General features: G+C 34.0%; 7 protein-coding genes and 1 long non-coding RNA gene across 15 annotated transcripts; 5 read left to right on the forward strand and 3 right to left on the reverse strand.

Moving 5' to 3' along the window:
- Positions 1 to 5617: 5617 nt before the first annotated feature.
- LOC126698347 (uncharacterized) lies at positions 5618 to 9665 on the reverse strand. 2 transcript variants are annotated; one of them, XR_007646437.1, is made up of 4 exons: positions 9397 to 9665; positions 7783 to 7827; positions 6773 to 6930; positions 5618 to 6631 (listed from the first exon to the last, which is right to left on the reverse strand). It is a non-coding gene; the product is annotated as an uncharacterized LOC126698347 (long non-coding RNA). The 2 variants fall into 2 exon arrangements; XR_007646436.1 differs by lacking the exons at positions 7783 to 7827; positions 9397 to 9665 and adding an exon at positions 7181 to 7556.
- Positions 9666 to 18311: 8646 nt separating this feature from the next.
- LOC126698350 (uncharacterized protein C24B11.05) lies at positions 18312 to 21310 on the forward strand. Of its 6 annotated transcripts, none has more exons than XM_050395517.1 (8): positions 18312 to 18458; positions 19188 to 19253; positions 19513 to 19578; positions 19682 to 19779; positions 19890 to 20015; positions 20110 to 20409; positions 20531 to 20596; positions 20864 to 21019. In XM_050395517.1, exons 2-8 carry the CDS (start codon positions 19202 to 19204, stop codon positions 20870 to 20872), a joined length of 717 nt encoding a protein of 238 aa, XP_050251474.1. In that variant the 5' UTR covers positions 18312 to 18458; positions 19188 to 19201; the 3' UTR covers positions 20873 to 21019. The 6 variants fall into 6 exon arrangements, with proteins under 6 accessions (XP_050251474.1, XP_050251471.1, XP_050251468.1 ...); XM_050395514.1 differs by lacking the exon at positions 20864 to 21019 and adding an exon at positions 21026 to 21310 and having other exon boundaries at positions 18313 to 18458; positions 19513 to 19545; XM_050395511.1 differs by lacking the exon at positions 20864 to 21019 and adding an exon at positions 21026 to 21310 and having other exon boundaries at positions 18314 to 18458.
- On the reverse strand, positions 21278 to 24682 carry LOC126698351 (uncharacterized). The gene is made up of 7 exons (XM_050395518.1): positions 24432 to 24682; positions 23542 to 23763; positions 23131 to 23272; positions 22910 to 22998; positions 22762 to 22816; positions 22492 to 22577; positions 21278 to 21731 (listed from the first exon to the last, which is right to left on the reverse strand). The coding sequence occupies exons 1-7, from the start codon at positions 24492 to 24494 to the stop codon at positions 21576 to 21578; spliced, it is 813 nt and encodes a 270-aa protein (XP_050251475.1). The 5' UTR covers positions 24495 to 24682; the 3' UTR covers positions 21278 to 21575.
- Positions 24683 to 26681: 1999 nt separating this feature from the next.
- LOC126698352 (uncharacterized) lies at positions 26682 to 30375 on the forward strand. Of its 2 annotated transcripts, XM_050395519.1 has the most exons (3): positions 26703 to 27254; positions 28589 to 28756; positions 29862 to 30375. In XM_050395519.1, the coding sequence occupies exons 1-3, from the start codon at positions 26772 to 26774 to the stop codon at positions 30066 to 30068; spliced, it is 858 nt and encodes a 285-aa protein (XP_050251476.1). In that variant the 5' UTR covers positions 26703 to 26771; the 3' UTR covers positions 30069 to 30375. The 2 variants fall into 2 exon arrangements, with proteins under 2 accessions (XP_050251477.1, XP_050251476.1); XM_050395520.1 differs by lacking the exon at positions 28589 to 28756 and having other exon boundaries at positions 26682 to 27254.
- An 8549-nt stretch (positions 30376 to 38924) lies between these two features.
- On the forward strand, positions 38925 to 45405 carry LOC126698353 (protein phosphatase 2C 32). Its single transcript, XM_050395521.1, has 4 exons — positions 38925 to 42168; positions 43024 to 43137; positions 43970 to 44234; positions 44706 to 45405. The coding sequence occupies exons 1-4, from the start codon at positions 39937 to 39939 to the stop codon at positions 44819 to 44821; spliced, it is 2727 nt and encodes a 908-aa protein (XP_050251478.1). The 5' UTR covers positions 38925 to 39936; the 3' UTR covers positions 44822 to 45405.
- Positions 45406 to 48382: 2977 nt separating this feature from the next.
- LOC126698354 (germin-like protein subfamily 2 member 4) lies at positions 48383 to 49574 on the forward strand. Its single transcript, XM_050395522.1, has 2 exons — positions 48383 to 48655; positions 48888 to 49574. The coding sequence occupies exons 1-2, from the start codon at positions 48547 to 48549 to the stop codon at positions 49433 to 49435; spliced, it is 657 nt and encodes a 218-aa protein (XP_050251479.1). The 5' UTR covers positions 48383 to 48546; the 3' UTR covers positions 49436 to 49574.
- A 2448-nt stretch (positions 49575 to 52022) lies between these two features.
- Positions 52023 to 54533, forward strand: LOC126698355 (protein COP1 SUPPRESSOR 2). Its single transcript, XM_050395523.1, has 6 exons — positions 52023 to 52309; positions 52419 to 52706; positions 52887 to 53010; positions 53237 to 53310; positions 53596 to 53753; positions 54046 to 54533. Exons 1-6 carry the CDS (start codon positions 52200 to 52202, stop codon positions 54207 to 54209), a joined length of 918 nt encoding a protein of 305 aa, XP_050251480.1. The 5' UTR covers positions 52023 to 52199; the 3' UTR covers positions 54210 to 54533.
- Positions 54534 to 67023: 12490 nt separating this feature from the next.
- Positions 67024 to 68556, reverse strand: LOC126698356 (putative expansin-A17). Its single transcript, XM_050395524.1, has 3 exons — positions 68373 to 68556; positions 67905 to 68226; positions 67024 to 67636 (listed from the first exon to the last, which is right to left on the reverse strand). The coding sequence occupies exons 1-3, from the start codon at positions 68509 to 68511 to the stop codon at positions 67327 to 67329; spliced, it is 771 nt and encodes a 256-aa protein (XP_050251481.1). The 5' UTR covers positions 68512 to 68556; the 3' UTR covers positions 67024 to 67326.
- Positions 68557 to 70266: the final 1710 nt, after the last annotated feature.

The raw sequence follows: 70266 nt of genomic DNA on the forward strand, positions 1-70266 counted from the left end.
ACTTTACCATTCCAAAAATCTACTTTATCAATTATACCATACTATTTTACAATAAACCCAACATCCCAAAACTCTATTTTTTCCCATTTTATTTAAATATTCTTTTTTATTCCTTTTTTTACTATTTCTCTTTTTCTCTTCCTTTTCCTCTCTTTCTCCCTCAACCTCTAGCACTGGCCACAACTAAACAAATAATCACCACCATGCCACCACCACACCACCACGCCACCACTACCCTCTGCCCAACAAAATTCCAGCGGAACCAAAAACCCAAAAAATAAAAAATATATAAAACAAAATAAAACCCACCAAGTACCCACTAAAAACCTAGCAAACCCATAAAACCTAGCAAACCCATAGCAACCTAACTAACCAATCCAAACACCAGTCATAGCCATGGTGAGAATCAAAGGACAGAATCACCAAACCCAGAAACTGGCCAACATGCCAACATCACCAAACCCACCAAACGCCAGTCTCTAGGCCGATCTCCACCGCGCTGACCTCCAGCCACCACGCCGATCTCAACTGTGCCACCAACCTCACCACCACGCCGATTCAAAGAAACTGATTGGAATGTGGCTGTTGGAATAGAGAGTGGGGCCAGAAAAACCAAAAAAAGCCAAACGTCGGTCTCTAATGCCGATCTACACGCTAGTCTCCACTACGCTGATCTAGAAATCCATCACCCATGATAGCCAACCCCCCACACCAACAGATAGAGAAGAGGGAGACTGAGAAAAAATAGAGAAGACAGAGGATGAGTAAAGAGAGAGGGAGACAAGTGAGTCAAAGAGAAAGAAACTGAATAAAAAAGAATATTTTATTTTTACAATTGTGCTACAGTGCCGTCACAATTTGTGACAGTACTATAGCACTATTGTAAATTATTTTAGGAGACAAGTCCGACTGCTGGGCTCTTTTTGTGCCTTGATGCTAAATTTCCCCTACATTTCCCATTTACAATCCCCAGTGAGAATGCTCTTATAGGATTCTTTCATTATTTTTCCCTCTCTTGATTTGAGTGCTTTTTTATTTTTATTTTTAATTATGTAGAACACTTTTTATTATTTACTATTTTGTGGGAATTTTTATTATTTATCGGTCTGAGTTGGTAATCATTTGTACTATTCTAAATAACTGCCACTTATTGGTGTGGTTTTAAAGGGTGGTTTTCAGTATTCTTGATTAGCAAAGTAATTTGCCCCTTGAAAAAAGGACCTTGATTTAATCTTAGGGTCATGTTAATGGACGGATGCCATTAATAAATTATAATATGAAAATTTTGACACAATTTTCATAAGAAATATAAAAAGCTGTCAACAATAACTATTGTTTTATCATTCTCCCAATAAAATGTTTCTAAAAATAGTTCTTAAGAGCATTGGTTAACATTTCCTTTAATCATAACATATATAAAAAATCATATATATATATATATAGATAGATAGATAGATACAATAGAATTTAAATATATTGCATCTACTTCATTATAATTGTTTTTATTATTAAGTTAAAACACCAATTGGTTTTTAGTGTAGGTAAGGTTTGAACTCCAAATTTTTTATTTGACGATATGAAAGACTTTACCAACTGAACTAATTGGAATCCACAACTATAGTTAGTGTAAAGTTGTTGCTCCTATATATTGCATTAATTGTATAGTTTTTACATCACTCATTGATTTAATATTGCTATCTTCTTTCAAGATATGGATGTCCTCCTGTTATAGAGGAGATTAAAATTAAGAACAAAGTTTGTCTACAAACTTGGTTGTAGCAAACGGCTACAACTTCAATTAAAAAATTTAGTATGATGACAATTTTGAAAATCTAACCCTCGAATTGCATATTTTTAATGTTCTTAACATGTACGTCAAATTTCGTGCCAATCAGATGTTATTTACTATTTGATCCATAAACTTATTTTTTATGCATAATTTTAGACTACAAAAACTTGAAACTTAAAATTTAAACATTTAATTAATGATATAACTATCGGTATTTGATTTTTCAAAATTTTTGTAAGTATAGAGAATAAAAAAAATGTTATCCAATAATGGATTTGTTAAAATTTACATTAAATGAAAAAATAACTGAGTAAAGTTAAAATTAATACAGCTAGATTAACCATTACATAGTGCCCATTTAGCTAAGGCAAGAGAAGAGGCATCATCACAGTTTACTTTTAATGGTCCATTTGTGTTTTTTGCCAATTCCATCAGCACTCCTCATGGTGACTTATTAGTTACCTGACTATTCTTTTCCAGCAATTAAGACATAAAATGTCAACCTTCTAAAAAAAAAAAAAAAAAAAGACATAAAATGTCAAAACTCTTTTGGTTGCCTTCAATATTGTTTTCACAGCAAAAAATAACCCTCTCCATTGCACGGTATTCCTCAATTTTTTAAATCAGCTTACCACAGCAGCAAAAAAGCGAAATACTCTTTTGCAATGTGATCCCCTAAAACTTCCTATAGTGGATTTTTCATCTTTTTCCACCAAGACCATCAGTATTGGTGGTGCCAAAAACTTAGTAATTTGACACTACAAAAAGTTACTTTATCTATTTAATTACCACCTCACTTTACAAAGCAACCAATATTAGTGGTTTTATTTTAGTAGTCAATACAATAAAATAATATAAACAATACAATAAAATAATATATATACTACAATAAAAAACAACCACTACCAACACAATAAAATAATATATATTTTAATAAAATATTAAATTTTCTTTTACCATCTTAGCTCAAAAGCCAAAAAATTTGGCTTTGCCTCCACTGATGCAGCCCACTTTTACTAAAATTTGATGGTAAATTTAGCATTTTAGAAAAATGCCTACACCATTACTAATGTTCTAAAAGTTTTAATATTCAAAACAAACAAAAATGAAAAACATATAAATTTTTACAATGCAACTATTACTGTTTTATATATATTTAACATGGAAATTAGATCAACATTGTGCCTCTAAGTAGTTCACATTGCAAACAAGAAAGACTTCTGTAGAAATGTTATGTTTACAATATTTTTATAATACTTTCACTACAAATCTTAAGTGGAAGCTTGTTATTAGTTGTTATTGATGGCAAAAAAGTAATTTTAGTAATGGATTCAAATTAAAACTATTAAAAACTTAACCAATTATGATTTATTATGAAAATATTGTGAACTTAATACTTCTCTTTTTATATTATTGTTTTTTTAAACTAATTAATTTGTAGATATTTCTAGGAATAATGGGATATGAAGCTACACCAATCATCAAACTGTCATCATATACACAATGTATAAGAGCATTAGTATTAGTGGTGCTAAAAAGCTATATTGCTATTTTTAGCACCACCAAATGCAATAGTAAGGCTCCATTGGTGGAGCTATACCAAGATTTTTGGCTTCTTTGTTACAATGCACAGCCAAAGATGGCTATGCATGGTAGCTCAAAGGTATTTGTGGGAGCATTTTTTGCTCTAAGGAAACTCATGTTTATCCTTAGGCAATTTTTGCTTGTCCCACATTGGAAAGATGGCCTTCCCCTTTCTAGCTTATAAGGGATGTGCCAATTAGAAAGAGTACCACTAGTCCAATTTGGGACAAGCAAAAAATGCTCCCACAGTATTAAAAAAAAAAAAAAAAAAAACACTTTTTTATACCTGGGTTCACACTATTTTAATTATTTTACTGATTTCTTTTCTTTCTTTTTATTTTTATTGTAATGGATATATTATTTTATTGTGTTGAAAACTAAAATAAAACCACTGATATTAGATGTTGTGTAAAGCGATAAGGTAAAATTAATAGATAAAGTAGTTTTTTGTGGTGCCAAATAATTAAAATTATCACTCCACTAATATGGATGCTCTAATATGAAAATTATGCACTCTTAGTAGTTGAATATGTAGAATGTACTGTTTTTACAAATATTGTAAACATATTTATGATGTAGTTTTTTGTTGAATAATTTTTTTTTTTGGTTTCTAAAAATAGTTTTATAAGCATGATCTAATATAAATTTCTCTTTTGGAAAACGTGACGTGATCTAATATAAATTTTATATCTTTCATAACGTTTACATGATATTCTAATTTGATGCTCTTAAAAAACTATCTTACATTGACATAATGACAAAATAAAATTGACAAAAAATAAAAAAGAAAGAATAAAAGCGCCTCTAAGTCTCTAACTACATACGACATATATGGCGCATGCGGTGAGCCGATGAGGAGATCGGAGAGTAGTTTAACTATTTTTATATAAAAAATGACCAACATTTGCTTTTGACTTTTATATTAACACATGAAAATAGTTAATAGTTAATACTGAAGTCTCATAGGCGATGACGTAAGGCTTCAAAATGTGGAAGCAGATAATCAAAATCATATTATATTAGTCGCTAACCCGTGCGATGCACGGAAAATCTACCAATTTTTTCCAAATGATGTGACATTAGCTATTGGAATTCAGCATCAATTCTCTATAAAACAAAGCAAAACTCACAATTTACCAATGTATCTAAAAAGACCCATTCACAACTGATTGAGCTTCCATTTACTTGTGCTTCACTGTTTTTCTCTCCTTAACACCTAAATAGAAGCTTAATTAAAATTTTGAGAATATAATCCAACATGCAAAACCCAGAAATATCCCTAAAAAATCACAAACTTGGTCATTCATAAAAAATAAAAACAAATCTGGGTATCAAATAACTAAATATAAGAATTTAATTCCTCTCTGTTTCAATTTAAAACCAAATTGTGCATAAAAGCAAAAACATTTCGTTTGTTCTAATACGTCTTTAGTATCAAAATCACAAATTCATTAAAACCAAATTGTGCATAGAAAATTTTAGAGATTGAAAGACAACTTTAAAATGTTTTTTGTATCTTCTTCCTTTGTTGCTTTGTAGTAGTCCCTAAATATGCCCTTTTGTTTTCCTTGAGTACAGATGTTGGTGTGAGTTGCACATTGGTTTGAACATCAAGTTTTTGAAATTTGGTACAATCACCATCTTCTTCAATTGATAAGTTGTTGCTACATTCATTTGAAGTATCACTGATGTAAACTTGGCAATAGAACAGGTTGAGGAATGTATTACAACATATACATCTTAAATATCATATTTGTAATTTTTCTAAATTAAAGAATACTTCTGTCATTTTATCAAGTTGAATTGCTTTGTCAGTTTCTTCAAAAGAGTCAAAAAGTTTCTTAACAGTGTAAAATTCCGATCCATAGTTGAGATTATAGTCATTTAGTTGTATTTGGAAAACAAATTGTTTTCCTTTCAGATTTTCTACCTAAGTACAAAGTTAAAAACAACATCTAACTTTGTATTACTTATTTGTATCTTTAGTTAACAACCTCAAACTACTGGTAGGCATCCTACATCTACTATCAATTGCATCATTTCTTTCATGAAATTTAAGGTCCCTATCATTTTTTTTTAACATAATCCCTTCTATTATTCAGTCTGTTTGCAAAATCTTGATAATCTTAGTTGTTTATTCTTTGTTCTTGTCATCATCAATGCGCTTTAAAAATCACATTTAGGAGTATCATTTGAAAAGTCATATATAATGCAATTAATAAACAGTAGAAAGGGAGCACAACATGCAAACACAAGAATGCTTTACATATCTTTAAATAAACTACATCAATTTAAATAAATAAATAAAACATATTAAAAGAAAAACATTAAGGACCTTGAACTTTGTGAAATAAGGTTATAATGTTATTACATATAAAGTTATTCATCAGCCTTGTCTCAGTCTTGTGTGCACTGCAAGCAGTAGCTGGAGCATTTGAATCAACTGCAGTCTTTTCTTTTCAAGGCAACACTTGCAGCGGTACCCCACATTCCATCTTGCCTTTGGATGGTTGTCCTCAGAGGTTGCTATTAGAGATATTTGAAATCACGGTAGCAGCCATAGCCTATTGAGGTTACAAAGATAGAGAGAGGGGGAGTGCATTATCGGGTTCAAAGTAGTTCTAAGTTCAAACTAAGTAAAATATTTACCTAAAATACCGTGCTAAAAATAAAAATTAAAAATATTGTTGAGGTGTAAAATTGTGAAGACTCCAAAGCTAAGGTGGCACACTCTTAAGAGGCCAACTTTTTATTAACATTTGAATTTCCTTGCAACCTTCTATTAACGTGAAGCAAACAAACATAGCCTATGTTAATATTTCTCACTAAGTGCTTTTTTAAGAATCTGCCAATAACTACCAAAACGTCCTGGACTTTGCATCAATTCCTAGTACAATGCCAACAATTACCAATGATCACAATACAGCTAACACTAAGTACAATAGAAGCATAATGCATATTAGCATGTACAACAACAACAAAAAAATTTCACAAACAACAGCACCAGGCCTTAGTATAGCAGCACACAGCAGCAATAATGTTAGTTTGAATATTGGAAAATGAAGATTAGCCTTATGACCATAGGAGCAACATAGAAAGCCTATTGACTAAAACCTTATATTCTTTCCTTTTTTTTGGTAAGTGAAAAACTTTATCTTCTTTCTAAATCATTTTATTTCAAATTACTGAAGCTCACCCTTCCAAGGGTTCAAAAGAATGATGACAGTGAAGCATAAGCAGCTGTGAATAGTTGTCGGCCTAATTAAACCATCAACACAATAATTAGACTACAAATATGAGTTATATTAATAATTATTTTTCACAAAATTAAATCTAAAAAAACTAACAAATAACAAAACCTAAATAATATTTAACACAAATTTTTGTTGTTAAAAATACCTGTACTGGTAGTGGTTCTTGCAGTATATGAAGGTGTCAAGAGATAGGGTTGAAGGTGGGTGATGATTTGACATGGTAGTAGTTTGACAGTCCTAGAATTCCTCTCTTAATCTCTCTCCATCCATCTCTGTGTGCACATTTACGATTACCTTTATCGGCTACAAAATCATAATAAGAAATTATATTAAAAAATTAATGAGATGGAAACAAACCCAATTAATTGAACAAATTCTAAGGTGTGATTAGACTATTATAATCCAAATCGATTTTTGAAACCAACAATAATCAAACTAAAAGCAATTCAAATATAAACCGATTAGTAAAACTAAATAAAAGTTAAAACGATTCAAGAATATCTAATGCTATTCGTACTAAAATGGATTTAGTTAGAGAGAGAGAGAGTGTGACCTTCTTGGAGGAGTTGGCTCAAATGGGAGTGGAGACTGAGTATTGAGGAGACGGAAAGAACAACAACTCTGACTCTTGCTCGTCCACACTTACGTTGTTTTCTACTTTCATCATTAATGATATATTGTCTACGTCGAATACTCCTTTCAAATGGCTCATCATCTCTTGTTCTTGTTTGGCCTAGGTTACATACTAATTATTAGGTTACATACTAATTATGAGTTTTTTAAAGAAAAATATTTTTTTAATATGTCAATATCGTTCCCCTTCCATTTCTCTTTTAAGATAAAATTAATCTTCGTCTCAATCTTGCATAGAAAGCAGACTCCATGCTTGTGGAATAAACTAAAAGCAAAGCATTCACAAAAATTTAATTCATAAATATAACTATATAGCAAAAACATATATTACAAATTAACAGTTAGCTGTTATAGAAAGGGGAAAAATTGAAGAAAAATATAGCATTCACATACTAACTTCAGAATTAAAAAAAAAATAAAGATGTGATTATGGTCATATTCCAATTTCAAATTCTCTCTACAAACATATTACCAATAAATATGCAATAAACAGTACAGAATAAAGAAAAGACTGGTAAATACCTGACTTTCCTCGTCTTGTAGTTGTATTACCAAATAAGCCATTACCTGCAAAACCATAATAATCCAATTTTCAGCCAAGAATCATTAATAGAAGACAAATAGTACAGTGCAGAAAAAAAAAAAAAAAAAAAAAAAAAAAAAAAAAAAAAGACAGATTTAAAACAACAATCATATATTTGCTGCTGTACACATATATAAGCAACTTTTTCATCACAATGATAAAAAAGCATAATTGGGAAAACAGTAGGGGGGGGGGGGTCATCAACCTCAAATGCGCCATTTGCAGCATCTCCATATTGTCCAATGCATTGGGCACAGCAATTTTACACACCAATATACTGCATTGCTGCCCATTAATTTCATATATATAATATATCCCAAACCAAAGTCAGATCCCAGGATTACAAAAAACCCAGATATATATTTTCAACCCATAAACAGGGCAAAACCCAAGTGGGGGACTTCCATTGAATTTGGTTCAATTTGCAATGAGAGGAATAAGATGATGACATTAGAATTTAAAAGGCTAGATATCAAACTAAGATTGGAAAAACTAATAAGGAATTGGGACAAAAGAGCTGTAAGTAGTATTGATTCAACTTTTCACTTTGGTCAACTACAACAGAGCTGTCAAGATGTTTAACCATTAATTAATTAACTTATCTTCATTGCTAATAATGAAAGAGTCAATAGCTTCAATGCCAAAAGACAACATAAAACATTATTTGGATCTCACAGAGTATGAAGCTGCTCTAATTTTATTTTTGATAGATTAATAAAAGTTTACAGTTCCTTATAGATAAATGCCATTAATTAGAAGTGTGCAACTAAAACAACCAAAATAATTTAAACTGACAGGACTCCAACAAACCTTTGATTTTACCTAAAACCCTTTTCATAGATCCACCTCAACTTCACAGAACATACCAACTAAGAGGACCAGTCTGCAACAAACCTTTCATATAGTTATATTAAAGTCTGTTGAAGTTAAAACGGAAAAAATATGAAGCTATTTTATCAAACAATTTGCATGCATATAGCAAAAGGCAAAATTTGAGAGAGGGAGAATGGGGTGGTTTTCTAGAGACTCTATACCCATCTAATATTCATGTAGACAAAAAGAAAGCTATTTAAAGAATAAGGAGAAAAGATACCTATATCAAAACTAAGCCAACCAAAACCTATATAACGCACAATTATTTATTTATCTAAATTACTGGTAGTGGTTTTAGGAATATGACATTGACGGAATGGTGTAATGATAACAGGTGGCGGCTTTCGTAGGGGTGACCCTCAAATTTCTCTATGAACCTTAGAGACCCTGTCTCTCTCTTAATTTTGTCTCAAATTTAAACAATGTAAGTAGAACTATCTCCAGCAGAGTTGTTTTTAGAACCCATAAGATGATTAACCAAACAACATAGTGAAGAACAAATAAAAAATAAAAAATCAAGAGCATATCTGAAACCTTAAACATGATTTATTTTAAAGAATTTCACATTCCAAAAATTACATACCCAAACCTAAGCCTAAATCAAAATCAATTCGATCGAAATCCCTAAGCCTAAATCCTATTTAAACGATAAAATTTTAAGACAAATCAAAAAACCTTACCAGTAAAGGTTTTGACGTGGTGAAACCTAGTGAAGTGGATATGGGTGAGAACGATGGTGTTAGGCAAATCGGTGGTCTGAGGAAGGAGATATCGGATGCGATGGTGGGTATGGTGGATGCGATGCCGTCGTCGGTGGTCTAATGAAGGAGATCGATGGTCTTAAACAAATCGTTGGTCTGAGGAAGGAGATATCGGATGCGATGGGAAAGGCAAAGGATTGGGAAAGCCAAAGCAATGTGAAAGGGAATGGGAAAGGACGTTGCGATCCCGTCTTCGGTGGTCTGATGAAGGAGATCGATGGTCTGGAAAAGGTAGATGATCGATGGTCGTTGGTGGAAAAGGCAGAGGATTTGGAAAAGTAGAGCTTCGTGAAATCCATCGTGAAAGGGAATGGGAAAGATGTTTTTAATACTATTTTTTTATTTTATTTTATTATTTTTTTAATACTGTGCTGATGTGGAAAATTGTGGGAGGTTCAAAAGCTTCGGTTTTATATATATATATAGATTATATCATATACTAAAAGTGGGGTTTAGAGTCTAGACGCTGTGGTTGCATCAAATGACTTCACTATATTATGAAGTTTTTTTTTTTAGATTTTTAAGAAAAAATATATACAATTTTTCTTCTTCTATAATTTCTAAGTTGATAAAAATTGGGTTTCGCACAACTAGTTGGGCTTAGATGTCATGGTTGCGCCAAGTGACATTACCATATTACATAAAATTCTTTTAGATTTTAAGAAAAAATATATACAATTTTTCTTCTCCTATAATTCCTAAGTTGATAAAAATTGGGCTTAGATGTCGTGGTTGCGTCAAGTGACTTCACCATATTGCATAAATTTTCTTAAATTTTATATTTTATGAAAAAATATATACAATTTTTCTTCTCCTATAATTTCTAAGTTGATAAAAATGTTAATTTGATTACAATCCAAATTCTTCATCTAATCCAACTAATTCTTATTTTTTACATGTCGTGTATTATAAAAATAATAGCAACTTTCTTATTGCAGTAATTTTTATATAAAAACAACATTATATATGTTCTTATATAAGTGTTTTCTAAAATTTCAAAAAGAGATTAAATTTAGTTGGTTGGTCTATCTAAAATATTATCAACAAAACCTAAAATCAATAGGATAGAATTACCTAAAATAAAAGACAGAATTTCAATAAATAAAAAATACATAAAATAAAGCAAATAAGATAGAATTAAAAAAGAAAGAAAGAAGAAGAAGATAGAATTGAATACTATTGTGTATCAACATACGTTCGTTTTTGTTAATTTTTTTAAGTTCCTTTTTTTTTGGACAAATATGCATTTTATGTCATATTTTTCCTAAAAATCAAGTAATAGAAGAAAGTAGTATTTGATTTACAACTACAACTACATTTGTGTCTATTTAAAATGTTATCAACAAAACCTAAAATCAATAGGATAGAATTACCTATATATAAAAAAAGATAGAGTTTAAATAAAAAAGAGAGATAAAAAATACATGAAAGAAGAAAGATAGTAGATTTTAAATACTGTATATCAAACTACATTTTGTTTTTAGCTACTCTTTTTTTTTTTTTTTTTTTTTGGTGTGTGGATAAATTTGCATCTTATATCATCTTTTTCCTAATAATAAAGTTAATAAAAAAATAAGTATTTGAGTTTCACCTAAACTCCTTCTTTTTGTTCATATCATCTTCTTCATAGCCTAAAATTCTCTCTATATACACACACAATTTTTTAGTGTATTATTCTTTCTACTACTTACCTTATAAATTTATAATTATTTGCTAGATTCTTCTCTTCTCCTTTCTACCCTACCTACAAACTTGCATGTATTTTTTTTTAATCAAATTGAATAGATTTTGTGTATTTGTTGCTTTTTATTATATATTATATGATTTTTATCAACAAGTTTTATAGATAGGTTGAAATTCTATGTTTGATCACACCTTTTATTATTATTTTTTAGACGTCAATATAGTAAGCAATATATTTGTATTTTTTTTTCTTATCACATGATTATTTGTTGTAGACATCAACATTTTATTGTGGATTATTTTATTGTGGATTTAATTTGTTATGGTTTTTGTTTGGTGCTTTGTTCCATGTAATCTATCTTCTTTAATTAAAAGCAAAATTTGCTATTAAACATGAAATTGGATACGAGAGAAAAAGAATGATCTAAAAATGTTCTTATATCCATCAGTCAAAATTCCTATGCAAGTCTATCTTTACTTAACTCCATTTTCCTTTTTTTAAAATTCAGAAATTTGGATATTTTTTCATTAATGAATTGAGATTTTGGCTTTTCAACTGTTTCAATTATAGAATTCATTATTTTTTCATGTGTAATATTAATATTTGTGTTTTTTTATGCGAAAAAAATAATATATGTGTTCTTAAAGGCTAAAGCACAATACAATTACAAACATTACTTTAAGTTAGGGTGTTATATTTATTTATTTGTAAGTTAGAATGTTACATTAAGTTAGGGTATTATATTTTTATTTATTATTAAGTTAGAATGTTACATATGGATACATATGCTAGTTTTACAGCTAAATGGGTGATATAACTTATAACCATTTGAATAAAATCAACACTAAAACAAATTATTTAAATATTAAAATAAGAAATAAAAATTAAATTTCTTTTAGATGTACAAGTACAATTTATTTGTTAATCTTAAATTTTGAATTAGACAGAACCAAGGTCTTGCATGGTCCTCGGATTCAAACCTATGGGGAAACTAGCTACTTCAAGAAGGCCCAAGTACTAGACAGAACCAAGGTCTTGCATGGTCCTCGGACACAAACCTATGAGGAAACTAGTTACTTCAAAGAAGAGTCTAAGTACTAGATAAAACAAAGGCCTTGCATGGTCCTCGAACTCAAACCTATGGGGAAACTAGGTACTCCAAGAAGGCCCAAGTACTAGACAGAATCAAGGTCTTGCATGGTCCTCGAACTCAAACCCATGGGGAAACTAGCTACTCCAAGAAGGCCCAAGTACTAGACAGAACCCAGATCTTGCATGGTCATCGGACTCAGACTTATGGGGAAACTAGCTACACCAAGAAAGCCCAAGTACTAGACAGAACCAAGGTCTTGCATAGTTCTCGGACTCAAACCTATGGGGAAACTAACTACACCAAGAATGCCCAAGTACTAGACAGAACTAAGCTGTTGCATGGTCCTCGGACTTAAACCTATGGAGAAACTAGCTACTCCAAGAAGGCCCAAGTACTAGACAGAACCCAGATCTTGCATGGTCCTCGAACTCAAACTTATGGGGAAACTAGCTACACCAAGAAAGCCCAAGTACTAGACAGAACCAAGGTCTTGCATGGTCCTCGGATTCAAACCTATGGGGAAACTAGCTACTCCAAGAAGGCCCAAGTACTAGAAAGAACCAAGGTCTTGCATGGTCCTCGGACTCAAACCTGTGGGGAAACTAGCTACGCCAAGAAAGCCCAAGTACTAGAAAAGAACCAAGGTTTTGCATGGTCCTCGGATTCAAACCTATGGGGAAACTAGCTACTTCAAAAAGGCCCAAGTATTAGACAGAACCAAGGTCTTGCGTGGTCCTCGGACTCAAACCTGTGGGGAAACTAGCTACACCAAGAAGGCCCAAGTACTAGACAGAACCAAGGTCTTGCATGGTCCTTAGACTCAAACCTATGGGGAAACTAGCTACACCAAGAAGGCCCAAGTACTAGAGAGAACCAAGGCCTTGCATGGTCCTCGGACTCAAATCTGTGGGGAAACTAGCTACACCAAGAAGGCCCAAGTACTAGACAAAACCAAGGTTTTGCATGGTCCTCGGACTCAAACCTATGGGGAAACTAGCTACACCAAGAAGGCCCAAGTACTAGATAGAACCAAGGTCTTACATGGTCCTCGGACTCAAACCTATGAGGAAACTAGCTACTCCAAGAAGGCCCAAGTACTAGACAGAACCAAGATCTTACATGGTCCTCATACTCAAACCTATGGGGAAACTAGCTACTCCAAGAAGGCCCAAGTACTAGACAGAACCAAGGCCTTGCATGTTCCTCGGACTCAAACCTATAGGGAAACTACCTACTCCAAGAAGGCCCAAGTACTAGACAGAACCAAGGTCTTGCATGGTCCTCGGACTCAAACCTATGGGGAAACTAGCTACACCAAGAAGGCCCAAGTACTAGACAAAACCAAGGTTTTGTGTGGTCCTCGGATTCAAACCTATGAGGAAACTAGCTACTCCAAGAAGGCCCAAGTACTAGACAGAACTAAGATCTTGCGTGGTCCTCATATTCAAACCTATGGGGAAACTAGCTACTCCAAGAAGGCCCAAGTACTAGACAGAACCAAGGTCTTGCATGGTCCTCAGACTCAAACCTATGGGGAAACTAGCTACTCCAAGAAGGCTCAAGTACTAGACAGAACCCAGATCTTGCATGGTCCTCGGACTCAAACTTATGGGGAAACTAGCTACACCAAGAAAGCCCAAGTACTAGACAGAACTAAGGTCTTGCGTACTTTTCGGACTCAAACCTATAGGGAAACTAGCTACTCCAAGAAGGCCCAAGTACTAGACAGAACCAAGGTCTTGCATGATCCTCGGACTCAAACCTATAGGGAAACTAGCTACACCAAGAAGGCCCAAGTACTAGACAGAACCAAGGTCTTGCATGATTCTCGGACTCAAACCTATGGGGAAACTAGCTACACCAAGAAGGCCCAAGTATTAGACAGAACCAAGGTTTTGCATGGTCCTCGGATTCAAACCTATGGGGAAACTAGCTACTTCAAGAAGGCCCAAGTACTAAACAGAACCAAGGTCTTGCATGGTCTTCAGACTCAAACCTATGAGGAAACTAGTTACTTCAAAGAAGAGTCTAAGTACTAGATAGAACAAAGGCCTTGCATGGTCCTCGGACCTCCTGCTTTGTGGAAACTAACACGCGTTGGCACTTGGCACCTTTCTAAGCATTTAAGTTAAATTCATTCATGCCTCGGTCCTCGGACCAGACGCCTAAAGCAAGTTGAAGCTATAAAAATCATCGTAAACGTGGAAAAGAATCTTAGTACCCGGTGATCCTCTCGGACCGTTTACTTTAGGTTACACGTCCTCGGACGGTCACAATATTCGCAATGAAGAACATATGGTTGTTGTCCTGGTTAATCTTATATAGTTAACTTACTTAAAGTTGGCAATGGTGTGCCCGTCAGTTTTGATAGGTTCAGGATGACAACTCTTTACCATCAGCGGCGTTAGTTCTATGCACTATTCAAAAGAAAAGATACCAGCACATACATCCATAAAATAATTATTGCAGAAAAGAAAGGGTACACAAAATGAAATAAAGTCGTCTTTTTATTAGATAAAGAAGAAATACAGTGTACATGAAAGGACTTAGACAAGCCTATATCGGAAGCTAACTATAAAAAGCAATCCACGGGAACGATAAATCCTCAATCTTGCTCCAGCAGCAATCGAGCAAGTATGGATGGCGCCGGTGGTGGAAGAGAAGAAGAAGCAGGAACGCCAAATCCACATACTTGCTCTAGCAGCAATCGAGCAAGTATGGATGGTACCGGCGATGAGAAATCCAAACCCGCACATGCGTGACATACGACGCCGGATGAAAATCCAAATGTTGTCGCACCAAAAATCTGATGCAACTTACACCTGCTTCGGATTTTGACTGAAGGAAGAGAGACTTCTTTCTTGTCCAGTCGAAAGGGAGAAATATCTTTGGCCTCCGTCTCCCTCGCCCTAACTGTGTCACTCTGAATCTCGGAGACACTCGTGGCTTTTGAAGAGGGTTTGGTTCCTTCACCCTCACCCTTATCCTCAACCATTTCATTCCCTAAATCTCAATCACTACCTTGGTGGGATCCTTGGGAACATTTGGAGAGTTAAAAGCCGAAAACTCCCGTAAAACTCAAGGGTTTGCGAATAAAGAAGATGATCTCCCCCCATGTGTCTTATATAGGGGGCAAACTTGGTGGCAATCAATTCGTCCAAATCTCCAAGAAAGAATTACAAGCGAGATAAATCCCGCTCAATTTCCAAAGCAGTCTTCAGCCGTTGGATTTGCGTCACCTCGTAAAGAGACCTTAATAAAAGTGCGTCTCGGTACCGAAACGGTAGGAACGCAGCTTGGATAAACTAAAAGAATGTCTCATAGTCAGGAACGTGTCTCAGGCAAGCGCAGAGGCTTTGGCATTGATGGAGGGCAAGACTGGGCAAGCCATGACAGAGGCCTGATGTCACCAAAACCCTCCTCTCCATCCGAGGAGCCGAACAACAGGATTTTGAAGGGCTATTGTGGGGGGTACAAGACCGGGAAGCCCATGTCAATGTCTACGTTGGGCCAAGGGCCCAGTCCAAGGAAAAACCCCTCCTCGGCCATGGGAAGGACCCTTCTCGGCCATTGATGTAGCCGAGGACAAAGGGAGCAACTTGCTACTGGTAGTGACACTCCGGGTCATTTCACGAAACAAGAAAAGTACTAAAACAGAAATGGACAACAAAGAAAAGGGAAATGTCTGAGAAAAAGGCTGTCATTATTGCATTCAGTGCTTTGAGCTTAACATAGTCATGCTTTTCTACCTTTACAACTACTCCCAATAACTGGAGGGAAGGGCGGATGGGACAAGTACCTGCCCTGGGAACCCAATTCAGGAGGAAGAAAACTACAATAAAAAGGGGGTGGGGGGAGACAGAAAGAGGGGCTAAAAACCCTTATCACACCAGAGGCTCCAGAAAAAGCTCCTTGGACCATGCCGAGGACCAGTCTTCCTTGGTAAGCTCAGTTCATCTCAGCTTGATCATGAAGAACATCGTGTTAATTGTTGTCCTTACACTAAAACCTAGTTTTTTGACCCACTCTCTACAAATTCATTGTACCGGGCTCACTGGTTAAAGGTCTCATACATATTGGGTCAGGGGTTGAAAAACGTGACCCTACATCTACCATCTTCCATTCAATTAATTTTGGACTTATATATGAATTTTTTAATAGAAAAACTTTAAATTTTGGACTTATATATGATTTTTTTTAATAGAAAAACTTTACTTTAGTTTTATTATCTATTTTAATTTAATTTTTATTAAATTAATATTTTCTTTAGTGTACACATGATTCTTAATTAATCGTAATATTTTCACATTAAATTTAGATGTAGTTGTTAAGACTTAAGAGTTTTGTTGTTCAATTGGTACTTTTCGTGTAGTATAAAATAGATAATCAAATGTGGAGTGGTTTGAAAAGTGAGTATATAAAATTAAAAAAGTAAATTCTTATGCTAAAATAGTAAAAAACATTTCATATGATAAACTGTGACCAACTGCATGTCACTTTCATATAAATCTACCATTTTTTTTTTCCATCACTCACAATTAGCCACATCAGATAGTTATGAAAATTAGCTTAGGATTGGTTACGGTTCTATAATTTTTCGTTCAATAAACTACAATGGAGAGAGTAGCACCTCCCATGCATTATCCCGAGGGAGGCACAGCTGCACAGGTCATGCCAAAACAGGCAACTCAAATGCGTATTCACAAGATATGGAACTAACCTTCTTTTCTCGATGGTCCCAAAACCAAAAACAAATGTTTGATATAACCTATAAAGGGGGTTTATGTATAATTTCTTAGAAGTTAAAAAACTTTCACTTTTATTTATATTTATTTATGGGTGCAAAGAAAACAAATAAGACTTTGGAATAATGGAATAGTTTGCTTCTAAAGGTCAAAACGAGTGAAAAAGATTCGTTTAGAGGGCATTGGCATGACTGGCTAAGGGAGGCAACCGTTTAAGGATGCAAATGGAATCACAATTCACAAGAAGCTTTTGTGAAATTCAAGTTCCATGAAAATTACAGGGTATTGTCCAAAACTAAGTAAAATAAGAAAGTGTTGCTGATAAAATCTTGTTCCGGCAAAACGAATCTCCGCTGTTTCCGACCCTGTACATTGCATGAGAGCATCTTGTTCCGGCAAAACGAATTTGTCGTTCTCTAACATCAAATTCCATTTACATTTGCCAATATGCAGTTTGCAATGTGGGATGACAATGACTTGTAATTGAAGCTAGCGAGGTATTGTTCATGGCCATTCCACGGGGCAGCATATTTGCGTGTATACCCTTCTTGAGTAATGCAATAAGGGAGAGAATCGTATCATCCAGGAATGTAAAAAGAAAAAAAATGCGCTATTCACATTTTTTAAGTGCATATTTCCACACTTGACACATGAAATATGTGATGTGTATGAACAATGTACACTAAGGAGCTAGTGTGCAATAATCAGTGTCAATGTGATAAGAGTAATGTTTATTACACTACACGTTAATGTACACACTTTATCACACGCAAAAAAGCAATTGAAATTAATTTCCAACTGGAAATTGTGACTCAACTCACAATTTCAGTTGTTTTTTTGCGAGTGTGTAAAGGTGTGTGCAACAAGTTTTTGCCATATGATAATGTCGTTGCTAAGATAAGAAAATAGCCATGAAATATGCTTTTATTCCGAATACCTTTGGAAATTGAAAAGAATAAACCTCATCTTTATTTCCCACTGTAGGTAATCCATAATCTCATTCATATATCCTTTGATTCCATGATGCCAGCAGGCCAATCTAGACTATTCCTAATTCCATGAAAAAAAAAAAAAAAAAACCCAATAGCCCTGCTCCGCATAATTATTGGTCATGGTGCACTAAGCACTCATCTTTTGTTATTGGGTCATACTGTAAGAGGAATTTTAAGAAATGAAGCCTATAACTCTAGTAGGTGGGTTGTGATGAGACATGAGACTATGAGATCATAGACAAATGTTGAAAATGACTGGTAACCGAAAGCAACACGAGTCATGACTCTAAACACATTTAACACTTTAGAATTATACTAAAAGAAAGATAAATTGTGCTCACCACCTCAGACTTTGCAAGTGTCACCTCTCTCAGCACCTTCCTCACATATTTGTAGTATATATATGCCGTGTGTAAGTCATTATTGAATCAAGCGACAGAGCAATTATAGTCATTGTATTATTTGAGGTATTGGTTTATTATGTTGTACTATGTTCTTTATATAGAAAAAAGATATCTTTTTTGCTTTCTGTTCATTGTTTTCTTCAACAAAGACAAGTTTTGAGATCATTTCCGCATGGTTGTGGTTAATTTTGATGAGCTTGCATTGATTTCATCATATGTTCCATGAAATTTGCTTAATATCTTTGTCCTATATAATCTGGGAGAGGATAAGGTATATACTCAAAAATAAAATGGAAGCTTTGAACCTTTTATCTATGCTCTTAACCTCTTTTTTGCTGAGTACCTTTGCTCTTAATTTGTTGCACTTCTCGACAGCTTAATCAGGTCTTTCTTTTCTTTTTCTATTCTTTTTTAAAAATTTGATTTGTTTTCTCTGCATGGTTTTTACTGTGAATTCTTCCATCTTCTCCTTTCTTTCATAGTTATTACTTGTTTGCTTGAATGGGTTTGATCGTACTAGTTCTAGTTGATGATTCTCAAAATCAAGGATATCAAATGTAAAAAACAGTGAATATGATTGTTTATATGGCCATATGCTCATCCCTGCAAGAATTTTAAGAGAATGATTTGATAAAGAACTGTTACCCCCTCACCCTTTAAGGTTTTTGACTCCAAAATTTCCTCTTTGTTATGTGAAGGGAAGGCAGCTTTTATAGAGTAGGATTTGTTCTGAGAAAACTCCTCTTAAGTACTTGTGTTCTACAATCATAAAGAAATAAAACTTTCTTGCAGAGATATTCTTGAAGATGGACGCTGTTAGGAGGTGCAGTGGAGCCAAATATGACTGCTTGCTCTTCGGTATGTCGTAATGCAACTTAATCTACTTAGTTTAATGTTCTATTGCATTGCTTTAATAATGAAATGTTACTGTCCCCTATTTTATAAAAAACCCAACTGAGCAAATTTTTGTGTTTGATCAACCAGTTAGAGATAGAGACTGGAAATTTGACAAAATAATGTAGTCTTCATGATTTAATGTTAGAAAACATCGTTAGCATAGATGATAAATTATATATGTAAATGTTATTGATCTTTGGGTTCCCAACATGTTCTGCAGATATGGATGATACTCTGTATCCCATGAGCTCCGGTATCAACTTGGCTTGTCGCAAGAATATAATGCGTATGATTGTTGACACTTATGATAATGATGATGGTGTCAACGGTGGTAATACAGTTACAATGACAGGGAGATTGATAAATTTTTTTTAAAAAATTTGTTGTAGAGTACATGTTGCAACATTTGCACATGGATGAAAGTGAAGTACCAAGGATGTGCTTGGAATTGTATAAGGAATATGGGACAACAATGGCCGGTCTAAAGGTAAAATAAAGATGGATTTCTTGAAAATTATCTGTCAATATTAATAATTTCCTGAATTATTCTATTCTGTTTATACTTGGGAGTTCACAAATTTTAGTCTTTCCCTTCAGGCTCTTGGTTATGAATTCGATGACGACGAGTTTCATGCTTATGTCCATGGAAGACTACCCTACGATGCCCTCAAGCCAGATCCAGTTTTAAGGAATCTTCTACTTTCCATGCCACAGCGTAAAATAGTATGTCAATACTGTTCTACTCTTTCACATTCATGTTCACAAACAAGACAGCAATATGTTGGTAATTCTAAGCTGTTTGAACTGGTTTTTTCAGATCTTCACTAATGCAGACAAAGCACATGTATCTCAAGTTCTAAGCAGGTTGGGTTTGGAAGATTGTTTTGAAGGCATCATTTGCTTTGAAACACTTAACCCTCCCCAAGAACCAGTTGGGTGCATTGATGTGCCAGTTGATAATTCAGTCCTCTCAGGAGATGCCCCAGAGCCAGAATCCTATAGTATAGGTTTAACTGAGGGTGGAAGTTTCAACTCCAAGTCACGAATCCTCTGCAAACCCTCTGTGGAAGCTATTGAAGCTGCTATTCAGATAGCAAACATTGACCCAAAGAAAACAGTAAAATTCAATGCACATCTCAGTTTTTTTTTGGGATAAATTTATCTCAACTTTAAAACCATTATTTGTTGCTTTAAACATTGCCGAAATGAGTAACAAAAATTTTCTATTCCTTTCTCAGATCTTCTTTGATGACAGTGTTCGAAACATTGCAAGTGGAAAAGCAGCCGGACTTCATACTGTTATAGTAAGTTTTGAGTGGCGTTGTAGTATAAAGTACTGCAAGTTTGCAGCTTACCTAACTAAATAATCCAAACAAACAAAACTAGAAAACGTTAAAAATCATCTTGGAACCCAATAATAAAGTTAACCCCCACCCAGAAAACAAAAATAATACTTAGAGACAGAGTACAAATATAAAAACAAACTCAGCACAGGTGAGGATTTCTTCATATGCTCATGTTCCAGATGGCAACATATTTCATTATTATCAGCATTTTTTACCGTGTTGCAGGGCAATTGAATCAATCATGTTAGGATGGGAGATGGTGCCTTGGATTAGATTCACATCAACAATGCATTATTAGCATGAATGACTGCTTTTCTCTACTACCATAAGGGAATAAATAACATAGACTTTGGTCAAATTTAATGAATGTGAGATTTTTGATGGCAGGTGGGGAGCTCAATATTGGTTCCTGGTGCTGACCATGCCTTGAGTAGCATCCACAATATAAAGGAAGCACTACCTGAAATATGGGAAGGTGAAGGAGAGCAGATCGGGCAAGTTATTCAGTCCAGTGCAGTTGCAACCGTTGCCCTGGCATAATTTCCCCCCGGCAACACATTTATGTTTAATTCTCGTGCCATGTAAAATAAAAACACTGATAAATTCCTATGTCAAGTTTAGCTTATTATACAACATCTATGAAACAATGAATACAAAAATCTTATTCTCCTAGTTGCCACCACAGAATGGTATGTGAACTGCCTATGAATTCATGTAAGTGAAACAATTTAGTTGACCACAACACATGCCAAATCCTTGCATTTGAAATTTGGATCCACCCTACTAATAATACACGCTCCTCTACTGCTAGCTTATATAAAATCATCCGAAATTTCCTCAGCTAACATTAATAATATCTCACACATAGTATTTTTTGCTAAATCAATTGCACAGTCACAAAAAGTGATAATTAGGACATCATGCATCAGCAGATAAATCAGGCACCTACAGGTAGCTCTCCACAATTGATGATTCTGCATGGCAAGCGAGGACTATCTGACCTGCTTGTCTCCTGGGATTCCAGTTTTCTCACAACATCCAGTCCATCAATAACATTTCCAAACACAACATGGCGATTGTCCAACCAAGGAGTCTACATAAAGCAAATTAAGGACATTATCTATAAAGAGTTTAGAGTCATGGAGATCCAACTTAACCTAACAGAGACTTGTGTATAACTACTTTAATTGCCTGTGATACAGAAGGATCAGGTGGTGGTATGAGATAAGTAAACATTCAAGTACATGGACTAAACATGGTCACCATGGTAAACTTGTGTTTACAAAAAAAGGCTAGGGGACCAGTAAAAAGTTAATACCCTTCAACCAGAAATGACACAGTTGTAATTTAATAAATAAAACTCCTGAAACTTTCCAATCATTCTACTTTCTTATTTAAATGTGTTATTAGTTGAAGCCATCCAGTCAAAGACTCTTGGCTTCTTCCATGAGGTGTTTTGGCAGGCCAGTACGGATCATGCCTCCAGGCTTGCCTTGAGGTAGGTAAGGCTAGAGAAGTATTGAGGAGAAATGTCACTGTTCAATCTTGCTGAAGAATATTGTTATCTGTATATTCATAATTCACCTCATAATTCTGTATATTCTTATTTGAAAATGATTTATTACTCAACTTAGTGAAGAGCCATGCCACCTCAATAGCATTGCCATAAGAATGTCAATTAGGGGTAAAGAAAATTTCCAGGTATTCAAGAGATAAATTTTGTTCTTCAAAGATTACTGAAGTAACATTTTCTAATACTACATGTGATATATGATGACTGGTTTTAAAAGTGAAAAGAATGCAATGAGAAATACTATCAAACCAATTGAAAAGGATTACAGCAGCTATCTCACCTTGACTGTGCAAATGAAAAATTGGCTCCCATTGGTATCAGGTCCTGCATTAGCCATGCTCAAAACTCCAGGCCCTACATGCTTCACTGCAATTAATGCCTGAATGTCAGTAGTCAGTACCATAGTCACTGTCATTCAAATACTTTCCCAAGAACTCTAACTGAATTCCTTATATTATGAAGCAAGATAAAGACAATAGAGGAGGAAGATTTTGAAGTGCTCCTCATTATTGAAGCAAAATGCTATCATTGAGGTGCTAGTAAGACATACATGCAAAGCTCTCATCTTCAAATTTAGAACCATAGATGCTGATTCCTCCAGTTCCCTGCAGCCATTAAACACCTTAAATTTTGGCTTAGTTTTAAAGCACCTACCTTTTGGGTACACACCCACACACACACACACGCAGAGAACTCACATCTCCTTCAGTGAAGTCCCCTCCCTGGATCATGAAATCTTTAATAATACGGTGAAAGGAACATCCTTTGTAGCCATAGCCTTTCTCTCCTACATATAGATATTTCAATTTAATCTTCAAAGTGCGCCATTATACAATTTATATCAGAACAACAACAATAACAACAGCGGCAGATGTCACAATGTTTCTAAAGAATTAGGACTAATGTGAACAAAGCTTGCCTGTGCACAAGGCTCGAAAATTCTCTACAGTTTTTGGAACAACGTCTCCAAATAGGCCCATTACAATTCTACCTACAGGTTCACCCCCAATGTCTACATCAAAGAAGACCTTGGTTGTCACTTTCGCTTGCAGCTCTAGTTCCTAAAATAACATAACATTTATAAGATAACCAAATTTTTGAATGCAATGAGGATTATAGGAAATATTCTATGCATATAACAACAATGTATAAGGAGTTAAAAATGAGAAAGTATCAATAATGCAAATTTTCTTCTCAAACATGTAATTTTATCACTATCATGAGATTTTTGGTTTCTATTGGCAGAAATCTTTCTTCCAATGTTTTAGACACGATGAGGAGATTCTCATTAACAAGTACCAAAAGCACGGTGATTAAATCATACACTTACAGTTGCCATTGAGTAGCACACCATTCTTTTGTACTTAATTGAAGGTGCTCTTGAAAGTTGTATGACAGAAACACTAGAGGCAGAGTGAGATTTTGAAGTCAATGCTCTTGCAGTTGCAGGGTAGCATAGACGTGGAGCTTGGGAGTAGCCTGAGTGCAAACTTGTAGAGCCGCATACAACATGTGGCATATGCACATTATTCACATTTGGTCCATGACTACCCTGATAAAAAGAAAAGAATGCTCACGTTAGAAACTAGCAAGTGTAACAACAAAGAAGGGTGAATATTAAGCATTAACCTGCATTTTCTTGCAAGCAACCTAATAGTCACAATAAAAACAATATTAACAAAATTGTGCTTTTATGTACTGTCTGAATCTCTGAGGAAGGTGATATGAGCAAAAGAATTAGCTTTAGCATGGTATGAAAGAGAATAGCAAAGACAAAACTAAGGTACCTCAGATTCCCCAAGTAAATTCAAACACATGGCTGCATTGACCAATACAGCACAAATAGTGTCATCTTTCCCAAGGACAATTAAAATCAATATAATCATGTGTTTGAATTCAATTGAGGATCCTAATAAGCAGTTGTGCCTCAATTTTGCCTAAATAGTAATTTGTACTTGGAGGTAATGTTAATAGTATTGTAACTGTTAGTGGGCAATAACCCAATTGCTTGTTACAAGTGGATTTCATAGTAAATTTAACAAATTTCAAATTAAAATTTTCAACAACTATACGTATCAAAGCAAAAAAAAAAAAAAAAAATCTACGCAACATAAAGCAAGATTGATTGGATAAACCAGTTAAACTATAAATTTGACTGAAAATCTAAAAGCCCAGTTGGGATTGAGATATAGGGAGATGAAAAAAAGTAGAGTTCTGAACCTGAAAAAGAGAAGGAAGAGTGGCATGACAGTGCACCAGTTGCATTGAGACTGTAGAGGCCATAAGGGCTGACTGATAGTTTAGTAAAAAAGTTACAGAAAGAAATGCCTCAAAAAGACTATCTTTGTTCTCTCAGAAAAGAGTAGAGTAGAAATCTCAAATCTGGATAGGAATAATAATAGGATAGACAGACACAGACTAAAGAGTGGAAGGGAACTAGAGAATAGTAAATGGGTTGTTGTGTTGGGGACTTAGGAGATTAGGATTGGTCGGCCTTGGCTTTTTGTCTTTTTGTTTTGGTGGTGGAGGCCTTGTGTTACTCGATCACCTTGTGGTCGCGGTTGGATTTGCATCACCACGGCCCAACCCACAGTGATTCCTCCGAAGGGGTCATCAAATTCTTAGCAATAGGTCCACAGCCCACACCACACCTCCATGCAAATATGGGAAATAATTAGGTACCCAATGTACAAATTTTTTTCTTTTTACGAGGGCATGGTACACAATGTTACTCTAATTTGTTTTGAAGAAGTCGATTCTTAGACTTGAACTCGTGATCTATCGCTTTTAGTATAAGACACTTATCATTGCAATAAAATTCTACCTGGGGAAATAATTCTAATTCAAAAATAAATATAATTATTCTTAGGCTAATTATACATTGAAAATCTTTTTTTCTAAGCTCACTTAAACTTTGCATACTCTATATAAAGGAAAATGTAATTGTAAAATGGTCCAAGCATAGTGAAAGGCCTCCTTGATGCATCGACAAGGCAATCAAGTGGCACGATTTATGGTTGCTCATGTTGAAAGAAGATTATATGAATGATGTTTGATTTGATGAATTGTCCTCTTTACTGTTGTTTTGAGTCTTGACAAATAATGTACTCTAAATTTGGTTATCTAAAAAAAAATTTCTACATTTTCTTTAAAAAAAATATATAAAAAGTTTAGTGAAAGGCTCTAGGTGATGGTTTTGGCCTTGAAGTTATTATTAGTTTTTTGTACATTGTAAAGTCTATTCAAGTGAACTTCTCTTTCTTTCTTTTTTTTTCTTTTTTTTTTTTGCTTAATGGAACTTTCATTAAATCCAAAAACTAAATATTAAATAACACAAACTTCATAAAGCAGGCCTTTAAGACTTCCAGTTCCCGAGGAAAATTGTTCTAGGTTTTTGGTACGGTATCTAAGAGTACTTGCATTTTGAGTATGCAAAAAAAACTTTATTTTACCTTCTTAGATATCACTTTATTTATTTTACAATTTTATTTTATAACTCATCTAGCATTTTAGTTTCTATTTTTACATACAACTAATTAAAATAATATAAACCATCCCACCAAAATAATAATATAAATATAAAGTGAGTGAGACAGTGAGAGAGAGAGAAAGAAAAATTGAATAAAATATATTATTTTAGTTTACAAACTCATGAATATTTAGAACTTATTATTCACATGTTGTAAAAAAATTTAGGAATATATCCCCGAATGGAGTTCTTTTTTAGATATTCAGTGGCTATTTTAGCAATTTGGGGGATTTTACATCCTCAATACTAATGCTCTAAAGACATTATCAAGGGAATGATTTTTTATTCTAGTTGGCATAAATTCTGGGCAAGACTTAGGCATGCATGTTGCATTAGCGTCCTTAAATACATTCAAACATATTAGTATATCGAATTTAATTGCTTTAGAAAAGATAATATTATTATTTTTATTCATAAATGCAACCGTGTGTTTAAAGTTAATATTATTATTTTTATGTGCACCATACCTAAGTTTTGCCCAAGGTAAAACATTATAAAAGAATAGAAAGATGGGTAAATACCTTTTTATTTATTTATATACAAGATAGAATTTCTATTCTAATTTAATTTAAGTGTATATGCGTGTGAATCTTTCTCCTAAAGACTTAAACCTCAGCTTTTGCCCCCCACACCTCGCAAACACTTATGCTTATGGAGTGATTATCGCCCTAAGGGTGTGTGGTAGTGGATATAATAGCTTAGGTGCAATACATTAGATTCCCCAATTAAATTTAAGCACTTAGTTGCATTGACCAACCAAATACAACCACTGCTATTATTTACAAGGATAATTAAATTTCATGCAACTAGGTATTTGAATTTAATTAAAGAAACTAATTTATCACACCCATAATTAGTTAGTTAATTAATATGCCTAAGTTTTACCCCAAAAGAAATCTATTTTGGGGTAGGGTTGTTTGGGTTGGGCTGAGCCAGAAGTTAAAAAGGCTTTGGTTGATAATGAATTGGATTAGAATTTTGGGATGGGCAAGGAGTGATCGTTATGTCAAATGTTGTTGTGTGGCTGCTGAATGAGGACAGAACAGAACCAGAATATGCGCCCTTTTCCAACCACAACGTTAGACTCTTCACTCTGTTCCCCACATCTCTTCTTAAATCATCATAACCCAAGAAATCTTAATCTAATTCTTGCAACCAACTCTGCTTCTGCTCCAATCCCAAGTCTATGTCTCCCTAGATTGTTCCTACTACCTCATTTGTATTGCTCTTCTTCTAGTTCAAGTTCAAACCTCGACTTGGGTGGCAACGAAAATTCTGATGCTGAAGAAGAAGAAGAAGAAGAGAACGAGTTAGAATATGGGGATGGTGTATGCATTGAGATCGAGAAGCTTGAAAGCAATAGTCGCAGAATTCGATCTAGAATTGACATTGACGCACCTCTCCAAACTGTGTGGAACATTCTCACTGATTATGAGAGATTGGCTGATTTCATTCCTGGTCTTGCTGTCTGTCAATTGCTACAGAAGTCTGACAACTTCGCCCGACTTTTCCAGGTCCCTTTTCAATTCTCTTTTTCTTAGTAGAAGACACAACTTTAGTTTCTCAAAAAAAGAAGATACACTGCATTATTAGATTTAATGTACACCCATAAAGGCTATGACTAAAAATTTTCTCTAATTTGCTGATTGGTAGTGTGGATACCACTTTTTGATGATAAATACCAACCGTTCCAAAATTTCAAACTTTTAGGAAAGGGTGTAAATTTGTAATTAATCATTTCATCATAAATTCTAACACTCACTCTGGCATGTGGGCCCAGACTTCCCCTTTGATGAGTGGAACGAATTTTAACATTTTAAATGATAAGTAGAGTAGAGACATGGATCAATTCCTCTAATTCTATTGTAAATTACCAATTGTCCCATAAACTTAAGGTTTCAGGAAATTGTGAATTTAATCATAATTCTAATAATTACAAATTAATGTTGACAAATTTCATTGTAATATTCCTAGTGCAAAATAAGCTTTGTTGATAAATACCAATATGATCTTTAAAGTAATAAGTACATCTAATCGTTTGAATTTTAGGAAACAAAACCTTACCAACAGGTCCCTACACTGATTCTTGAATCTTTGCAGTACCTACACATATATAGTTAGGTTTTGAAGTACTAGTCTTCAATGGAACGCATGAAGGTTTGGGGGAACAATCTACATCATAAAGCACTTTGACCATTGGCCATAAGGTTGTCAGCAAGTATGAAAGTTTGTTCGGGCTCCGATATTGGGGAAGTTTAATACATAGATGCCTATTATGTAATTGTTTCAATAAGTTCATCTAATGAATGTTTAAATGTATGCAAGATGATACTATTGAGTGATGACACATATGGTTGGTTACTGAGGAATGAGAATGTTTGGGGCTGTATGCTATTTTAGATCCAACCAAGAGTTTGAAATTTGAAGTTTCAGGATTGAGGTCCTTGATTGTAGCTCTCATTCTCAAGTCAATGTTAAACACATTGGTGTGCTAGCTCCTTGTATTGGCATGGGTTATTTCGAGTGCAATGCACTCATTATTTTCTCCTAATTCACCCTCTGTCTCATTTTTTACCACACATTGATATTGTTATGTGACATAGACTGAAGACCTTATCTTGAAACAAGTTTTCCATTGTTTACCTCTTTGTGTCAGCATGGGTTATTTCAAGTGCAATGCACTCGATGTTTTTTCCTAAATCACCCTATGCCTCTTGTTTTACCACACATTGATACTGTTATGTGACATAGACTGCAGACCTCATCTTGAAACAAGTTTTCCACTAAGTTTAGTTCTGACCTTTTGCCTTTGATCCTACTTACTGTGCAATTACAACCTTTAAAACAGATTGGACAGCAAAACTTGGCATTTGGGCTGAAATTTAATGCAAAAGGAATTGTTGATTGTTATGAAAGAGAACTTGAAAGCCTTCCTTTTGGTCAAAAGCGTGATATTGAGTTTAAGATGATTGAAGGAGACTTTCAACTATTTGAAGGAAAATGGTCTATCGAACAGGTAATATTTTGTTGATTTAATGTTGTTGGGCATCTTCTATGTCAATTGTGTTAATTTGTCTCTTTAGTTGTTCTCGAGCATGTGTATGCATGCATGTATAGCTGCTCATATGGTTTAACTTGCTAATTATATGGCACTTGTTCTCTATTTAAGTTTTGCAATTGTTTCTAAACATCTCAACATTCTGTTTAAAGCTAATGTTTATAGAAGTTAAAGATTGGACACTGTTTAAGCTAGAATGTATTAATTATTATACAGTTTCTAAAGGCCAGCTATGATCTATGTTGGGGACCACGACTCATGAAAACTGGAGGCCACTAGTTTGAATCTCTCCTTCTCCCTCACCTTAGGGCCAAAACTTACTTAAAAAGAAAGAAAGAAAGAAGAAAGGAAAGATTGCATCCTAACTTCGAAACTTGCACACGACTCCAACAAAATTCACTGGCTAGGTTGCAGACATCTTTTTATCAGTGTAAAATATATGGTTTAATTGTTTCTATATCCCAGAAATTTCGTCAAAGATCATAGCTGGCCTTTAGCAGGTGAATAATACATTCTAGCTTAGAATTTTGAATCAAGAAAATATAGGTATGGGGGCTATGATCACCAAAAACAGGAACAACAAAAGATTATATCTCATAGAGTTAAATTCCTGCTCTCAACCCATAACTAATACAAGCTCAAAGTTTCCTTCATAATAAGTCCTGGAATTTTTCATTTACATATGAATTTCTCTTATGTTTCTAAGGCTTTTTTATTTTTTAATAAGTTTTGCCTCAAAGGGAGGGGAAAGGAGATTCAAACTACTGACCGCTTCATAAGGCGTGATCCCCAGTCAATTGTGCTTATACATGATCGATTTGATTTTTTTTAAAGATAAAATGATATGTTGATTCATGTTTGGGCTGGACTGATATAGGGTCTTCAGCACTTAAGTATTGATCTAGGTGTTAAATGATATATGGCCAAAGTAAGATGAATATGGCGTTATACATATGGAATTTGTATCCCTATTCTCTAATGTAGGTTCAAAATTGACAAATTCACATAGAATTATGTGTATCATAGTCAAAGAGCTTACTGTTTCAATCAATGGGTTATGCAGTCCAATGGAGGAAGAAATGAAGATAGTGATTCCTCGGCAGGCCAAAAAATGTATACAACTCTTTCTTACTTAGTTGATGTAAAGCCAAAGCTGTGGTTGCCAGTTCAGTTTGTTGAGGGTAGACTGTGCATGGAGATTAAAATGAACCTTGCATGCATCCGAGAAGAAGCACAAAGAACAGTTCACAACACTCTGCGTGTTCAATAATATTATTGACCTCTGATTTGTTTTATGTAAGTATGTCCTCTTCCAAGTGTATTTTATGGCTCGAAAAATTGTCAGTTGCTTGTAATCATTCTCAAGTATAATGTTAGCATATGTGTATACATAAGGTGGTGGCAGGGGGAGGCCCACTGGGGTGTGGGGGTAACTTGTTACAAAAAACAAATGAGCATTTTGGTGGGTAGGATAATAAATTTGCTGAGCAGAAGTACATTTTTGTGTGCTCCATCCATTGTCGGAGAAGCCTGCACATAGGTAAAATTTTTTCAGGTTGGAGTGCTATCTTTCAACATACTGCATGGCAATTTATAATTCTATCTATATGTGTTTCTTTATGATTCATTGAGACACTTTAAAAGGTCACGGGACTATTAAATAAATTGTGTGATTAAAAGTACTATTCGTTTGTACAATCACATGGTGGATTGAGCCTTCTCAAAAAAAAAAAAAAAATGGTGGATTGGGGGAACTTTTCTCCAAATTGGTACCAAGAAAAATTATGTTGTCTGCACACCATGTGCAACTGGAACTGTACTGCACCTCAAAGGGGAGACAGTCAGGAACTCAATCTAAGTCCAATTGAACAGTTAATCTAAGAGTTGAGATAAATGAAGGAAGAAGGCAAAAGTCTTTTATCTCATCAACTAGAAATACTCAAAGCCAGGTCAAGGGGGGAAGTATCTCATGAGCTGGGCTGGAGGACCCAACAGTTGGCCACAGTTCAGTTATGGACTATGTACCCTCTTCAGAAGCAGTTTACATGCTTAAAAGGGAACAAAGTTCCAAGACCCACCCTTAGCTTGTTTAGGAGTACTGTTAAATAGAATGGGGAGGGGAAAAATGGAAACTATTTGGAATTGGAAACGAGAGACATTTCCCATAATCGCACTAGTTATCTATCATATGGGTTTCTTACCATTTTCCTTTCGGTTGTGGACTAGTGATATGGTTAGTCAAACATTGTCTATTTACCTTCTAAAGTAGCATTTAGATGAAAGAAATTAAACCATCATAAAAAAAATAAAAAATAAAAAAAAAAAACACACACACACACACACAGAGTAAATAAATAGTTACCATCCATTTCATGTACTAAGATACAATTGATTGGAGATTATAAAACTAAAAAGAATAAACCTCCATTATGTAATAAAAAACCCTTTGAGCATAATCATGTTTTTTTTTTTTTTTTTTTTTTTTTGAAAAGGATGGGTTTGTTTGTTAAAATTTGATAGTTACAATGTACAACAACGAGGGAGGGGAAATTAAAAAAAAAAAAAAAAAAAAAAAAAAAAAAAAAAAAAAGGAAAAAAAGGAAAAAAGAATAAACCTCCATTAATTAATAAAAAAACCCTTTGTGCATTATCATGGGGTTTTTTTTGTCACTATGCTACAAAGTTTTAACTAATCATGATATTTTTTAATATGTTTTCTAAAATTCAAGAAAATAATAAAAAGCAAAAGCTTTCATGAAAATAGACAAGGAAAAAAATGCCCCAAGGTGAAACAAATAGACATTTAATATCATAAATGAAAACATCTCACTCATGATAAATATTTCAAAATGAGCACTCAATCTCTTCTAAAAAAAAGAGCATTCAATCTAAATTCATTATTAATAAGCACTAGACAGCTATAATGAAGATCAATTTAGTCACCACCGTGCACTTTTGGTGTGGTGGTCATTTTACAAGTATAAGTGCATGTGAGGTGTGGGGGGCAAAAGTCGGGATTCAAGTCTCCAGAAGGAAGTTTCACACACATATACACTTAAATTAGGTTAAAGTAGAATTTATATCTTGTATTAAAAAAAAAAAAGGAAAAAAAAAAGAAGGAGAAGAAGAAGAAGAAGATCAATTCACTCAATGTACTTACGGTGATCATCAAACAAGATGAAACAACTTCTATGAAAAATCACATAAAAGTGCCCTAATATTTACACAAAAGGCCCATTTTTGACAATATTATGTCAGCAGAAACAACTTCCCTATAAGCATGATTTACAAACCAATCAATAAAGGACTTCAAACCTTTTTTTAGTCCTAGCCCAAATATTTTCTATGGCCCAATGTGGACAGGTGAAGGCATTATGGATTGGTTGAATACTTGAATTACATTCAAAGCATCTCTTACAAGCATTGCTAATTTATTTGGGGAGATTATCCTTGGTTTTGGTTTAAATCCATCCAACTGTGGTACCCTGTAGCATCTATATACTTAGGGCAATCTCATTTTCAATCTTCCAACAAGTACCTTTTTTTTCTTCTAACAATTCCCTTGATGCTAGAATGGTGTTCCAAACCCACGAGCCATTTTTAACTTTGGGAACTTACCATAATTGTTTCCCTTACATGTACTTGCTAGATAACATTTTTACCCATAATTTATCTACTTTTATTAGTATGTTCCATACTAAATTACTAAATTTAGCAGTTAAGGCGACATTCATGCATTGCATTGTTCTCAATCCTAGACCTCCTTAGTCCTTACACATTTAGGCCTACATATGTCATCCCAAGCTTTGAGATACACTTTTTTTTTTTTTTTAATTCCTTCTTTCTCAACAAAAAAAAAAAAAAAAAAAAAAAAAAAATCTCAAAATTGAATCGATTTTTTACAATTTTATTTATTTATTTATTTATTATTTTCCTTGGATACTAGGGAAGACATTGTGTAAATGTAGTAGTAGTAGCTATTGCTTTGATTAGGTCGGTTCTGGTGGCTTGGGATAAAAGTACAGAATTTTTTATGTAATTTATATACCACTTCTTCCGAAGTATTCCTTCTAGATCCATTTTTATTGAGAGGCATCTCAAGGTACTTGAAGTTTAATTCCATTGACTCGAGTTTGAAGAATCTTATGATTTGGCAACATAATAGTGGAAATTTACAAATTCACCATTTGGCCTTACAACTCCTTTATATTTAGTCAAATATTCCTACACTTTATTTGCATTATCCTATTCCTGGGTATCCTTTACAAAAATAATTAGGTCATCTGCAAATAGCAAATGACTAAACTGTCTAAATCTAAAACAACCATTGCCTAAATTAAAGCCCCTAATAATACTTCTTTCTGATTTCACCCTTCAAAAAAAGCCTAGAAAGAACCTCGTCACTAAGTATGAAAAGGAAAGGAGGGTAAGGGTCACCTTATCTCATATCTCTTTCAAGATAGATAATTCCGAATGGTGATTCATTAATCAAAATAGAGAAAGTCATAGTTGAAATACTCTTTTTTTTTTTTTTTTTTTTGGGTGTAATTCAGCTTTTATTCATTGAAACAAACACAAATTATAAAGGGGGGTCCCAAACAAAGAAAAAAACTAGCATAGGCTCCCTGCTACGGCAACCAAGATACAAAACTAACTACAAAACCAAAGCCAAAACAAATGGCAAAGCAAAACATACTAACAACTAAAAAAAATACATCATTAATGCATCCAAACCAACACCTTTAGCACAGTAGCACACCGACAACACAATAGCACTCTGGCAAAACACATCAGCATAGGATTTCTAGGATCAAGTTAAAATACTACTTGGATCAATCCCCAATTACAACAGATGGTAGCCAAAACTAACTTCTTGAACTTCGTTCTAAACCTTAGCCTAGCTTTGACATCCTTAATGATGCTTCTCTTTAGCTATTCTTTAGTCTAAATTCTTTCTTCATGAACCATGTCTTTCCTTCGTAGCCAAATGTGGTAGACCGTTGCCTACCATGCAAGTTTGCAAACTATTACTCTTAGCCCCTTCCCTTTTAACTCTCTAGCCCCCAAGCAATCAAGTTCTCCCACACAAACAACATTTGAAACTAGACACAACTTCATCATGTCATCCCAAATTCTTCTAGTGACAACATTAAAAAGAGAGATGATCTCTACTTTCAAGGCAATTTCTAAAAAAAACACATAAGCTATCACCCAAGAATCTCCACTTGGCCATTCAATCTCGTGTAGACAGCTTATTGATTACAACTAACCAACCAATAAACGAATTATTTCATGATAGTTAAATGGAACAAAGCAACTTCCATCACTCAACTTCGCTAGATTTATCTCTAAGCTCAATAGGGGTGTTCACAATGCAGTGTGGTGTGGTGTGGTTTTGGGCCATTTTTAGCACCGCACTTTGTGGTGCGGTTTAGCTAAAATCATAATTGCATCGCATCTTGTTTTTGCGGTCACATGTATGGAGTGGTGCGGTTTAGAGTTTAGCCAAAACCATAACCGCACCACACCTCATTTTTGCAGTCACATATGCGATACTATGTATAAGATGCGGTTTGAAGTCGGTATATTTTTCAAATTTTGGGCTTTTCTTACTCGGCCCAAAACTAATTTTTCCCTTTTTTTGGGCCAAGTTTTAAATTATTGGGCTAGTTTTTCTTTATTTTGGGTTGGCTTTTCTAGTCAACACTTGCTAGAGTTATTAAACTTTTTTTTATATAGAAAACTAGGGTTATAAAATTATTAATAATATATTTAATATTAAAAATAAATAAATATATTAATATATAGAGAAGGTGCGGTGTGGTGCGGTTTGTGCGATTTTCTTATTATAAAACCGCAAACCGCACTGCACCATGCGGTGCGGTGTGGTTATGCCATTTTGTGGGCGATTTTGGTACGGTTGTTGCGGTTTATGCGGTTTGGTGAACACCCCTAAAGCTCAACATATGTTGTAGCACAAGAAAACTTCCCAAATTTAGTAACTTGACAAAGGGCTTTATCCTTATCTTTATGCTTAACATGAAATAGTTGACTCTAAATAGTTAAAAGGGCATCAGATCTATCTGGCCTCCAATTCCATTTATTATCTTTTAACACAAAATCCACTTTAGCTTTAGGATTACTTGTAGCATCATAAATGACACAGAAGCTATATAACCAAAACCCTAGCAACATCATAAATACTTTTTTTTTTTTTTTTTTTTTACCAAAGTGATCCAATCCTTACCAAAACCAAATCTATTTCATATTTTTATGATGAAAGACCACTTCATAATTTTTCTCCATGTCTACCTATAATGTCAAAAATCCTTGCTTGCCTTTCATTTTTCTCTTTGCATGGGTAATCTCTTTAGCAATTGCAGGGTTTGTGTTGGATTACCCTTATTGAGACAAAAACTCATTGTCAAGGGGATATTCATTTTCATGGCTATCAAGGCTCTTAAGATGAGAGTTATCTCTTTTCTCTATAATGGTTTGGGGAAATCTTAGACATCTCAGATGAAATTCATGTCTCTTCGCATCTTTTTAAGTAATGTTTGTTAATATTTGGCTACTAGTCATTGAGTAGAATCAGTCAACCTAAAAATTAAATAAAACAAATTATATTATAGTGATGCTAGCAATATTTAAAAAAAGTAAACTAATAGTAAAAAAAGAAAAATCAATTAATATATATATAAATAGATAGATATACTGATATAGATAATAATAATCTAAGTTATAGGTCTATTTTAGCCAATCAAATAAATCTATAAAGTACGAGGGTGTACAAATAAGTATCAAATTTATATTATTATTATTATTATTTATTTATTTATTTTTAGAAGAAAGACATCCATTTCATTAAATCAAAGAGGTATTGATTGATATGAACTATATGAGAAATATCTGATGGTATATCTTCCATTCAGATAGGTAATATGGGCAATATAAATGCCCACGTAGTGAGAGAGTGTGCAACAAAATTCCCTTGATAACGTACATAAGAAAAATTAATACAAGAGAAATGAGAAGCCAAAAGTTTTATGTCTTTGATTAGATGACCATGCAATGCTAAGGATGACTTAGGGTTTATAAGATCTTTAAAAATAATCTTTGAATCACCCTCAACAGTTGCATGCGTGAATCGTAATACCTACTTCCAAAGCAAAATTCATAGTATTTATGGCTACTAAAGCTTCAACTTGTGCTATACGACATGGGATGGGAATTTGCTCAGATAAAGATGCTATAACCAGACCCTCAGAATCACGAATGACTACCCTAATTCTTGCTTTGTTCTCCTTAGTAAAAATTGCTCCATTGAAATTGACTTGGAAACAATTTGAATCCAGCGGTTTCTATTGAACTTGCCGAGTAAAAGATTAGTCGAGTAGAGCTCGTCTTTCGTTCTCTTGAAACTCTAATTATTTGATTCATTGGGCAAGCTTCTTGATTCATATGAAGTTGGTTACGCTGATTCCAAATAGCCCATACAATTTATTATTATTTGTATAAGAGTTGTTTAACATATTTAACACAAGATGCCATCTATCTATATATATATATATATATATATATATTCAGGTATATCATTTAAACAAATTACATGACTCGATAGCAAAGTCATTTAATTAAAAGTATACGTAGATATTCATTTCAATAGATTGCATGATTTTGAAGAGATTAGTTAAAAGAAAACGAAATTTAATAAAACTAAGGGGAAAGGAAATTTGTACTCATATAATCTAAATTTAATTGATAAGAGTGAAACGCTAGAAAAGAATAAGAAAGCGGAGGGATTTAAGGAGAAATTTTAGGAGTAAGTAGCAGTAGATGTTCATGAATATGTTGACTTTTTATCTGGCATAATTAGAAAATAATTGATTGAAAGTGGAGATTCAGTAGTTGACTATGTAAAGTATATGGCAGATCTGGCTCCATAAATTAACAAAAAAAAAAAAACACATTAATGGGGGCCTGCGCTGTAGACCACTGAAGAAATTTTATGCAATGAAAAAATATGTTATTTAAGTAGACCCAATTATTGTGTCTATCCAAATTATAGTAGATTACAAAGACCTTTAGCAAAATAACCAAAAAAGAAAAGAAAAGTAGACTATGAAGACTTCTTGAGGCACACTATTTTCCTTTTTCAGTTTATTGAAAGAAAAAAAGATTCAACTAATGAAATATTTTTGTGATATTAAAAAGAAAAATGGAACGATCAGCTTGAGATTGTGAAAGACTTATCTTCTTTTCTTTTCTTTTCTTCTTTTTTTTTTTTTTTTTTTTTTTTTTTTTTTTGTTTTGAGAAACAAACACACACATAAGGAAGAGGGAAAGAGAGTCGTGGTATGCCTTTGTGAAAGACGTATCAGAATGTAAATATAATATGATGAAAACTACAATGAGATCCATCATCTATTAAAAAAATATAAAGTAATTCACATTTCAAACACTAGAATTTAGGGGCCTAAGAAATTAAATTATAGTCATAAAAGTAAAAAATAAAAAACTTAAACTTTCAAAAGTCACAAATTAAATTCTAAGTTTTGGGGTTCAACTGATGAGACATTAATAATAACATTATTTGTGGTGTTCTATGTCCGTGCTTCGAATCTCATCTCCCCCTTTTCTCTTTATTTATTTAAAAAAACCCTAAGTTTAAAAAAAACAAAAAAAAAAAAAAACAAAATGAAGTCTAGTTTGTTATTTTTTTTTTTTGAAACTTTAAGTTGAATTTATTACTTATAAAACTATAAGGTTTAATTTTTTTTTTCTTTAAATTCTTTGTTTAATCTCTTACTTTTGAACTTTTTCTCAATTTTTTTTTTTGAAGTTATATGGTTTAATTTGTTACACTCCCTAAACTATAAATTTTAAGATTTTTTTTCCTAAAAATTACAATACCTATTAAATTAGGATTGTTCTTTTTTTAGACCAAATTAGGATTAATCTTAATGGTTCAAGAAAAAAGAGAGTTTTTACTTAATTAATGATAGAAAAACGACTTATAACATGACTTTTGAGTATAGTTCGTGGTATAGTTTTATATTATAACCTATTTCTTCTTTCCTTGTGACTATGTTTGTTTGTGTTTCCAACAAAAAAGAGAGTTATATATAATTAAATTAGGTAAATATAAATATAAATACAAATACGCATAGATTAGATTTTTTCTTGCATCGTTTTTTATTCTTTTTCTTGATTGCCGTTTGTTGAGTTTATTTATTTATTTTTGCCATAAATATTTTAGATTTGTTGGGTGTTGACATCTTTTTCGTCAAGCTGCTTTTCAAATAAAAAAATGTTAAAGTTGTTACAGAAGTCTTGTAATTGACATAACAATAAATATGATTGATGTTGATTAAATAAGATAATTAATAATTTTTTGAATAATTTTTATAATTAATGATACATAAATTTGTAGTATAAAAATGTTAAAATTATTACAAAATTCTTGTAATAGACGTAATAATAAATATGATTGATACCAGTTTAATAAGATAAGGGTCATGCTAACGAGTGCTCTTAGGGCACTTATTAATAATCCATTTTAGGAAAGTTTTGATACCACTTTTATGGGAAATGAAAAAAGTTGTCAAAATATTAATTATTTTTTTTTCATTTCCCATAAAAACTTTTTTTAAATGAATTATTAACTAGTACTTTAAAGACACTCGTTAGCATTTTTCATAAGGTAATAAATGATTATTTGAATTATTATTTTTTTTTTATAATTAAGACACGTAAGTTTGTAGTTTCACTCTTGCAAATATATTTCTAAATTTAGTTTTTTTCTTTTCTTTTCTGGTAATGAAATTATGGAAAAACTATGGTCAAAATTTTTATTTTTCTTTTAACTGTTGTCCCCACTACATCCCACCTATCCAATTTCATTGATGAGCATGATGATGGGGTTAGTGCTTATTTATTGACTCCAACAGCGCCAATAGCAACCAATCATTCACTAACAAAATATTATAAACTATTAACAAAAAACAATTAAAAGGTACCAAACCCATGTATAAACAGTCTCTCAACTCTCAAGTCTACTTCTCAACGTAATATATATATATATATATATATATATATATATGTTTTTTTCTTTTTCCACTTATTTATTTATTTTGGGTTTGCCATGGTTTCTTTTTATAGTTTTTACCCTCCCAAACCATTTGAAAACCCCAAGAAAGAGACCCTCCTTGATGAACTCAACTTTGATTCTTCATCATCAGACCAAATCCCAATTTTTTTAGTATTTTATAAAATATAAATATGTTTCAAACCAAACCCACATTTTCTCTTCTCTTCTCTTCTCTTCATTTCTTTGCTCTTGTCTTCTCTCCCCATATGGTCAAAACACACACTCCAACTCTCAATCTTTGATTTCTTAACAAAAAAGAAAAAAAAAAAAAACTATTTTTTAAAATTTTTCTTGGAATGCTCTCTTAGTTTTTATTTTTGGGTCTTAAATTTTTTTTCCTTGCACAGTTTGTTGTGTAATTATATATGTCTGCATGACTCAATCATATAATATGGGTATTGCTTTCTCTTTATTTGGATATTTGTCAGATTCCACAAAAAAAGATAATCTTGAAATGGGTTTGTGGCTTTGTTTGATTCTGATGTGTTCCATTCACTGATTCACTGTCCTTGGCGCTTCTAGATCTGTTTGCGGCTCTGCTCGATCCACTGCTTTTCTTTTTTCTTGCTTTACCATTACCCACAAGGTCAGATCATGGCAAATATATATAAATTTTTTTTCTTCTTCTTTGGAAGTTTATAGTTGTTGCTTTGTTTCTCTACTTTCAGCTTCCTATTTCTAGTTGATGAGAGAATTTAGTTGCTTTGAACTATTTAGTGATGCACAAAAGAGTTGGCTTTTGTGTTGTACACTAGTTCTATGAAAAACAAAACACAATAGGGTCTCTCTCTACTGTTTAATGCTTTGAGTCTGAGAACTTGATGATGCATAGGTACCAGAATAACAATAAGGTGGTTGGGGGGTTTACTGGGTTTTTGCCAATTAGGCTGAATTCTTTGATTCTTCTATATTTGGTCATGGTGCATAGTTACATAAACCCTCCATCTCAGAGGTATATGATATAAGTCCTGAGAGTGTGTTCTAAGTAATGGGTAACGGCACTTCTCGTGTTGTTGGTTGTTTTGTGCCATTTAGTGGGAAAAATGGTGTTGATATAGAGTTCTTAGACCCACTAGATGAAGGATTAGGCCATTCCTTCTGTTATGTTAGGCCATCAATTTTTGAATCTCCTGCCATTACCCCTTCAAACTCTGAAAGGTATACTGTTGATTCAAGTACTCTTGATTCGGAAACGTTAAGTGGGTCGTTTAGACATGACATGATAGATGATCCCTCGGGGTTTCATAGACCAATCAAGAGCATCCCGGAAACCACATTTAAAACCATTTCGGGTGCTTCAGTCAGTGCCAATGTTTCTACAGCTCGGACTGGTAACCAGAGTGCACTGTTTTCCAGTGATGTCCAAGAGCCTGCTGCATCATTTGATTGCACCTCCTCATTTGCTGCAATCCCTTTGCAGCCTGTACCTCATTGCTCTGGACCATTGAATGGGTTCATGTCTGGACCTCTTGAGAGAGGTTTTGCTTCAGGCCCTTTGGAAAGGGGAGGTGGTTTCATGTCTGGGCCAATTGAGAAGGGAGTAATGTCTGGTCCACTTGATACTACTGATAAATCTAACTTCTCTGCACCGCTTGCACATGTTCATCGAAGACCAGGCCTCCAGCGTCTCATGAGGAGTGTGAGTGGGCCAATGAAGAGTGCTTTCTCCCGGACCTTCTCAAAACATTCTGTTGGGCCTGGTTGGATGCAACGGTTTTTCTTGCACCCAGTGTCTCAATTGGCCTGGCATCCCAAGGAGCCAAAGTTTCGACCAGAAGCCTCGCGAAACTGTCCTGAAGGAGGCCCATCGGAAGGGGAGTACAGATGTACTCAAAACTTGCAATGGGCTCATGGAAAGGCTGGTGAAGATAGGGTTCAAGTTGTGCTTTCTGAAGAACAAGGATGGTTGTTTATTGGGATATATGATGGTTTTAGTGGGCCAGATGCTCCAGATTTTCTGATGAGCCATCTTTATAAAGCTATAGACATAGAACTGGAAGGACTGCTTTGGGATTATGAAGATAAACCTCTTAATGATCCTTTGAAACCTGAACTCCATAGCACTGGAAATACAGAAGTGGCTTCAGAGCTCTGCAAGGAGGACCAGCTGAATCCTTCTTGTAGTGGACTTTCTTGTAGTTTAGAGGAATCATGTATCCCAGGAATTGTTAGAGGTCAATCTTCTAACTTTGAAATAGTTGAGGAAAATGAGGAAGTTCGGATCAGTGTTGAACCCAATTGTGAAAAGCCCAGCGTCTCAGGAATACCAGCTACTTCTGTTCCAATTGCAAATTTGACAGGTCAAGGCAGAAAAAGCATGCGGCTCTATGAGCTACTTCAGATGGAACCTTGGGATGGGCAAGGTTCTATGTTAATCTCAGAGGTTGGGAACCGAAAAAAGGTTTCACGGGATTGTCAATCGAGCCAAGAAACTTTGGATTCTAGGGAAACCTTACAAGAAGATCAAGTAAGATCTTGCTCATTGAACCCCAAAGGAGATACTTGTAGCCTTCGGGGTGAAGATCCCACTACTTCAGGTGAGGATCAAGCAGTTAGGGTTGATTCCATTAATCATGGTGCTGTCACTGCTCTTTCTGGTTCAAGACACAGGCAGAATACTAGAAAGTCATTAATCAGTTCAAAGATTAGAAAAATGTATCGGAAGCAAAAGTCCCTGCGTAAGAAACTTTTTCCTTGGAGTTATGATTGGCACAGAGAGGAGACTTGTGTTGATGAGAGAATGATTGAACCCTCGGGACCTATTAGGAGATGCAAATATGGTGTTATTGATCACGATGCGGTTTTAAGAGCAATGGCTCGAGCTCTTGAGAGGACTGAAGAGGCTTACATGGAAATGGTGGAAAAGGCTCACGACAAAAACCCAGAGCTTGCTTTGATGGGTTCATGTGTTCTAGTGATGTTAATGAAGGATCAAGATGTGTATGTCATGAACCTGGGGGATAGCCGTGTGATCTTGGCTCAAGAAAGACCAAATGACCGTTATCCTAATCCAAGTTTTTTGAAAGATGATGCAAGGCATGGGAATAGATCCAGGGAGTCATTAGTGCGCATGGAGCTGGACAGAATATCAGAGGACTCTCCAATGCATAATCAGCACGGTCAGGTTAGCAAGTTAAATAAAAACAGGGAGATTTCGATGTGCAGATTAAAGATGAAAGCAGTTCAGCTTTCCACTGATCACAGCACAAGTGTCGAACAGGTGTGTTTCCAGTTTTGTTAATGGTTCAATATGATTGTTTTTACTTGCCTTTTTTCTAATGAATTTATATTATTTTGGTTTGTGGATTCTATCTTTGATGTTTCTCAAGTACTCTTTTTTTCTTTGTGATTTTGTAAATTATAGAATAGTGCCAATGGCTTGGGCCAATTGGCATCTCCATCATCCATAAGTATGGGGCAGTGGGTTAGGCTGGGGGTTAGAGTTTCCTTAGGTGTGAGTAAATTACTCTGCAAATGAAAAAAAAGGGACAAAAATCTAAAACAGTGCTTTGTGCCTGTCCTCATTTGTGTTTCTTCATTTGAATGTCAGATTTATAGAACTTATGGACTATGGCTACCAAAATGTCCTCTCCATATTACGCTTACATTTTTTGGTTCCGTTATACTGGGAAAAAAAACATATATCTTGTAAATTATTGCCATTTTGGTGCGTGTCTTGAATTTAATTTCTAGTTTCTGTGTACTTTACATGTGATCATGAAATACTTGTCATGCTCTGTAACAGTAATTAGTCATTTGGTGAAAGAACAGTAGTAGTCATTGCACAGTAATTGAAACTAAATGGCAGAATTTCGCTGCCAAATCCATGCCAAATGGTGGTTTAACCAACCAGTTGTCTGGAGTTTTGTTCATAAATTGAGATAAACTTCATATGTAACCTGCTTTCATATAGGTTTTTTTTTTTTTTTTTTTTGGTTGGGGGGGGGGGGGGAATTAGATTAAATTTTAATAAATGGTATATATCTAAACCCAGAAATGGATTGAGGAAGAAAAATTGTGATGAAATTTTGTTATTCTGTACCAACAATTTGTGCTCTTTTATTGCCTGCTGCAGGAAGTAATTAGAATTAGGGCAGAACATCCGGATGACAACCAGGCTGTATTCAATGATCGAGTGAAGGGACAATTGAAGGTCACCAGAGCATTTGGTGCTGGTTTCCTGAAGAGGGTCAGTTGCTCTTGTAAATTTGACATATTTAAAAAGTTGTTTCTTAGCGGCAGAACATTCTTAGGAAGTTTATTTCTTTGAACATTTTAGCACAAATTCAGCTATATGATGGATATGTTATGTCTGTGTACCTTTTGTACTTACGCCTGGCTAACTGATTAGGTTGCTAGATACCTGAAAATAGAGAATGAAATGCAACTGCAGGGAAACATGCATATATTATATTATAATTTTTTGGTTATGTATCAAATAATGATTGCTGTTTTAAATATTCTGGTAACATGATTATTTTTTCCCAAGTTTTTCAGTAGGTTTTCTGAATAGAAACTGATCATGCTTGCTTTGTACCTGTTGTCCACTTTGGGCTCTATCTTTGATAGTGCTAGAACTATTATTGGTAAGGGTCACACAAGCATTAGATAAATTACATGGTACTCGCATGTTTTATAATGTTATTATCTGTATTTGACCTCATGTTGGATGGTCTACTCTTGCTGACCCCAATTTAATTGAGATTTAGGTTTAGTCGAGTTGAGTTAGACAGTTCACTCTTGTTTGCTTCAATATGGATTGTGTTTTCTACCAAGCGCTACTTTGCTTATAATGCATCTTAACATTATATGTGACCACAATAAAGTTGAGATCAAGTAACTCTAAGTGGTGGACAAAAACCACTGTGCATCCTTTCATCTGTGGCTGCCTGAAAGAAGTGTCATTGATGTCTAACTTTGACCATATGTTTTCAGCCCATTTATTTTAGATTTATTTTTGTGTCATTGCATTGATTTATAATTGAGGGAAATTTTTTAATATTTTCACTTGTTGGATGCAGCCAAATTGTAATGAAGCTCTGTTGGAGATGTTTCAGATTGATTATGTGGGAACTGTTCCTTATGTCAGCTGCATTCCTTCCATTCGTCACCATCGACTGTCTTCAAGTGATCGATTCCTGGTTCTCTCTTCTGATGGACTTTACCAGTACTTTAGCAATGAAGAGGTAATTGCCCATGTAACTTGGTTCATGGAAAATGTTCCTGAAGGTGATCCTGCTCAGTACCTCATTGCAGAGCTTCTCTTCCGTGCTGCCAAAAAGAATGGTCAGTTGATTAACATTAACTTACTAGTCCTTGTTTTAGCAGTTCATGAAAGCTTAAATTGAATCACACTTGTTAAAAAGAAAAATGAAAAAGAAAAACCTTCAATGTGATGAGAGGAGTAGAATGTACACTCTTTCAGTTTAGCATGCACAAGGGAACACCTTGCCTTTGTATGTTCCAGCAAGCACAGTTTCGGGCTGAAGTAGTGGCAAATTTCTGACACAGCTTGATAATTTGTTAGACTATTTTGGAAAGGTTCAAAGCCAGTTTAGAGAAAGTTGATATTGTTGTGAATGATATTTCCTCAGATTGAGGTGCTTTTGTATATTTGCTGCAGGAACTTTTGTTTTACAGATTGAGGACTAATTGGTGAAAACACCATGAAAGAGAATTTTTATGGAAGAATGGTACTAATTGATATTTGATTGTATTAGCTTTCTTATTCTTATGAATGCTTCTTGATGATTGTAGGAATGGATTTTCATGAATTGCTGGATATTCCTCAAGGGGATCGACGTAAATATCATGATGATGTTTCTGTTATGGTGGTTTCACTGGAGGGAAGGATCTGGAGATCATCTGGATAATTGTTTCACATTTACTTTTTTTTTTTTTGGGTTCCTCTCTTGGCTAGGCTTTTTTCACATTTGCACATTGCATCAACAATGTCACAATTTTCGGGCAAGGGGTAAATCATTAATGCATTCAGAATCTGAATCAGAGTCTCAACTTTTTGAGATAGAAGTTTTTTTTTTTCCTTTCTTCCTCCTTTATGTTTAAGATTGGTATACATAAGGCAGGATGATCTAACCATGTTGCTAAAAGGCTGTCATAGATTTTCACCATTCAAGGATACTGTATACTTCATATTCATCTTAATGATACTTGGACGGTGGTTGGGCATTGACCAAGAAGCCATGAATACATGGTTGTTGCCTGGCTTAATTTCACTTCACCTTCACTACATGTACACTTCAGTTCTTCATTCTGTTTAAAAATTTTTCTGATTGTACTTCAAATCAATATGATTTGCCAATTAAAACAGTCTGGAAAGACTATGGCTAGAAGATTGACAAACAGTCTTTATTACCTTTAGTACTCAGAATTATTTTTGTGGAAATTAAGACCAGAATGTGCAGTTAAAATAATGCCATTGATGGATTCTCTCTCATTCACTGTCTCTCTCTCATTAGTGTTACTCCATACTTGGAAGGAAATTTTCACCTATATTTTATGTTACTCATCTTTTTCTTTTATATTAAATGTATATATCCTCAGGACCTATGATGAAATATTCGTGCATTGTTTATTAATTTGGAGACCGTAAAACAGATGGGTGCTTTTCCTAATATCTTTCTCAGATGTTGACATCTATGTGGCTTCCATGTAATAACTTTTGTTAATTGACTCATGAGGTGTAGTAGTTTGGTGAAAGACACTGCTTTGCCTATACAGCCTTTTTCCTATTATCTGTTTTGACATCTGCCCCCTTTTCTTTTTGGGTAAGTAATCAAATTGCAAGGATTGCCTCTTCAATTTCCTTTAGTAATGCTACTATATTCTCCAGTAAATTGTGGTATCAAAAAAAAAAAAAAACTTCAGTAATGTAAAACAATGTCATTGCCACAGTAATTTGTACCACTCTTACTCTAGATGCAAAACATTATGATTAGGCAAGAAGCAAGTTCTATTAGTTTGTCTTCTACATAAAGAATAACTGCGGAATAACTGCAGATTACTTTATCTAAAGATTATATTATTACTTCTCTTTTCGAGCTGAACCTACAAGGCTACAACACAAGATGCAAACAGCTTGACCATCCAACTACTGCTGAACGGAAGCTTGTTAACCAACTCTGTACGTTTCAACTATACTGGAAGTCAACTTTTTCGTTGAAAATCACACATCAATTACTCTAGAGACAAAAATTTCGCAAAAAAATTCACAGCATGGTATGTAAAATTTTGGCGAAAGTTTGTGGACAACTTTTATTCACAGCTTTTGATGCAACTTTGACGTGATTGACAATGAGTGACGAAGAAAAAATAATTGATATATATATATATATATATATATGTATACGATTTTTGATGCAACTTTGACGTGGTTGACAGTAAGTAATGAAGAAAAAATAAAACAATAATTCATTATAATATCAAAGTTAAATAAAAGTTAAGAAAAAATAAAACAATAATTCATTATAATATCAAAGTTAAATAAAAGTTATGATACTAAAAGAACTTGTCAAAGTTAAACAAAATTTATGATATTAAAACTAAAAGAACTTAAAAAAGTAATGTCAGTAATGAGATTATATGAAAAGTAATATAAGCTTATTCATTTCAAGTGTTGCGAAAAATGTGGTGTTTTTTTTTTTTTTTTTTTTTATTGTCATCTTCAAGCAAGGTAAATTTTTGTTCGAGTAAGAGCATCCACAGCAGTGGAGCTAAATTTTTAGCAATTTAGCTCCACTAAAAGTTACTTTCTCTATTTTACCTACACACATGCTGCAGCAGTGGATCTATTTTAGCTTTCAACATAATAAAATAATATAAACATCACAATAAAATATTATATCTACTACAATAAAATAATATATTCCACTACCAAAAAAATATTACACCACCAACCTCAATCACCTCTATCGTCAACCACAGGCACAACCACCACTACCACCACCACCACCATCACCACCATCACCACCGGCGGCAGTCCACAAAAAAAAAAATAATAAAATAAAAAAAAATAAAAAGAAAGAAACCCACAACGAGCACAAGCCCACTGCCACAAACACAAATACAAGTCCACTTGCCCACAACAGATCGGAAAACACCACCACCACCACCACCACTACCGGCAGTCCACAGCAAAAAAAAAAAAAAAAAAAATCCCACAACGAGTACAAAAAAACAAAACCCACATCAGAGCTAGCAGTCCCGGTCCATAGTACCGACTCCAACGGTCATGATCCAGGGTGCCACGTTGGCCAATGAGGCTCTGGTAGGCCCACTGTTTCCGGCAGAGCAAGAGACGAAAATGCCCTTCTCAACCGCCGTGGAAGCTCCGATTGCGATGGTGTCTCTGTAATACGGAGCTTACCCACCGCCGAGAGAGAGCGAAAGCACGTCCACGCCGTCGCTTATGGCTTGATCCATACCCGCAAGAATATCGGATCCGAAGCACGTCCACGTCCACGCCGGCGAGCTGAGGGATGAGAGAGGCCGTCCACGCCGTCATTATCGAGCTGAGGGATGAGGGAGGCCGGCGAGCTGAGGGATGAGAGAGGCCGGCGAGCTAGAGATGGGTGAGGGAGATGAGTGTTTGTTTGATGATTGAGGGAGATGAGAGTGCACGGTGAAGGAATGAAATAAAGGGATGAAAAAAAAAAAAGATTAGTTTGATTATTTTATTCGGTAGTGGGAGTAAAAAATTATTTTTTTTGTTTAGATGAGTGCTACAGTGCACATCTATAGATAGATGTGCACTGTAGCAAATAAGCTAAATTTTTTACCTTTGGCTCCACTGCTGCAGGTCCTTTTTGCTATATTGGTGGAGCTAAAATAACATTATAGCTTTTTAGCTCCACTGCTGCAAATGCTCTAAGTTGGAAAAGAAAATTCATAGTACAACGAAAGTAAAAGCTAACCAAGCGGTAGTGGTGCTGTCCCATCCAAAGGGCCCATTCCTCCAAGGTAAGTTGAATTAGATTTGGTGAATGCTGCAAATGTTTACAACTATGTCTATATGTCTTGGCCAAAAAAAAAAAAAAAAATTGCCTCTTTTGACTGTACGAACGTGGCAAACATGCTCATCGTCCTTAACACATTACCATCTCTAGCGAACCTCACCTCATTGAATTGGCTATTTGGGTTTGTCACTTTGGAAACTTCTCTCTTGGGTAGCAAGTTTACTCTTCTATAAACCCAACAGGCAGTTGGCTGTGTCCTTTGATTTGTCTAGTTTAACTTACATATATAAACCTTAACATGCATTTATGTCACTTTCTTTTCCATCAATTAATTTCTCTGTCCCCATAATAAAATAAAGGTAATCGGTATGGCTATTCACTCGAGTTGCTTGAAATTAAAGTTGGAATCCTTATTATTCTCTGCTTAAGCATTACATTATACTCTCTCTCTCTATCTATAACCATACTTTGTTTACATGTATGATGTGTGTATAAATAAGCAGCTGGCCCTCCATTCTCCATATTCATTCCAAACCAAACATTCCACTCTTTTCTTAGTTTCACTACTATATCAGTCTCTGTTTATTTAGTATTAACCATTGCCACCTCTTAAAATTCCAAACATGGTGGCAAAAGTTCTTGCATATCTGATCCTCTTTGCTGCAATCTCTAGCACTGTCACATCCGATCCTGACACCCTTCAGGATCTCTGCGTCGCTGCTCCTTCTTCAGGTATGGTTAATGTTGCTTTTGGTATCACTCACTCAATGGATTAGACCAAATCTAAATATTCTCTCTCTCTAATTAGTGTAAAAGTCCATACATTGTTAGATTCAAGAAATAAAATCTTAACTAGGAAACGGATTCCTGTTCCCCAAATCTTGTGGTTGTTTATTTATAGTTTATACATCATTGACTTGTTGATTAAATGTACATTTTGGTGTATGTATGCATTATATGATAGGGGTAAAGGTGAACGGGTTTGCTTGCAAGGAAGAGGCAAATGTTACAGCAGCTGATTTCTTCTTTGACGGCCTAGCTAAGCCAGGAGTTGTTAACAGCTCAGTTGGATCACTTGTTACAGCGGCCAATGTGGACAAGATTCCAGGCCTAAACACACTAGGTGTTTCACTGTCCCGTATTGACTATGCACCTGGTGGCCTTAACCCACCTCACACTCACCCTCGCGCCACTGAGATTGTGTTTGTGTTAGAGGGAGAATTGGATGTTGGGTTCATCACTACAGCAAACAAGCTCATCACCAAGACCATCAAGAAAGGTGACATCTATGTGTTCCCAAAAGCTCTTGTTCATTATCAGAAAAACAATGGTGACAAGGCTGCTTCTGTGATCTCTGCCTTTAATAGCCAATTGCCTGGCACTCAATCCATTGCTGCTACACTTTTTACGGCAACACCCGCCGTGCCAGACGACGTTTTAACTAAGGCCTTTCAGGTTGGTACCAAGGAGATTGACAAAATCAAATCAAAGCTTGCTCCCAAGAAGAGTTAGAGCTCACCTAATTTGCTCCCGGAAATTGTTTGCTCTAATTTTTTTTTTTTTTTTTCTCTCAAAAATAAAATCTATATGTGAGTCTGAAAATGGTACTCTGTAATAAACTAATAATTTGAGAAAAGCTGTTTATTTGTAACGATGTGCAATGCTACCTAGAATGGAAATTATCTAATCCAAAACCAAAGAAACTATATGGATTTAGCATACAAGGAGTTTAATTCATTTTCTTCAGGTTTGCTATGATTTGATATTCAAATCAATAATTGTTTTTTAAGGTATGAACAAGCATTCGACATTGTTGCGTACAGTACGGGCGAATTCTAATTATATAATTTGGGAGTGATTGGTTGAATGATAACTAGTCTGAAGTCGCTTATCAAAAAAACTTGTCTGAAGTTTGGTAGAACAACTTAAGCGAATGGAGTCGGTTAAAACATCAATTTATGGTAGGTAAAGACGTAAAAGTGTAAAAGCATTATGTGTTGGAGTCAGCAAGAACCCCTTTTTTATTTTCTATTTTCTTGGCTTAGCATTGCAAAAAATAGAAAGCCACAAAGAACTCGATGGATAAAAGCTGTTACACACAATCTGTCTACACTTTTTTTTTTTTTTTTTTTAAAACTAAAATTATGAGTTGAAAACACGATTTTAACTTAAAATTGTGTCATTAATTCACAATTTCAGTTCAAAAAAAGTGTGTAACAAACACTATCCTTTAATCTATATGTACTGCAGTACGAGAACCCAAAATAAATCAATTTAATGGACTTCTAGTGGGAGATAGTAGTAGGCTAATAGCTTGGAAACAAATTTGTTCTTTTGTTTTTTTTTCCCCCGAATGTTACACAAATAACTCTACCATATATCGCTTATGTGTGTGTAAAATATTCAGTTATTATGATTTATTATCTTGTTTATTATCCTTACTTTATCTAATTACAGTTTAAAAAAATCTCATTTTTATGTATAATTATTTAAATACCACTTAAATCCCACTTATTAAAGGGATGTCAGCTTTAAAAATAAACTAAAATAAGATGTCCTAAAAAAAAGGGTGAAATATAATATAAAATCATTCACATCTAGTTGTTTAAAGGTTTTTTTAATCAAATTATATCTAGTCATGAAAAATAACCACTACATCCAACTAGCTAACACCCTTTAATTTTTTCAAAAAAGTTCCAATGCATGTCTATAGTAGGGATAGCAAAAATGCTCCACATATTGCCTATGCAGGTTTTTCCCATCTCAAAGAAGTTATTTGTAGAGACATGTTTTGCTCACCCTACCCCAAATTAATGTATATATATGAGTTAAAATATATCTTTTATATGCATATTTTATTTCTTTAATACATATTCTATTACCATTAGACAAAACACTAGTTTTTTTTCCTTTCTTTTTTAACATTTTCACGATTGTTCCTCTCTTATTAGAGAGGAAAAATACCCCCAATCTAATCTACTTCCAACTTGTCTTGCTCCCACCTTGAATGGGTTTTTTCTTGCCTTAAAGAGAGGACAGGGAAGGGCTAGGGCACTCTTGAGCCAATCTCGCCCCCACCATGTTGCCATACCTACTCTATAGAGGCCAATATCATGCGCTTTCCATTTATTTTTATTTCACTCAATCTATACTTAAAAGGTTGTCTATTGAGATGGTGGATTTGGGTGTTTTAAATGGAAGGGTCAAAATCCCCTTCCCCATTGTAACTATTGAATTATCTAGAGGGAAAAAAAGATTAAGCAAAAAAATTGATAATAATATTTTAATAAAAAATACATAAAACGTGAAAAGTGAGAGACAAAATACATTTGAAAAGTGAGTAATTAAAAGAGAAATTCTAAAGATACAACAAGATCTCACAACATTTTTATTTTGAATTATGGTGGGTTCAAGTATAATCTTATTTTATTTTGACTTATAATTAGTTGATAAATCAGCTTGTTGTGAAAAATGTTGTAAGATTTTATTATATCTATAGAAGAACTCATAATTAAAAAAAAAGGATATTTTATTCTAAAATTTAAGAATGAGTCATAAATGGTTTTAGAGGAAGGAGACCCAAGAGTCTTGAGATACATCATTAAGCTCTAATCATTACTACTTGCTAGCTAGGCATTTAGAAAAATAAAAGGGGAAGGGAGGGGGGGGGGGGGGGGGGTTACACCCTATCAACTATTAGCTCAAAACCAATTTACCCATTAGCCATATGTTTTGAAGGGAGGCGTAAATTTGTCTTTCAGTACTAAATTCCATAAGATTTAACACCAAAACAAATGGTAAAGAGGACATTAAAATAGAGTTATAGTTTCTCAAAAAAAAAAAAAATAGAGTTATAATTTTGGGATTAATCATGCATTTCGAACTTTTGATAGTTAGGGATCAAGTGTAATTTAAGTGATAGTTTAGGGTATAAAAGTGTTATTTAGCCCAAAAAAGAAAAAAAAAGAAAAAAGAAAAAAGAAAAAAGAAAAAAAAAAAAAAAAAAAGGAGAAAGAAGTAAACAAAACGGTAGAAATGTGTGCGTTTTGGGAAGAGAAGGGAAAAAAAAATGTATACCAAAACGAAGCGTTGTAGTTGTAGATCAGATTTTAGTTTTTAGCCAAAAGGGTTTGAATTGATTTGGAAAGACGGAAGGAAGAGCAGAGAGAGCAAAAGAATCAAGTCGTTCGATTTGCAAAGGAAATCCCTTTTCCCTCCACCAATCTGACAGAGAAAGCTTCCAAACTCTCTTCCTTTTTCCTTTTGAGAGGTCGAGATGCAGCAGCAGCAAAAGAAGAAGAATTTCAGGAAAAGAAGCAGTATTCAAGAGGAAGAAGTAGAAGGGGAGGAAAACCCAGTAAAATCCGATGACGAACAAGAAAGAAGGTACCCCATCTCTCTCTCTCTCTCTCTTTCCCCCTTTTTTCTTTTCTTTTGGTTGTGTTCTACTTTCATATACTTAGTGGATTTCCTTTATTTTTCAATGAAAGTATAGAATGGCATTGGAGGAAGTGAAATTCCTGCAGAAACAGAGGGAAAGGAAATCAGGAATCCCTGCAATTTCTAGTACTAGTAATAATGTAACATCACAAACAACAACAAGCGGTGGTGCTGTCATTGGTGGTCTTGGGTTTGGACTTGGTTTTTCTAAAGTGGGTAACAATCGAAATATTGTTAACGACACTAATAATAAAAATGACGCCACCGATGCCGAGAAGGAAGACCTCGTACTTCAAGACAACTTTGCTCAAGAAACTGCTGTCATGGTTGAGGATCCCAATATGTAAATTTCTATCTATCACTTAAAACTTAGATTTTGTTGCATTAAGTTCCCTAAAGTGTTGAACAATGCAACCAGTTGTTTAAGTTTAATCTGGGAACCTAATGTAATGCGCCTAATGAAGTACCTAAGTTTTGCCAATTTTAAGATTAAAGCTATTGATTTTCAAAATTTTATTAATAGGGTGAAGTATGTGGAACAAGAATTGGCCAAGAAGAGGGGCAGGACAATTGAATCCACGGATCAAGTTGAGAACGAATTAAAGCGTGCTGAAGATGAATTGTACAAAATTCCTGACCATCTTAAGGTGACTCTATGACAAATAGATCAAATTCAGATATTTACGTTTCACATATAAATGTTTATTCTTTGTTCCATTATCTATGGACCAAATGGGTGTGATGATTTATGTGTATTGAACCAAACTATGCATAACTAAACATGTTTTGTGTTTACTATGGTTAGCTACTAATTTCATTCCTTGCTATTTACTTAATGTAAACATTGATCTTTTTGGGATTCTTTGCTGGCAGGTGAAGAGGCGAAACTCAGAAGAGAGCTCTACTCAGTGGACCACTGGAATCGCTGAGGTTCAGCTTCCCATTGAGTATGCCTAGTTTCCTTTTCTTTTCCACATGATATTTATTACTAGTGTTAGTTATAACCATCTGGTGTGCTCATTTGTTATGTTTGCGGTGCTACTTTTGTACTCTATTTTCTTTAGCTGAAGTGGTTGATTGGACCCTGGGTGCATTACTGACATGATGACATGGTCATGTGTATAACCACTTCATAAAAGAAAGAAGTTATTATAGACGTGTTCCATGATAGATGAAAACTTAATATTTGCAGGCGTTTATTAGGATTCATTCTTTCTTTGAAATGGTTGCAGATACAAGTTGAGAAATATTGAGGAAACAGAGGCTGCCAAAAAGCTTCTGCAGGAGAAAAGGCTCATGGGTAGGCCAAAATCAGATCTTAACCTCCCCTCAAGCTACAGTGCTGATTATTTCCAACGTGGCAAGGATTATGCTGAAAAACTTAGAAGAGGTTGTTTATCTAAATTTTTTTTTTTTTTTTTTTTTTTTTTTTAATTCCCTACTTTTGCCATTTGATAATATGAGTGCATTACCTTTTATTGACTTTCTACCAAATTGGGAAGTAGAAGGCCAGGTGAGTCTGGACTCTGGAATGCTTTGGTTTGTTGTGTTAACCATTTATTCAACTTTGCTATATTGCATGTGTTTCATCATATCTGCAATGTTCTATGGGCTTTTGGCCTTGTACCTTGTCATATTTTGATCCCTTTACCTTCTACTAACGACCAATGAGAAACTTGCAGAACATCCTGAGCTGTACAAAGATAGAAGTTTACCAGATGATGGTGCTGGTTCCAAACAAACTGAAACTAGCACAGATGCAGCTGGACAAAGGCAAGCTGCAACAGATCAGTTCATGCTAGAGCGCTTCCGTAAACGAGAACGCCACCGTGTGATGCGGAGATAACATGCTCTTGATTCTTGCAGCAGCACCTGTTACAACTAAGTTTGAAGAATAATTTCTGTACTGTGTCCGATGATGTCATTTATGCTACATTGCAGTTGGTTAAATTTTGACACATAAGTCATGTTGCAGTAAAATTGTTGTAATCATTAATCTTTTTGATGATTTGTACATTATTTGAATAGGTTTACATGCCTATATTCTGCGGATGACAACTGACAGTCCTTTCATTATTAGGTTCCAACTTCTTTCTGTTTTTAACAACTAACAAACTTTCCTAAGGGAGAAAGATTGTCTCTATTTATCCATAATGCTTTTGATCTGCCACTCTGCCATCTGGGTTTTCTAGGTTGATTAAGCAGTCCAGCATGCACTGGATCTATTTGTGCCTAGCTGCGTTAATTGTAATTTATACTATTTTCTGGGTGTTGATTATGGGGTGTGGTAGATTTTAAGTTTAAATGTCTTACAATCAGACATACACTCGCACATGGACACATGCACACTCGGTTCATTTATGCATAGCTCCATTGATTGTAACTAGCTGATGTCTTTTAAAGCAGTATTTTATAGCCTATGTAGTATGTACAATATTTATGACGTGTAATAAACTTTAAATATTTTTTTAAAGCATTATTTTTTAGCCTATGTAGTATGTACAATATTTTTGACGTGTAATAATAATTAAGGAATCAATTTCAATTATATTGTATGTCATTAGACTTCCTTTCAATTGTTGTTAAAACAAATAAAGTTAAGCGAGAATGTGATATTTCTCTATGCATGGAAAAACTGTGTAAAGGTATAATCTGTGTATGCATAAAAATAATGTATATATGCTATGTAGAGCATATATCACCATATAATTGATAGGAGATTACAAAAGTTGGAAGAGGGTTGGGGGAAAACCTCAATAGTGTTTTTAAAAAACCCTTTGGACATACTAATAGGTTTATGTTCCTCAAAATTTGCTTGTATAAACAGCTAAGGTAAATCATTACTTGTCACAGATCTATTAATCATGTATAACATTAAACCTTAAATTTATTTATAAAGATAAACATGGAACATAAAATGTCATATCCAAGAAGAATGTTCAAACGCTTATGATAGAGATGCAAATAATTTAAAGAGCTACCTTTCTTCCAAATGTCTTAAGAGTTTTATAATGAACTTATGTTCTTCCAAAGCTCAAATGAGTTTTATAAAGAGCTACTATTCTTCAGGCAGGATTGGATCTAATTCTACAAATGGTGCTTCAAGAGGAACTTGAAGACCATGCTATATAATTTCATAGAGACAATATAAAAATAAAGCACCACCCTAAAAAATTGCAAGAATCAAACTCTGCTTGGATACAGGACCATTGAGAGATACTCAAAAGAAATTCATCTTAATATGAGGTTGGCCAGCTTCAAATATCTCAAACCTCCATTGAAACATATAATTTTAGTCATTTTCCTCGCTCTAAATTTCCCTCAATAGCCATTTCAATATCTAAATTAGCAATTTCTAGGAACCCAGTTGTCCACCATCCACTCTTGCATTCTTTCAACCCTTTCTTTGATAGCTCATTGCAGTCTAGGTTCCTTATGTTCAGTACAGGCTGTCTGACACAAGCTTGCATGTTTTCTTTAGTCAACTATAATATACAGCCCAAAAACCCATAATGGAGTTAGCTCTGTTGAAACTTTCGCCCAAAAAATGAAAAAATAACGTTAATTGTCTTAGTTTGAGTTTTGGCTCCAAATTAAAAAGTCAGATTATTTTACTATTTAATTTATTTTTGCTATTATTTATGGACCTCATTGCACTTTTTAGTACTATTCATGGGTCCTATTATACTATTTCAGCTAACTTTTATCTTTATCTATTGTACTTTCAACAAAAAGTTTTTAATTTTAGCAAAATAAGTGAATCCCAAACAGACTCTTAATGCATTGAATTTATCAAAATTATGTGATACAATATGAACGGAATTCAAGAGTTGCCCCAAGTCATTGTATGATGCCAAAAGACTGCATTATATGAGATTGCAGCTGGTTGTGCTTGGGGTAGTATTGCAAGTTAGGGATTGACCATTATGATTATCACTAAAGTCCATTCAACTTTTTCCCAATTCATGAAATGAATTGCAACTAAATCTTCAATTAGAATTGCTTAATATTTCAATGAGATTCACTAATCAAGTACATGCTGCATTACTACAATTTTCCATTGACATAACATTTTATCGTTGGCTCCCTAAAAAGGAAGCAAAACCTTTTCTAAGAAGTTGAATAGGTCAGCACTAATTTTCATTGAGCAAAAACAGAAAAAAGAATGATTTGGAATTAGGAAAGTACTAACTGCATATGCTACTTGTGATCTCTTTCAGTGTTTAAGATCACTAAGCTCCACCACAAGTGATTTATCTCTACAAAAACAAAAGAAGAAAAATCAAATGAGAATAAAAAATTAAATTACTTATTGGAAGCCTTTTGTTGAACATCTAGTAGATATAGTCATTTGTTCGCATTGACATAATTCTTATGGAAAACTAAACTTTGCACAATAAATGGAAAAGAAAAAAAAAGATGAAAAAAAACATTAAAAAATAACATAGAAACATTGAACAAATTTGAATCCAACATATTAGTGATCATCTTTTGCTCCCTTTTTTTTTTTTTTTCCCCCTCTACAATCAAAACTGAGGCCTATTGTTCTCTAATACCCATAAACATTTGTGAGTAATTCTAAAATTTTCCAATTAGCTAAAGAAAGTAGGGAAAGAAACAATATTGAACATAAAAATTAGTTCCTTAACTGTCTGAGAAACCAAATAGAGATTATTTATTAAATTTTTTTTTGTTATAATAGAATTTATGAACATTCCTTTCAGAAAAGAAACCAAGAGACTGCGAAAGAAATTATGGAGGAATTTCACGGGCAAAAGAAAACGAATATATAAAACAAAAAAAAAAACAATTGTACAACATCAACATGCAAAGCCAAGGAGCACAGAAATCTCTTAATCTTCTGCCTTATCGCTTCAACTGATCACTAAATTGAGACTGCAAATTGTTGTTTTGGAAGGAGGTGAACAGTTTATGTATAGATTCAAAGACAACATGTATTAAGAGAGAGAAAACAATTTATGTGTAGATTTAAAGACAACATGCATTATGAGAGAACTTCGAATCCAGTAGTGTTGTTATCTATATAGTACCTGGGGTTTATTGTAAGAGTTATTATTATTTATTATTCATTAGAGTTTGGCTGGGGTTAATGTAATTTATAAAAGGAAAATGTTAACGAATGCTCCAAGAGCATTGGTTTAAGAACTATTTTTAGAAGCATTTTATAGAAAAATGATAAAGTAATTAATTTTTCTAACAACTTTTTATTTTTCCTATGAATGTGGTGTTAAAATTTTTTTTAATATGATTTATTTATAATTGCCTTAAAGGCATCCATTAACATGACCCTTTATAAAAATGGGCTTGGGCTTGCTATCAACTTTAGTCTTGGACAAAACTTTTTCTTTATTTTTAATGTCAGCCCATGTTTTGTTTGCAAAATCACTTTATTAAGCGCCACTTAGTAGAACCTCATGCTCTCCTGTATGAGGTCTCTGCTTTTATATATATACTAGTCGTAGACCAACACGATACGTAAGAATATACAACTATTTTGTAACGTGGTATAATGTGTGATTTATTCTATAAAATGTACTAAAGATATTATTTCTAAAATTATTTTTTATATCTCTATCTCTAAAATATATCATTCTATTATTTTGAGTTTTTTTTTTTGGGGAAAAACTTAGGTGCATTTGATCGATATTATTCCTTTTTTTTTGAGATGAAAAGATAGAAATACCATTATTTTTTCAAGTGATCTATATTATTCAAACTTTTTGTATAGTGTGTTATGGTTTTTTTTTTTTTTTTTTTTTTTTTTTTTTTTTTCTACAACTAAAATTTTTAAGTTCCAAAATTAATTATTTGAATTTCTCATTCTCTTAAGAAGATTATTATGATAACCAAACCTCATCACAAATTTATAATTGATATTACTCAAATAATTTATAGAGACATTCAAATACATAATCTTCTAACTTCTAAAATATCTAAAAATTAACTCAAACCAAAACTTTAAGAGGGATAGAGAGTACATGTGATAAATAACTCAAAAAACACGCCACTAAAGTGTATCATCCAAAAGTAGAGACAACAAAAAGAAAAAAAAAATTCATCAATCTAAAATAGAGTTGCAAGAAAGAATTGATATGAGAGAGAGAGAGAGAGAGAGAGAGAGAGAGAGAGAACAATCACCTTTTTTGGAAAAGAATGTGAGACAAATAACAAAATTATATAAAATTAGTTGTTAACCCGTGCTATGCATGGGGACCTACTTATTTGAGAAGCAGACTAAAATAATTTAATAAAATCTTAAATTGATTAAGAAATTACACCATTGCATGATTTGTTCTTGTATGACTTCAGCTTGTGTTGCAATTTGATAAAGAAACCAATATAAGAGAAAGATGAGTTATATTCAAAAGAATAATCCATGGCTATAACCATTGAAAGGAATAAAAAGATTCAAAACCTACAAATTATAGAAAATATATATATATATATGTGTGTGTGTGTGTGTGTGTGTGTGTGTGATTACACAATAGAGAAATATAAGAAAAAGATGTGTTACCATCAAAAGAATAATTCAAATGTTAAAACTTATGAAAGACCAAAAAATATTAAAGAATCATAAGATTTACTTTCTATAAATTTTTGAAACAAAAAAAAATGTGTATGATTATACAATAGAGAAATATAAAAGAAAAATTGATTACCTTCAAAAGAATGATGCATGGTATAATTATAGAAATCTGCTAAATATGTTCAAATATTGCAAAAACTAACATAAATTCAGATGTTAAAACTTCCAAAAAGCCAAAAAAGATATATAATTAAAGAATAAGTTATTGAAACAATTCAAAAAAAAAAAAAATATATATATATATATATATATATATATGACTATTCAAAAGAGAAATATAAGAAAAAGAAAAAAGTACACGAACCCATGAAGCAATAAATTTTAAATTTTAACGGGTCTAAATTAAAAAAAAAAAAAAAAAAGGTTTGCCTTTAAACCTGTTTGTTATATTAGTTTATCACTTTACGTGAAGAGAACTACATTCACCCAAACCTGTTGTAACCATCTTAGGCTTCTTAGCATCTTTGATGACGTGTCTGCCCATGAGATGTTCTCTGTAGGTTCCTATGGTGCTATTATGACATAGAGGCAATCTCCTTGAAAGATAAAACAAAATAACATAGGGTTTCAAAAAGAACGGAGGCAGCTACAAATAGTTTGAGAACTATTGAGTGTTTACAATTTGGTGTTTTCTCCTTTAAAAAGAAATCGTTTTGTAAATTTAAAAAAATAAAAATTAATTCTTAAATGAAATCTTGCAAATTTTGATATAAATTACCAACGTTTGAGTTTGATTTTAAGTTAGACTTGTTAGAGAAATAGAGTTTTACTCCTTGTTAAGTTTGTTTTAAAAAAATAATTTTTAAAATTTTTTAAAATTTTCATTTTTTATAAAATGATAATTTTATCTAAATACTGTATTGACATGGAAAATTATGAGAGCTTCAGAGTCTAAAAAATAATTTTTAAAAATTATCATTTTTTTATAAAATGATTATTTTATTTAAATATTGTGCTGACGTGGAAAATTGTGAGAGTTTTAGAGGTTTCGGTTATATATATATATATATATATATATAGATATATATAGATAAGATGAGTAGAAGAATATTCAAATATCCAAGTTATGTTATGTAATAGAATAACATCAAATCATTCTGAAATTTTATAGGATAGTATGTAACAAACAAAGAAAATAAAATTAAAAAGATAAAAAAATTAAAATATAACCAAATCATATCAACCTAAAGTAGAGTTAAACCTAAAAATTCATCAATCTAAAGAATTAAACATCCACCAAAAGAAAGAATATATATATATATATATATAGAGAGAGAGAGAGAGAGAGAGAGAGAGAGAGTATTCACCTTTTTGTGTGAACAAAATATGGATTAAATGGAAGAGAAAATAACAATTTTTTTTATAGTAAAAAAAATTGGAAGAAGAGAAGTCAAAATAAAAGGAAGATGAAGGGATAGAAAAATTGTAAGATTAATGTGTAGAGTAGTGGGGAGATAAAAAAGGTAAAAGTAAGTAAATGTTGGAGAAGGTGTAATTGTAAAGTGGCAAATTAATAAGGAGAAAAATAATTAAAAATGAGAGAGAAAATATTGAAAATAGGTTGATGATGTGACGCTAAGAGCATTCTTATCAAGGATTGCAAAAAATTTAACATTTACCCTCTCAAAACCCAATTTTATAACATATAACACACTATTTTACAACATCACTTCCATCAAAACTTCTATTTTTTTTAACATTCCATTTAAATATTCTTTCTTTATCATTTTTTATTTTTCCTTATCTCTCCTCTGTCTCTCTCTTCCTCAACCCAATTATTCTCAGCACCGCCGGCCACCGCATCCACCCACGCATACCACAACCACCACATCCACCCACCATCGCCACCACCAGCCACCAGTCAGGTCCACCGCAACCACAAACAACAGCAGAGAAAAAAAGAAGAAGAAAAACCTCCACATCCATCCACCACATCCACATCCACCGTTGGACCAAAAAAAAAATCAATAGCAATTGGACCAAATCACCACCAACCACAGCAAGAAAAAAAGGAAAAAAACCCACAAACCACGGCCAAATCGAACCACAACCCACAATAAAAAAAAACCCACAAACCAAATCAACCAAATCGGACCACGACTCCTTCGATCAACGCTCCGACCTGTGCTCCATGGTTGACCACCAAGCTCCGTCGCACAATTGGAGCCCAATCGGACCCAAGAAGAACCACGCAGAACCAAAAAAAAAAAAAAAAAACCTCCATTGCCACCACCAGACCACAGCCATCGGCATCCCACAATCGCCGGAGCACAATCATCCGCAGAGCCCACTCATCGGCGAACCACATTGATGAAGCACAGAGAGAGAAGAGAGAAGAAAGAAGTGAGAGAGGAAAGAGAAAGATAGAGCAAAGAGAGAGCATTGAGTGAATAAAAAAAAATTTTGGCTTGGCTTGATACTCCGGCCTGGGTTTCGTCGGAGAGGGAGGTGTCGAGCAGAGGGAGAGAGAGAGCAGAGAAATGATGAGAGGTAAGAAACGGGAAATGAGAAAGACAAAGACAAAGAAGAAAAGAAAGTTGGCCCCACTTGAATAAAAAATTAATATAAATTTTACCATTGGTAAACAGTGCGGTCTCAAATATGAGACCGCACTGTTCATCAATGCAAAAAATTATAGCTTTTACCACTCTTGATGGAGCAAGCTTTTGGGTCAAATATGCTAAAAAAAAAGCATCTTTTAGCATTTAAAACCCTTAATGGGAATGCTCTAATGTGGCTCAACAGGAGCGCAGTAACATTAAATTCTACTATTTAGTTTTTAGATATATATATATATATATATAGAGAGAGAGAGAGAGAGAGAGAGAGAGAGAGAGAGAGAGAGAGAGAGAGAGAGAGAGAGAGATTAATTGATTGATGATTTATACTGCTGTGAGGATGTTGATCATGTGGTGTTGTAGAGTTTTAAGTTTAAGCAGTATCTCACAAACCCACATGCACATATTCATATGTGCCGTGCTCTACTGAGTCTTCTCATTGTAACTTATTTTTTTGTCTGGATGTTGATTATTGGGTGTGGTAGATTTTTAAGTATAAGTATCTCACACACAAGGTTTCATTCACTAAGAAGAAATCTGGGGTATGTTTAAATCAATTGTTTCTCTTAAACAGTTGAGATTTTCTTGTCTTCGATCATAATATAGCCATGATTATGAAGTTCAAGGGAAGAAAAAAAGTCCTGTAGCGTTTTAAAGGTCGATTTGCTATAATGTCAATCTTGCTACGTATGAAACATAACAAGCCGTGAACACTGGTTATATATAATCTTCCCAAGTCAAACAATCTGCTTGTTGGTTTTTTATTTTAATTTTGAGCTTTTCCGATTTTCTGACATTTTTGTTTCTAGTTTACTTAATGTTATCTATCGCTCACTGTAGAATATTCTGCCAGCTTGCTTGTGTGTTACAGAATGCTGGTTCTTAGATTCTTTAGTAGTAACTAGTAAGTCTGGGACAACTTTTTTATCGTTAGAAGTAGGCAGTAAATCGCACATTGAAGATTTTGATAAAATAATCGGCACAGTTCAGCTACTAAATAGTTAGTGCCCCAGAGTTGCAAATCATTTGCTAAACTTCACGTATCAAATAACCAATGCTTATTCTCTCAAATAAGGCCATGATAAAGAAAATCTATAACTCAGCAAATCTTTTTTTTTTTTTTTTTTTTGAGAAGATATAACTCAGCAAGTTAGGAATAGGCATGTACATGTAAGGTTGAAGTAAATTAATTAAGGACAAAGCTTATATACAGTACTTTAGGTGTTGTTTCTTAGGTTTTCTTCTTAAAATTCTACCATGTGACTACTTAACTTAAAAAAATATACTTCCATCAATGAGAAAAAAACCATATGGCAGAATTTTAAGAGAGAAATCTATGGAACAGTACCTAAATACTGTACCTAAGTCTTACTCATTAATTAATGTAAGGTTGAATTTATTTAACCATCTAATTGGCTTTATTCCGTACCAAATTTGCTTGTAATTCAGCATTTAGTAACCCTGTATTTAGGTGGGTTTGTTGTAAGGGTAGTGAGTGAGATAGAGTGAAGTTTGCTCAAGAGTGTGCAAGAAAACAGAGACTCGCGGCTGGGACTCGCAGGTGACTCGCGGTTGCAAGCCGCCAGAAGCAGCACACGTGCCAAGCATGCTGGAAGATGAACAGTCATGCTAGCTGGAGCACTATAGGACAAAATAGGACAACTGGCCATACGGTTAACTCGCTACTGGATCTCGCGACTTAGTCAAGCCGCGAGTCACCCCTGTTTTGTAAAACCTGACGTTTCACATTCCTCTCCCACTCCAGTATAAATACCCCTTTTACCCACGATTGAAAGAGAGCTTCCAGAGAGAATTTTGAGAGAGAAACCCTAAAGAAAAACCAGATTGTTTCACCCACAATCTCTAACTTAAAGTCTCTTCAAATTCCTCAACTCTCTTCCTCTCCATTGTCAAATCCTTGAGAGGCATTATACCAAACCTGGTTCTCACCATCATCATCACTGTGAGACAGTTGTTTGGATTTCTGGGAAGCAGTTAGGAAGGAGCCAATCTTCATTGGTTGATGCTACGGTCTAGTAGCGGAATCCGGGAAGCTAGAAAAGAAAAAGGTTCGGCGCAACCTCGTTGGAGTAAGAAGCTTGGAGGGCTTAGGTGCACTGGGTAGATTAGGCTTGGAGGGTCTATTGCTGTCCTTGTATCCTAACTATATTTTCTAGTGGATTGATTACTGCTTGGAGAGCAGCGGAGAGGTTTTTTGCCGAGGACTTCGGTTTCCTCTTCGATAACACATCGCGTGTTGTCTTTGTGTTTGCATCTTCCTTCCTCTCCATCTTTGCCTTTATATTATCTGCTGTGGTTTTATTATGTTACGGCTTAGATAGATTTTAACTAATTTCATTTTATAGCATGTGTTAAGTTTCCGCACATTAGTTGTTTGACATATTGCTTGAATTGGTTAAGTTGTTATTTGGGGGTCTAAACGTTCAAAGGTGTTTTGTACACGTTTTTAAACTTTCAATTAATTAGGAGAGAGAGAGAGAGAGAGAGAGAGTAGAAGAGATAATAATATAATATGTTAGGTTCTAAAGTTTAGGACTTTATGTTTTTAGAACTCTAATTTGTATTGTTGGCAAACCATGATCAAAACAATGTGTTTAGAAGTGTTTAAAACTAGCTCAAAGTTGTATGTCAATGTAAAGTTGGAATCGAGTGTAAAGCAGAAAGTAGTATGGCTTTCGGCCTGGCTCGATCGATCGAAGCTTAGGCTCGACCGATCGAACGTCGGGCAGATTGCTTTTCTGCAGAATTTTCCAACTCAGCCCTAATTGTTTTAAAACGTTTTTAGGGTTTCTTATTTGTCCTAAGTATAAAAGGTAAACCCTAGCCACGTTTTAGTGTTGCTCATATTGCGGTTTGTGTAAATCTCTTGTGAGATCTAGAGGAGCTTTCCTTTACACAAACTTAGGTTTTTCAAGGAGGAGATATTCTCTACACCTTGATGATCAAAACAGTTGCTGCCATTAAAGCTTAAAGAATACACAAGTGGGGGTGCTTGTAGCTGATGGGAATCCAAAGAAAGAAGGAGTCCCTGGATTCGGAGCTTGCACGTGGTTGTGTCAGTAAGTTCTACTGGTTGGTAGCATTAGGAAGTCGAGCGGGGGTGCTTGTAAGTCCTTTTGTATGAATTTCGATTCTTTCTGATAGTGGATTCAAGTTTACCTTGAGAATAGCTAGGTCAAATCCTCCCCAGGTTTTTACCGGTTTGGTTTCCTGGGTGATCATATCGTGTGTTATTTATTTTCCGTTGCTTTGCATGATTTGATCTTAATTATTGTGATAACCTAAACTTGTTTAATTGGACTAAGTAACAACTTGGCTAATTACCTAGGTTTAATCAATTGTTTAAGGGGTCTAAAAACTGTCATAATATTCTCTCAAAATTAGTTAGGTTAGGTGATGCTCTGACAATAAATTTAATGAGGACATGGGTAATAGTGTTTTATCATTTATTACATCTCATAGCGTGTAATTTTTGTGAAGTTACACTGGTGTAATTTGAGTCCACAAGTTGTTAATGGCAAACAATGAAGTGGTATTAATATTAGATTCATGTGAAAATTAATGACAACTTACAAATTCAACAATTGTGAAAAAAATTGTGAGAGGTCAATGTTAGAGCAATATATAACACATTGAGAAAACCTTCATTTATAATAGATGAAAAATTTACATTCAAATTAATAAGCTTGAAAGAGTAGTTCCAAAGTCCATTTTAGGATTGCCTTAACCATAGTTGTCAAAATCCCGATTTAGATCTTACAATCCTACGATTTTACGATCCCACCTGCCCAAAACAATCCGAATCTTTCAAGAATCTTTGCGATTGTTTAGGATCGATAGGATCGTCTGATTTTGACGATCTCAAATGATTGTGATTTCTTGTAATTTTCTTTAATTTGACAGAAGGTTCAGTTGGACCAAAATGAAAAATAACATCCCAATAGTATCATGTTTTAAGGTTTTTAGCATTTTTAAATGATGCTTACAAATGAATGTAGTGATGTATGGTAATTACATCAAATAGATGCAAATATTTGGTTTTTTATAAATGAATGTATAATTTATGTGATTATTTAAGATACCAATGTATGTGTGTGTTTTTTTTTTCAACTAATGTAGAATCTTATGATTCACGATTCGATCTTACGATCCACGATTCCACCTACCTCCCACGATCTTACGTAGGAGATTTTGACAACCTTGGCCTTAACATACAATAGATAACCCAAATTGCATTTAATATCTTTGGTAATCAAATTGCATTTAATATTAAACCATCTATTTCCATCTTTCAATCAAAAACTATCACATTATTTTTTTGCAAATAAAACAAATGACTACCTTATACAATCATAATCCTATTAAATATATATGAGTTTTGAAGCATTTTATATGTTGCTTGAGTGCCTCTTGTTGTATGAGTATGCGTTTAAATACAACTTATTCTCAATCAATTATTTACATAATAGAAAGATAAAAAAGCTAATATCTAACTTATTTAAAAAAAAAAAAAAAAACTAAATGTTAAATAATTTAAGGTAAAGCTAAGTCAAAAAGCAACAAGCTTAAAGTTGTAGCCAACTTTATAAGTGTTTGCCTTCACCACTTCCGCTCTTTTTAGTTTTTATTACTTTCTCATGTCTCAAGTTTGACCCCGCACCCCCAAAATTATTTTGTTAACCCACCACCCATTAGGCTGGCGGACTATTGGGCCAGGCTGTGAACTGTAGAGTCATAGAAAAGTGAAAATTTGGTAGCACACTCGAAAAAAAAAAAAAATGTAGAGAGGTTCCAACAATAACTTGGGGTTTGTTTAGAATCCGTTTATTTTATTGAAACTGAAAACTTTTTGTTAAAAATACTGTAGATAAAAGTAAAAGTTAGTTGAAATAGTACAGTAAGACTCATGAATAGTAGCAAAAATAAACTGAATAGTAAAATAAGTTGACAAAATTAAGCCATGTCAAACGCACACTTAATCCTCGGACTGCATGAGATTTGCATTGCTTTCATACTTTGAAATTCTTTCACATTGCCTTTCATTAGTCTGTATTATCTCTACCCTTTCCTCTTCCCATTTGTTTTTTCTATTCTTCATTCTCTTGTTATTTTAACTTTAAACGTCAATGATTGGAATGGTGCAACCAGAGAGGTTGCTTACATTTTGAATGATTTCCAATAAACCCCTATTTAATAGGATTGTATTTTGAGGGCGAATCCATATTTTTCTATTTAAAATAAATATGATGGGGGGTGATATTTGATTGGAGAGTGTAGATGAGTGCTTTGAAGGTGAATCCATATTATTCAATTTTTCAAAACGTAAAGTATGATGGGATGAGGCCATGAGGGTGATACTTGATTGGAGGGTGTAGATAGGAGGCTTTATATCGAATTGTTATAGATTCCTGTCTTGAAGGAATAATCATAACAATAATAAGAGTAATAATAATAACGTAACAATAGCCTTGTAATAAAAGGAAGAATATTAGTTTCTTTATTGATTCTTTACCCGTAGAAAATATAAAATATGGTAGCAAAGTGAGATTTATGAACAAGAATACATGACTGTTTATATGTCAAAGTAGCATTATGGTCCGGACCAACCATTTGGACCTACAAATCTGGTGGGCTTCACCGCAAAATCCTGAGCCACAACCGGAAACGAAAACATTGTAACATATAGTGAGGAAACAACAGAGAAAATCAACCTAGCAAGGCATAAATCCAAGACTGACCCTGCTATATGAATATTTTGTATGATTTGTATAAATCACTTAGAATTGAACGTTGCTGGTGAAGGACTGGCCAAAACTCCAATTGGAAGGTGCAACATCAAGAGCTGTGACGATCTTTCCATTGCTGGATTGCACTCTAAAGGACAAGCTCTGACCATTGAAATAACTTAGACTCTGCCAGTTGACACCCCAATTTCTTGACATGGTTTCCCATTGGTTTGAATTAGACCCTTTGATCCAAACATTTGAGATATCTCCAGCTCCCCCTACGTTAGATATGAGCACTAGCTCGAAGTAATTTTTGCCATTGATGGTAAATCTAATGCCCCCACTCTTCTTGCATCCAACTCTGGTACAAACAAATAGCATAAAATTAATGTCAATGTTATCATAATATAAGCAAGACTACAATTTGCACTTAGGTTATCATTTGCTAGAACAATTAATGCTACAGATACAACAAATTTTACAACTGCTGAGATGACAAATTGTGGTTAGTGTAATACCATTTTCACATGGGATTATCATTCACATCACTTTTAATCAGCAATTGTGAATTATATTGTGAAACTAGAAGACAGCCAACCGAATAAGTATGTGAAAGAAAGTTAACATACTTCCTATAGAGAATAGGTACAATTCCAGCCTTGTATAAGGCAATTGTCTGGAATGCAGGTTGAGACATGTCGAAGTGTGGCAATGGAGGATTGCACCAACCACCATTGTCACTAGGGAGATCATAGTTTGGAGGACAAAAGTTTGTAGCAGTAATTGTAATGGAAGTTCCCCTGAGGCACCATTGGGGATCCTTGGTTCTGTCACACACTATCTGATAGCACCCACCACATGACTTGCCATCGTTGAACAAAGCCGTGCTAAGTGCGGCAGTTTTTGTGCCATAACCATCGGTGTTAAGATTTCCATAACCACAGGCACCCCCTGATAAAAGAGAACCAATATTCGTCACCAAATGTTGTAACATATATTTATCCATGTCAGTACATATATATGGAAAGGTTGAAACTTGAAATGTTGATAATAATAATATATATAAAGAAGGAAACATGAAATAAGAAAGTACTTACCCATTGTTCCTGAAGCATCACTTCCACCGTAAAAAGTTGCATGGGCTTGAATCCAAGAAGCTGCCATTGTTACACTGAATTTTGTGGTGAACACCCCCAGAAACAATACAAAACTAGTAAATAAATGGAGCTGTTCCATTCTCTCTCTCTCTCTCTCTTTCTCTCTCTCTAAAAGAAGCAACTGTTTAGATACTAAAGATGGCTGAGTTCCTTGTTATTTATAATTGATGTTAAGGGACGACTATATGACTCGCCCAAAAAAGAAAAAACGAAAAAAAAATAAAAATGGGATGGCTATCTGTCAAGAATTATTAAGGGAAATTTTTTATTTTTTATTTTTTGGAGAAGAAAATAGGGAATTGAGATTGCAATAGTGTGAACACAAATCCGTTGACTGAGACTGATCATATATGATTTGTAAATTGCATGAGCAAATGATTAAGACTCTTCTTGTTTTAATTAATTTAAAATATGCTGCTTACTTTCAAATCTCTCGAGGGTAAATATGATGCTGTAGGTTTTGACATATATACTATATGATGTTAAGCTTATTTGACACACCAAATTATCGGCATGTGGTGATGAGTAGGTTATGTAACATGTGGGTTGTAAAGTCTTTTATTGTCGAATAAAAGATATGGGTTCGAATAGTGGCGGCTCTAGAAATTTTGTTCAAGGAGGTCATTAAGAAACTTAAACTAAACAAAATTTAATAATAATAAAAAAAAGAATTTGAATATATTGAGTTCTCGAAAAAAAAAAATGAAGTTTTATAATTTTCTTCTGAGTTTTCATATTTTAAAATCATTACAAGATAGTTTATTATCAATTGTCATTATTTATTGTCAATGTTGGTGTAGGATCACGTTTTTTGGCACAAGCTCAAGATGCATGGGACTTTAGATTAGTGAGCCCGGTACAATGAATTTGTAGAGAGTGGGCCAAAGAGCTAGGTTTTAGTGTATGGACAACGGTTAGCACGGTGTTCTTCACAATCAAGCTGAGATGGATTGAGTTTACCAGACTAGAGAGGGTTGGTCCTCAGCACGATCCGAGGAGCTTTTTCTGGTGCCTCTGGTGTGTCGAGGGGTCTCAGCCCCCTCTGTCTGTCTCCCTCCACCCCCTTTTTATAGTAGTTTCCTTCCTCCTGAATGGGGTTCCTAGGGTAGGTACTTGTCCCATCAGCTCTTCCTTCCAGTTGTTGGGAGTGGTTGTAAAAGCAGAAAAGCATGGCTATGTCAGGCACAAGGCACTGAACGAAATCATGGCAGCCTTTCCCTCTGACATATCCATTTTCTCCATTGTCCTTTTCTGCTTTAGTACTTTTTTTGTTTTGTGGAATGACCTGGAGTGTCACTACCAGTGGCAGGTTGCCCCCTTTGTCCTCGGCTACATTCATGCTAAGGAGGGTTCCCTCCATGGCAGAGGAGGGGTTTTCCTTGGACTGGGCCAAGCCCAATGTGGAAATTGACATAGACCTCCTGGTCTTTTACCCCCCACAGTTGGTAAGTGTGACCATTTTATTTTATTAAGTTCGTATAACATTTTTAATTTTTATGAAGTTGTCATTATTTATTTGTCATTTTTTTATAAAAAAATATTTTAAATTAAATGACAAAACTCAACCCATTGTCACCGTATTAAATTGGCCCACACATTCACATTCATCCATACATAAATAATACATTAAGTATCTACATAACTAATAAAATGCTTAAACAATTACTAATTTTACTATTTTTGGTTCTTGAATCACTAACTTTATAACAAAAAGTTATTATAACTTGATAATAATATAGACACATGTAACAAACTCTTCATATTTTCTAACTATTAAATTATATAAAGTTATATTATATTTGTAGTAACACACATTCACATACATCACAATTCA

Source organism: Quercus robur, chromosome 9 (genome assembly GCF_932294415.1).
Source record: "Quercus robur chromosome 9, dhQueRobu3.1, whole genome shotgun sequence".
Lineage (NCBI taxonomy): Eukaryota > Viridiplantae > Streptophyta > Magnoliopsida > Fagales > Fagaceae > Quercus > Quercus robur.

Excerpts from the sequence above, each read along its gene's own strand:
- LOC126698356 (XM_050395524.1), bottom strand. The coding sequence starts at position 68,511 with ATGGAACAGCTCCATTTATTTACTAGTTTTGTATTGTTTCTGGGGGTG. Across the intron at positions 68,227-68,372 it reads TGATGCTTCAGGAACAATGG|GGGGTGCCTGTGGTTATGGA; the intron begins GTAAGTACTTTC and ends CTCTTTTATCAG. Across the intron at positions 67,637-67,904 it reads GTACCTATTCTCTATAGGAA|AGTTGGATGCAAGAAGAGTG; the intron begins GTATGTTAACTT and ends TGTTTGTACCAG.
- LOC126698352 (XM_050395519.1), top strand. The coding sequence starts at position 26,772 with ATGAGGACAGAACAGAACCAGAATATGCGCCCTTTTCCAACCACAACG. Across the intron at positions 27,255-28,588 it reads ACTTCGCCCGACTTTTCCAG|ATTGGACAGCAAAACTTGGC; the intron begins GTCCCTTTTCAA and ends CCTTTAAAACAG. Across the intron at positions 28,757-29,861 it reads GAAAATGGTCTATCGAACAG|TCCAATGGAGGAAGAAATGA; the intron begins GTAATATTTTGT and ends TGGGTTATGCAG.
- LOC126698353 (XM_050395521.1), top strand. The coding sequence starts at position 39,937 with ATGGGTAACGGCACTTCTCGTGTTGTTGGTTGTTTTGTGCCATTTAGT. Across the intron at positions 42,169-43,023 it reads ACAGCACAAGTGTCGAACAG|GAAGTAATTAGAATTAGGGC; the intron begins GTGTGTTTCCAG and ends TGCCTGCTGCAG. Across the intron at positions 44,235-44,705 it reads CCGTGCTGCCAAAAAGAATG|GAATGGATTTTCATGAATTG; the intron begins GTCAGTTGATTA and ends TGATGATTGTAG.
- LOC126698354 (XM_050395522.1), top strand. The coding sequence starts at position 48,547 with ATGGTGGCAAAAGTTCTTGCATATCTGATCCTCTTTGCTGCAATCTCT. Across the intron at positions 48,656-48,887 it reads CGTCGCTGCTCCTTCTTCAG|GGGTAAAGGTGAACGGGTTT; the intron begins GTATGGTTAATG and ends ATTATATGATAG.
- LOC126698355 (XM_050395523.1), top strand. The coding sequence starts at position 52,200 with ATGCAGCAGCAGCAAAAGAAGAAGAATTTCAGGAAAAGAAGCAGTATT. Across the intron at positions 52,310-52,418 it reads GATGACGAACAAGAAAGAAG|AATGGCATTGGAGGAAGTGA; the intron begins GTACCCCATCTC and ends ATGAAAGTATAG. Across the intron at positions 53,311-53,595 it reads GAGGTTCAGCTTCCCATTGA|ATACAAGTTGAGAAATATTG; the intron begins GTATGCCTAGTT and ends AAATGGTTGCAG.
- LOC126698350 (XM_050395511.1), top strand. The coding sequence starts at position 19,202 with ATGGACGCTGTTAGGAGGTGCAGTGGAGCCAAATATGACTGCTTGCTC. Across the intron at positions 19,579-19,681 it reads TTGTCGCAAGAATATAATGC|AGTACATGTTGCAACATTTG; the intron begins GTATGATTGTTG and ends AATTTGTTGTAG. Across the intron at positions 19,780-19,889 it reads CAACAATGGCCGGTCTAAAG|GCTCTTGGTTATGAATTCGA; the intron begins GTAAAATAAAGA and ends CTTTCCCTTCAG.
- LOC126698351 (XM_050395518.1), bottom strand. The coding sequence starts at position 24,494 with ATGGCCTCTACAGTCTCAATGCAACTGGTGCACTGTCATGCCACTCTT. Across the intron at positions 22,999-23,130 it reads TTTTCGAGCCTTGTGCACAG|GAGAGAAAGGCTATGGCTAC; the intron begins GCAAGCTTTGTT and ends ATCTATATGTAG. Across the intron at positions 21,732-22,491 it reads TTTTCATTTGCACAGTCAAG|ACTCCTTGGTTGGACAATCG; the intron begins GTGAGATAGCTG and ends TGCTTTATGTAG.